Here is a 64,261-nt window from a genome sequence, read left to right as displayed (position 1 = left end):
ATATAATTGAAAAAGAATAGAAAAAAGAAATGCGGCTTTCAAATAATTGTGTAAGTTTGTTGGACTTCTTATCCTTTTTCTTCCTTATTTTTAAGGTAAAAAAATTGTGTTCCGTCTCCACTCTTATCAAATTGCGATTTTCTTCCTAATTGTTAATGCTTAATGCACGTGAAAAGTCGATTTATTAAAACTAGCCTCAAATAAATCTGGTGGTGGAACGAGCCCAAAGGGTTGTCCCATCCAACTAGATAATCAATTATTAAAGAAAATCAAAATATTATAGTATGGTGACGCATGAGATTTAAAAGTTCGATTATAGTTAATGAGACTTTCTCTTCGCATTTATTTTCATTTACCTATATTTTTTGGTGTTCTTTTTCTTTTTGGCCCAATGTTTCACAAAAAGAAAAAAAATGTTTCACAAAAAGAAAAAAGAAACAGTTTTTTTCTATTTTCTACTAGGTTTGTAAATCTTCGTTACTATTGAAAAGGAGAAAAATAAAATAAAATACTATTTTTGAAGAAGCATATACCTTTAAAATCCAGTAACACATTTGGAGAAGATATTATAATAAAATCCTATATGCTTTTCGAATCTTGCATGGTGCTTCACATCGTCATAGAAATTAGAATGAAAATTATTATTATTATTATTATGATCATCATCATCACCACCATCATCATACTAATAACTTAAATCTCTTTTTTATAGAGGACATGTGTCACTCTCACAATTTTTTTCTTTTTATTTTTTATTATTATTTGCCAAAAATATAAAACCCTAAAACCCTAAAAATTTCAAAAATAAATTAAAACCTTTTCTTTTCTTTTTCTTTTTCCTTTCCTTTTTTTAAATTTTAAATTTTTATTTAATTTAAGTATATAAATATCCACTTAATACTTAAAAGACTACTAGACCCGTCTAATTTAGGTTTGATTAAGGTCAACCCACTAAGAAATTAACTTCTCCCGATTTTGAACTTTTTCAAATCACAAGATTCGCATTCGATGCCTTACATGGAGAAACCAACACCAACACACCTAAAACCAACCGGCATTGATAGAAACTTATTTCAAATTGTCACCGATTTAAACAATCTCTTTTAATTTGTAATTCTTTTCTTTTTTATGTGTACCGCTCTTATCTAAGCATAACAAGCACCAATGCACCTAAAACCAACCAACATTGATAGAAATCTATTTTAATTTGTCAACAATTAAAATAGTCTCTTTTAATTTGTAATTCTTTTCTTTTCTATGTGTACCACTTGATATTTGAAAGTCCTCTAGATCCGATTAATCTATGTTCGATTAATCCAGGTTTGAGCAAAGTCAACCTGCTAGAAGATTTCATATAAAGATGATAATTCACAATCATACATGTTATTTCGAAAAAAAAAAGCTTCTTTCTCAAACTATTATCTAAATTTACCTATTGTGTACATATTTTTCTCATTTTTTTACGGCTACTATATGTATACAAATAATATCACTATGAAAGTTTTGCCCATATTATATACAAACTATTCTTATTCCCCCTAATACTATAGGATTTGACACCGTATGTTTTACTAAATCCTTTCTATCTATATCTTTTTTCTGAAAAATACACATACGTGTTATTTATTTTTACTCATTGGCTTTCCTCTTATATATTTCATCTTTTTATTATTTATACTTATACTCTTACTTTCTGGGGTTATAAGTAATACTTTTTCTCCCTTTATCCTTATAAGAATACCATAAAAAATGATTACATTGTTAATTTATTTTTCATAAAGTTATAGAAAGCAAACATCTTCATTGTTTTAAAATACATAATGTTTTTCTTTACTTAATCTTGTTTGCAAACTTAATTTCAAATCATTTGATCCAGTTTTTAGATCCAGCGGCGAAGCGCGGGCAAAATTTCCTAGTTAGTATTATTATTATTGTGCCTAACAATTCTCCCAATACTGATATATTAAATAATTCTCAAATGTTATGTAAACAAGTCATACCATTGCAAGTATGCTTTTTGAATTATGAGGATTTTAAGATCAATTATTAGAAGGATATAATAACACACATATTGATAATATAATGTGTTTATATTATGGCAATATGGTGCAAAAGAGTATTAGGGCCTGATTACTGTCAAAGAATTGAGAAATGTAAAAAATGTGTTTACTTATATAGATTTGAAAAGAAAATTCTTCTAGAAATTTTTTTTCTCCACTATTTAAGTTTGTGCGTGAATTAGAAAAGCATTCTTTTTGGTGGAATAACAAGAATTTTTTTTCCCAGTTTGCATCATGATATCCGGAAGTCCAATGAGCTCAAACTAGTCCAATCGATGTGGGATGGTCCATTAAAAGGTAAAGTTCTCACGGCGTGAATTTATCCAATCACAAGACTTGAACCTGAGACATTTTTGAAGGGGAACTGCGTCGAACCACTTGAACCAACTCACGTTGGTAAAGTTTAGCCTTCTACTTTTTCATTAGCTAATTGTTTAATTGTTCCATTTTTATCTTCTAATAATTTATGACTTTCTTTTTTTATTCGCTTTTCAATTTATACATTGAATTCAAAACTTCCTTGAATGATGATTATTTCATAAATTCTACTCTAAGATTATCAAGTGTTTTTTTTCCCTTTTTCCCGAGACTCCTTTTTCCAATTTATTTTTTAATGTAACTTTAATCTTTATTAATTCATCATAATCAGACTCGTTTGAAGATTTTATTGATTTTTGTCGTTGTAAAGGTGAATTTATGCATTGATAACTATAACAGCAACTCATTATACATATATAATAATACTTTAGTTCAAATGATAAACTCGAGTTATGTTGTTATTTTCATGGTTTAGGTAAAAAATTTATTGTGTGCAAGTTCTTACTTGTTAAGAACATTTCTCAGTTTTTCTAAAAGAAATACTTTTCTAACTTAATATTAATAAACATATTTTTATATTTTTTGTGAAGGAATAAACTTAAAAAATGAGTAGAAAAATCGAGATGAAAAATAATCAATTTTTTAAAAATAAAACAGCCCTTAGCTTTTTCATTATTTGATGCTTCAAAAGAATTGAAATTAAATATTTTCAAGGATTTCGTAGGCTCGCCCAACTTCTAACTCTCATCTCAAATTTGTGTCGAGTATTGGATTATCCTTGATTGACCGACTAATTATGTGCAGGACCTGCATACACTTGGTCATAGGAAATCGAACTGCACACGCAATTGGTGATCGAAAGGACCTGATGGATCGACATAACTAACGAACATGTCCTGATATATTGCAGCATGCCTTGCCGAGGATGTATATACTTTCAATTATTAATGATTAAATGTCCCAACTAATTGAAAATGCATTAATTAAGGTTAATTATTCTTAACAGGGATAGGTCCCCCATATCCCCACATATTATTAAGCATGCGCATGATGGGCAATTGATGTGCAATAAAACAAGGGAAATGATCCCTCAGTCATTTCTGATCGGACGGCCAATGTGCCTTTTACATATTAATAGGGCTAATGATGCCACTTTTTGAAATTTTTAGGTGCGTTGGTGTCTCCTCTTCTTTCTCACTGCATGGATTTGGACTCTTCATGGTGTCTTTACTACTACCATTGCCATCTAGACCATAAGAAAGGGCAGGGATTAGGAGGTGGGGCCCGATGAAACCGACCCCGTTAATACAGTCGGCTCGATATTGTAGGGTAGATGCTGGAGAAAAGTTCGATTGGCATGCCGGGCATAACTAGTCCATCAGATTTAGATAGTTAAAACAAGAATCATCCTTTTGATCACCCGGTTTTACCCAAAATACCATTGTTTGCGGGATTTTAATTATAACGACATTGAATTTGAAAATACAACGCCTAAAATAAAAAAAATTTTATAACACGGGCAGAGACATGGAACATTCGTGAAATCTTAGAGGAAGCATTAGCTAATGTTCTGTACATATAATGTCATCCAACCTATTTGTTAACGTCTGAAAACACCACGATAATCCGTTTCGGCGAAATAATCATGATTAGATCTGTGATGGGGGCCCAATCTATATTGTTCAAGCCCATGTAGAAGTAGCTAGTCAAAATGTATTTATTATTCAAGCTAGTCTCATTCGACATGATTGTAGGACCAGTATATTGTTCCAGCCCATGAAGGTGTTAGTTGAAATATAATTAATTTTTGTTCAATAGTTTTGGGCTAGGAAGCGCTAATGGGCCAAATCTGATGGACATGGGCCCATTGTGCATATATACTTTTTTTTAAGGCATGCACCATAGTATTCGGAAGCCCAACGGGTCCCCGACTAATCATGTTGAGCCGGTCCACTAAGGTGCCGTTTGGTGGATTATTGGCAATCAAATTATCGGGAATTCACATTACCTCGAGATAGATTACCATAATTTAAATTACCGGTAATCTATATTGTTATGTTTGGTGTACAATTAATATTACCGGTCATCTTATTTTATAATATTTGTTTTTATAATAAATTTTTAAAAATTAAAGACAAACGTCCCAAAATGCCCAATAACCGGCCTTATATATCTCATTGCTCCTGTCTATAACAACACCACAATCGCATCCAAGAAATCAAAAAGCCATAGCCACCTCCTACCAGCACCTCCTGCATCCCTCCTCCATGCCTCCATGCTAGAACCAGTTCCACTCCAGTGCTCTTCCCTATGCCTCTACCACATCAGCATCTTTGATCTTTTCTTTTGTTTGAAGAGGAGAGGCTTTGTCCCTATTGCGGCCCCTGTTGCAACTAAATAGAAGCACGGAGCTCCGATTAGGGGAAGAGGCTTCAATTTCGAAGTCCCAAAACTCGAGTTCCATCATAAGAAAAAAAAACATAAACAAAAACTCAAAATTAGTGTTTGTATAGTGGAGAAAAAAGAAAATGGGGGAATGGGATGACTTGTGGTAGTGGTTGGAGGCTGTGGTTGTTTATGGCGCGACGACGATGTTGGGATGGTGGCGGTTTTGGGATGGCAATTGTGGTGGCTGGAATGGCCATGGTGAATCGGTGATGACAATCATTTTGCTTGATTGAGAATGAGGTAAATAGAGGTTAATTCCGGTATATAAGATTACTAGTTCGTGGTAATCTACTTAGACACCCTCCATGGGGTTATCCACATTACCATTTTGGTGGTGAAGTGGATTGCTAGATTACCGGTAATGTGTGTTAGCCAAACAAGCAAATATGTGGGCCCAGGCAATTTAAAAAACACATTCTCAGTAATCTAGATAGATTAGCTCATACGAAATGCCATCCAAGGGTAAAACTCTCATAGCGTGTATTTTTTTAATTCATAAAACTCGAACTCAAGACCTTATTTAAGGAGAACAGGTGTCAAACCGCTTTGAACCAATTCACGTTAATATTGTGCATATACACTTTGGAATGATGATGAAATGCAATCCTTAGTAGGAGGTCAAGAGAGAATATGAGTAGCTGTAGATTTTTTTTCCCCATCAGATTAGGCAATTGCATAATGGGCCTTTCCTAGTTAAAAAAAGAGAGAAAAAACTCGATTCACCCCCTCCTTTTCAGGTTAAATTTGAAATGAGATCGATTCATTTGATATCGTCGAAACAAGCTTATAATTCTAACCGAATAAAATAGTGTTGGAAGCACGGATGCTGAAGAAGTTCAATCTTGGCAATATTGACACAACATTTGATAGTATATCTCACGTGGTGCAATTTCCACGGAAGCCTGCTCAAGCTAGTGAAGTACCAAAGTAGAGTGTTATTGAGACACTGACATGCTTGGAGGAGTAGAGTAGTAGTAGTAGTGAGTTAGGTCACTAGCCAACCATCTCCAATTCAATTCTTATCAGCTCTCACTTGGACTAATTTAAGTTAATCAATGAATTTTTGTAAGTCTCTCTGTAACACATATATGGGTGGTGTCGAGAAACTTTCACATTAAGGAAGATAGGAATGCCATAACCTCTTAGATTACGTACGTAGGTTCGATCAGTTTCGACTAATGTTTTTTTTTTTTCATGTAAACTTTTATGATTTTCGAAAAGAAAAAAAGAAAGACTACATGCGGTCTGCTGCAACTATGAAAAGGTTCTTTCTCGCTCCTAAATCATGTGAGCCGTATCAACAAACCCCACGTGGTCCCGACAAACGGCACCGTCCTTTCTACTTTTTGATTCCCTGTACGTCTCATCCAATCATTTCTCGAAAGGGTAAGAACACGTGGGGGAAACAAACATCATCAGATCCCGTGATTGGAGGGCCTGTAGGTACTGAAATGTCAACTATAGCCTTTGCTTGTTCGAACAAAACAACCGAAGCATGGGGCATGTGGGGGCATATTTGTCATTTTGTCATCGAGTACGCAATAATTTTAGTACGTACCAACCACTGTTAATCTAATGTACCTGGGTACTTGCCCCGCCCCGACACAGCTACTCCACCAATCTCGAGGTTTTCTTTTGTTCGGCTCTGATTTTCAGGTGCAAAAGAAATGTGTGAAAATAAGATTAATTAGCAGAGTGGAGCAATTGTTGGCGAGTCTCTTAAGACCCAAAATAAGATTGGGTGGGATGATGAGAAGTTTAAGGTGATCATATGATCGTGATTTCAAAAAATTATATAAACTAAACTGGTTGGCTCAAAAAGCAAAAATGATATCGAGATAATGTCTTTCTTATCATACGACTTAGTGTGTTTGGATTTTGAATTTTTTTTAACTCAATTTTACTTATCTTCAATTCAACAACACAATTATTACTTAATTATTATTTTATCTTAACTATTCATTACTTTTTCACAATTTTTCTCATAATTCAATACAATCATTACTTAATTATTACTTTATTTCAACTTTTTATTATTTTTTCGCATTTTTCTCATAATTCAACAAAACAATCATTACAAACAAATTAAAACCAAAACTCAACTTTAAAACCAAACACATCGGAAACCTTGTAGCTGGTGTTGTATGTCAAGCATCGGTGATTGTTGAGTCTCTTTTATACTAAAACTAGATGGTCTCAGTCACTTCATACATCAACTTAGCCTAGCTACGTAAAGATAAGGCCATTTAACAAAAAAAAAAACTTTTAAGTTGAAATCTCATCTCGTTTGAATTTTTTAGTAGCCCAACATGTATTTTTTTTAACAGTGAGCGTTGCTTCTGTTAATTATGAGTAGTTTTTGTCCTCTCAGATGGATGAATGAGATTGTTTGCACTACTATTGATTCCCACCTCCATTAGACTCTTGGAAGCATTGCTATATATCTCCTCATAATTCTTGGAATCTCCTGTGCGAGCAGGAGTGGGATGTTGGGTTCATATTATGGTTTCTCCCTATTGATGAGGGGAAGAAGCAAGGTTTAGATTCATAAAAGAGCATCGCAAAGTCATGAGTTGGAGTTCCATGGATCACCATACCTATTATTTATATCCTAACATGCGTTGGACACATATCAATGTCAAATTAGCAAAAATAGTTCATCATTTATTACTATATCAAGGCATACTTATTGAAATCGAATTTAAAAGCTTATGGTTGGACGAACTCTTGCAAAGTGACCTCCTATCAGTTGCGACATCCATCCCTCCTAACTTCTAGAACCAATATGATCAACTAATTTATGTATTATATGAACTTAAATGTTAGTGATATGACCCCACAGTGACATAAGAGTTTAGTGATGTATATGATAATGATTAGGTGGGAAGGATTATCAAGTGGAGGAGCCCAACATTTATTAAATCCTACCAAGTGGCACTATTAAACTCAGCAAGGGGGAATACCGAGGATAAAAAAAAGAAAGTATCATTTAGTGGCATGCATTTTTTTTCTATATTTAAGATATTTTGCATTCGAATTACGGTGTTAAGATTTCCTATATCACTTTATTTAGGTTTTTTTCTTGTACGGGGATCATATAACAGTCTTGCAATTCAAAGAAAAAAATCCAAACTTAATGATGTAGACCACGAAACAAATAGATATTGGTACTTAGGCCCCATAGGTTTTTGGTTTGTTTTTTTTATAAATGTAATTTTCACCCAAAATTTGTTTTTTTAATTTTTTTCCCCTAAAACTAGGTGGATATATTTCAGTGGAGGAGCCCACTGGATCTTGGAGTATCACATGCACAAATAATTGCTCTTATTTTAATTTTTTTGCTTTTAAAATTATAAAAAGAAAAACCCCACCGTCATCCAAAAAAAGAAAATATCTGAAGTGCTCTTCTAAGGTACAAATAAGAGCTACCGTATATCGTTTTCTGATGAGTGATCAATGGTTGGATCATCATCAATATATAATTTTCTCTTGGGGTATCACATGCACCAATAATTGCTCTTACTTTAATTGTTGAGCCTTTAAAATTAGAAAAAAAAACCCCCACCATCACCCAAAAAAAGAAAATATCTGAAGTGCTCTTCTAAGGTACCAATAAGAACTAATGTATACCGTTTTCTGATGAGTGATCAATAGTTGGATCATCATCAATATATATAATTTTCTCTTAAATTCTATTGGAGTGATCCAACGATGACCAAGGATATGAGTATGGTATCCCCTTAGTAGATTTTGTCAAATCTAAAACTAAAAGATCATCCATGCTTACACCTTTGCTTTCCCGACAAAACATTTAAGCGACGACAATGATGAATACTTGCCTATACTTATTGTATGGCTACACTAGAGAGAGTGATCAGGCCGACGTTAACTCTCAGCCGGTGAAGGCATTCGAGATATTTCAAGAAGGTGTGGACCGTGAATTATGATTCATAAAGATCATCCATATATTGGAGCAGGCATGTACACAATATCGTGATGACTAACCTGGACAAAGATGAATCGTGCCGCCCCACCGAAATTTGAAAGTCGTTCGACAGTGACATTAATCACAAGAGGCCAAAAATAATTCGTTTGCTCTTTTTTTTTGTGGACATGGGATAAACAAATGGCAGTGTCTTAAAGTAAAAAAATTTCAATTGTTAACGTGGCGTAGGCCCATTGGCCTGATATGATCCCAATCACATCGTAGATTCCAAATTCAATCGTTGGCCGTTCGCAGCTTCCGGGGGTGACCTTTCTCCCCTTAAATGGCAAAAGCCAGTTCGACTTTTAACTCAGAACTTTTATTTAAAAATGGAAAATCACGCGCATAATGAATTGATTTATCATAGGAGTTATCCTAATAAAGATCCATGAGGGTGTTGGTGCAAAAATTATGACATGAAAGTCTTATAAATACAATTAACGTTATCAGTTCAAACGGCTCGGCGTTCACACCTCTTATATAAAATCTTGAATTTGAGTATTGTGAATGGAGAAAATCGATGTTGAGAGAGCTTTATCCCATTAGTGGACTGAACCGGTTCGATTGAATTAGTTAAAGTCTAATTAGGCTTTCGAATATTATGATTTAGACAAAAAAAAGTCTTATATACACAATAGGTATTAATTATTATTAATTCTTCGCGCATTGGGTCCGGCTTGTATCATTCTGGATTCATGGCATGAAGGTCGTACCCAATGGGAGGACCAAGTTCGACGGGGGTTGGCATGAACAAACATCGACCAGGAAAAGCCGCATGCTCGATAACACATCTCAGATTCTCGATTATCAATTATCTTCCGCTTACGATGTATTCGTGAGCCAAAGAAATAAAGTGATGGGGAATTATCTGTCCATTTCCCTTCCTCCCAAACACACCCTTCTTTCTATTCGAAGCAAGTTTACTCAATACAAGGACTTGTTATTTAATTACTCATTAGGCAACATACTCGATAGGCCCATGCCCCCATAAATGATTTCGTATCGCCTAACAAACGTTGTTTGTGCGACCTGTTATGTCACATGGATAAATAACCGCTTATCACTTGATTCTGGCTGTAACACAATTCTATTAGTCGGAAATACGTCCCCGGCATAACTTGATGAGAAAAATGTATTTTTTCTCACACATAGAAAAACAAATTTATTTATTTAGTTCTTTTAATTTTGGTATATGAAAAAAATGAAATAGAAAATTATTACCGAAAGAGAGTGTGGCGTAGTGGTGTACACTCTCATCTGTTGACCTAGAAGTCCCTAATTCAATACTAGTAGGACTACCTTGTTGCTTTATTAGTTATTTAGGGTTTTTTCGCAGATCTAAGAGTTTCTCTCAGTCCCGCCTCGTCGCTGAAGGCTGTTACTCTCCATTCTATTCCCTTCCTATCCCCTCTCTCTCTTTGCCCCTCCATTCCCCTTCCTCTTCCTCCCCTGTTTCCCAGGCACCAAATTCCTCCCCTCGTCGAATCAGCTCATTTCTCCTGTCGACTGCTCAAAGTTTAACTTTGCATCCCCACTTCACTGCTTTCAGCTCTTGTTCCTTATATCGTCATGTCTCGTCGTTGTTGTTGATGTGTTGTTCTTGTTTTTAGGAGATAAGTGTCTGGTCCAGAAGGATTACATTGTTGCTTTATTAGTTATTTAGGTTTTTTTATAGTTATGTGACATGAGAAACTAAATAAATGAATGCTTGACACTACATTTTCTTGGTCATAACTTAGTCTTCAACCCCTCCCGTCCCGTCCCGTCCCCTCTATAAAACTGCAATCGCCCTGCCTGTAACCTCGGGGAGCAAGAAGCAGAAGTAGCCACTGCCACAGAGGCGGTGACTGGTGATAAAGCAGAGAGGATGAGCATACAACTGCAGATCCATGAGCTTCTCTTGGTCCCGCCTCGCCGCTGAAGGATGTTAGTCTCCATTCTATTCCCTTCCTATCCCCTTTCCCCCTTTGCCCCTCCATTCCCCTTCATCTTCCTCCCCTATTTCCTAGGCACCAAGATCCTCCCCTCATTGAATCAGCTCATTTCTCCCGTCAATGGTCGCTCAAGGTTTAACTTTGCATCCCTGCCTCCCTGCTTTCAGCTCTTGTTCCTTACATCGTCATGTCTCGTCGCTTTTGTAGATGTGTTGTTCTTGTTTTCAGGAGATGGGCGTTTGGTCCAGAAAGATTACATTGTTGCTTTATTAGTTATTTAGGGTTTTTTTTTTAGTTATGTGACATGAGAAACTAAATAAATGAATGCGTGACACTACATTCTCTCGGTCTTAGCTTAGTCTTCAACCCCTCCCGTCCCCTCTATAAAACCGCAATCGCCCCGCCTGCAACCTCGGGGAGCAAGAAGCAGAAGTAACCATAGCCACAGAGGCGGTGACTGGGGATGCAACAGAGAGGATGAGCATACAATCGTAGATCCAGGAGCTTTTCTCGATCCTACCTCGCCTCTGAAGGCTGTTAGTCTCCATTCTATTCCCTTCCCTTCCCCTATCCCCCTTTGCCCCTCCATTCCCCTTCCTCTTCCTCCCCTCTTTCCCAGGCACCAAGTTCCTCCCCTCGTCGAATCAGCTCAATTTTCCTGTCAATGGCTGCTCAGGGTTTAACTTTCCATCCCCACCTCCCTGATTTCAGCTCTTGTTCCCTGCATCGTCATGTCTCGTCGTTGTTATTGATGCGTTGTTCTTGTTTTCAGGACATGATTGTCTGGTCCAGAAAAGCTATTGGATCGAGCATTATGCGGACCTCACCGTCGAGGCCATGATGTCCGACTCCAAGGCCGTAGGCCTCGACAAAGAGGAGCGACTTGAGGTTTTGTATGCCTCCTGCTTACGATCTTTAAGGATGGAAGCAATGTTGTTGATATCATGACGCTCGTCACTGTTGTTGATGCATTGTTGTTGTTTTCAGGAGATGAGCGTCTGGTCCAGAAGAGCTATTGGATCGAGCATTTTGCGGACATCAACGTCGAGGCCATGATGCTCGACTCCAAGGCCGCGGATCTCGACAAAGAGGAGGGACCCGAGGTTTGTACTCCTCCTGCTTACGATCTTTAAGGATGGAAGCAAAGTTGTTGGTCCAAAAGGACTACGTTGTTACTTTATTAGTTATTTAAGGTTTTTTTTTTGAGCTACATGACATGAGAAACTAAATAAATGAATGTGTGACACTACATTTTCTCGGTCTTAGCTTGGTCTTCAACCCCTCCCGTCCCCTCTCATCCCATCTATAAAACCACAATCGCCCCTCCTGCAACCTCGGGAAACGAGAAACAAAAACAGCCACAGCCACAGCCACAAAGGCGATGATTGGTGATGCAACAGAGAGGACGAGCATACAACCGCAGATCCAGGATCATCTCTCGATCTCGCCTCGCTGTTGAAGGCTATTAGTTTCCATTCCATTCCATTCCCTTCCCCTCCCCTCCACTCCCTTTCCTCTTCCTCCCCTGTTTCCCAGGCGCCAAGTTCCTCCCCTCGTCGAATCATCTCATTTCTCCCGTCAATGGTTGCTCAAGGCTTAATTTTGTATCCCTACCTCCATGCTTTCAGCTCTTATTCCTTGTATTGTCATGTTTCATCGCTGTTGTTGATGCGTTGTTGTTATTTTTAAGATATGAGTGTCTGCTCCAGAAGGACAACCTCGTTGCTTTATTAGTTATTTAGTTTTTTTTTTTAGTTACGTGACATGAGAAACTAAATAATAGAATGCGTGACAAAACATTTACTCGGTCTTAGCTTGGTTTTCAACCCCTCCCTTCCCCTCTATAAAACTGCAATCGCCCCGCCTGCAACCTCAGGGAGTAAGAAGCAAAAGCAGCCACAGCTACAGAGGCGGTGACTTGTGTCGTAGCAGATAGGAGGAGCATACAACCACAGATCCAGGAGCTTCTTTCGATCCTGCCTTGCCGTTGAAAGCGGTTAGTCTCCATTCCATTCCTTTCCCCTCCCCTCTCCCTCTTTGCCCCTCCATTCCCTTTCCTTTTCATCCCCTATTTCCCAGGCACCAAGTTCCTCCCCTCGTCGAATCAATTCATTTCTCCCGTCAATGGCTGCTCAAGGTTTAACTTTGCATCCTCACATTCTTACTTTCAGCTCTTGTTCCCTACATCGTCATGTCCGGTCGCTGTTGTTGATGTGTTGTTGTTGTTGTTTTCAAGATGAGCGTCTGGTCCAAAAGGACTACCTTGTTGCTTTATTAGTTATTTAAGTTTTATTTTTTTAGTTACGTGACATGAGAAACTAAATAAATGAATGCTTGACACTACATTTTCTCAGTGTTAGCTTGGTCTTCAACTCCTCCCATTCCCCCTCTCCCCTCTATTAAACCGCAATCGCCCCCCCTGCAACCTCCGGGAGCAAGAAGCAGAAGCAGAGAGGTCGAGCATACAACCGCAGATCCAGGAGCTTCTCTCGGTCCCGCCTTGCTGTTGAAGGCTGTTAATCTCCATTCCATTCCGTTCCCCTCCCATCTCCCCATTTGCCCCTCAATTCCCCTTCCTCTTCCTCCCCTGTTTCTTAGGCACTAAGTTCCTCCCCTCGTCGAATCAGTTCATTTCTCTTGTCAATGGCTGCTTAAGGTTTAACTTTGCATCCCCACCTCCCAACTTTCAGCTTTTGTTCCATACATCGTCATGTTTCGTCTCTGTTGTTGATGCGTTGTTGTTGTTTTCAGGAGATGAGCGTTCGATCCGGAAGGACTATCTTGTTGCTTTATTAGTTATTTAGGTTTTTTTTTTGGAGTTACGTGACATGAGAAACTAAATAAATGAATGCGTGACACTACATTTTCTCGGTCTTAACTTGGTTTTCAACCACGTCATTAAGCCAACTAAACAAAAGTTTCAGGTCGTAATATATTCAAATACATTATATACAAAAAGAATACTTATCAAATAATTAAGGCCCATTTCTATTTCTCTGAGCTGATCTTCGATGTCCAAAAGATTCTCTTGTATTGATAATCTAGCTTCTAACTCATCTAAAAAATATATGCAGTGTGTGAGTTGAGTCTCGGTGAATACTATATTCCAAAACAAAATGATTTATTATTAAGTAAATATTTACCTGCAAACAATCAAATATTCAAATAAATAATACAATCACATCCAATCCAACTATCAACTCACCCGCATACATATACGGTGTATATATATACATATTATTCTAATAATTATATCCAATATAACAACTAAATTTAAGTCATATAACAAATACACACAACTTTTACAACCATTTCTCTAATATCCAATATCGCATAAACATCAAATATCTATTCATTTGGTGTTTCATAACAAATCACTACACAATCACTTGCCAGATCAAGTTTTAGCAACAACACGACTTTTACAGAACAACCTCAGACAATTTCAACAATCATCACATCTCCAACAATCAAACCAGATAAACAATATACAACACAACCAATCAATATAGCTATAGGGTAACATTTCCTTGCGACAAATTAGGACGGTATCGTGACCCCGCACATCTCACTCATATCATTCTCAACTCCCAATATTCATATCTCATAAGCGGGGGCCGCCTATTAATCTTTGGCGGTAAGAGTTGACCTCAATTTATATTCCGCCGGGTCCAGCGGCCATTCGAGCTCCATTTTCTGTCCTGCCAGGTCCAGCGACCGTTCGGGCCCCTTTTTCTATCCCGTCGGGTCCAGCAATTCCATGGTTATAATCAAACAATATTAATACACTCAAGCACAATTCCAATTACATTACAATGGTATCACATTATTATCACATATCTTATAAACAATCCCACTGCATATTTCAAGTCAAAATGAAACCAAAAAGGGCAATACCTTTCAAATCATTTCACACAACATGGCAAGACCGATTCTTTAATCTAACTATCGCAATATTCTTCTTAAATAATTTATATAACTATAATATATCATTTTACAAGAGAATAAAGTACTCATAAAACTCCAAGATATAGTCCATCAAATCGAGCCTTTCGAATGTCGGGATTTAGTCTCCTCAGTCCCTAGTCAAGTATAAGTATAACAAGGACTAAATTATGCATACATGATACATTACAATATCAAACCACTTAGCACACCCGTTTATTGATTAACTATTTCTCTTTAGAATTAAATTACAAGCATGGCCCCTTTGGCCTCAATAAGAACAGATCATATATTATAACTAGACAATATAATCACTATATTTACTGGTGCTAGTTTATCTCTATTCCACTTTAAAAATACTTCTAAAATCAAGTTCACCTCTATCATGTCTATACTTCTCATTAGCTCCATCCAGTATTTTATTCACACACAAATCTCTAGGACTTACCCTTATAACATCACTTAACTTACACAATCAACTGATGTTTTGTTTCCTCAATTTATCACTAATATCACTTAACTTAGCAAGCAAAACAAGCACTTGACACTTGTCATTATCAGATACTTTCATAAAGCTCTAACAACCATATATCCCAACTAACCGAAGAAGCAAATTCCATCATATTATCAACATAACAGACCAATCTCTAAATCATTTTAGATAAATTCAATCTATGTTTCATACACTATCAAATCAACATTATACTATTTACTCCTTTGTTTACTCTATATTATCTTATCTTCTTTTTGCTCTAATTTTATAATTCTACCATCTCTTACCGTCAAATTACCTACAAGAAAACACAATCTCCTCAGTCCCTAGTCAAGTATAAGTATAACAAGGACTAAATTATGCATACATGATACATTACAATATCAAACCACTTAGCACACCCGTTTATTGATTAACTATTTCTCTTTAGAATTAAATTACAAGCATGGCCCCTTTGGCCTCAATAAGAACAGATCATATATTATAACTAGACAATATAATCACTATATTTACTGGTGCTAGTTTATCTCTATTCCACTTTAAAAATACTTCTAAAATCAAGTTCACCTCTATCATGTCTATACTTCCCATTAGCTCCATCCAGTATTTTATTCACACACAAATCTCTAGGACTTACCCTTATAACATCACTTAACTTACACAATCAACTGATGTTTTGTTTCATCAATTTATCACTAATATCACTTAACTTAGCAAGCAAAACAAGCACTTGACACTTGTCATTATCAGATACTTTCATAAAGCTCTAACAACCATATATCCCAACTAACCGAAGAAGCAAATTCCATCATATTATCAACATAACAGACCAATCTCTAAATCATTTTAGATAAATTCAATCTATGTTTCATACACTATCAAATCAACATTATACTATTTACTCCTTTGTTTACTCTATATTATCTTATCTTCTTTTTGCTCTAATTTTATAATTCTACCATCTCTTACCGTCAAATTACCTACAAGAAAACACAATCAAGAAAGCAAATCCATAGAAACAAAATTAGCTACATACCTTAGTATACCCATAATCTAATTGATTACAAATTATTCCCTTTGAATTGGGTTCCTCCTCACTCTGTTCTCCATTTGCTTAAAATCAAAATATGAACCCAATCAATCAAGTCCATACACTCAACAACAACTAAACAAGCTAAACATTTCAATTCTTATTTAACTCTATAACCCGTTAAATTTACTAATCTATTTGCTCCATCTCAATGAGACAAAAATACTTCCATGAAAAAGTCCATTGCTAATCTCTACTATACTTCCATAAGAATATATATGATAAGAATGAAACTTCCCCTACCTTCCACTAATTTATTTACAGTACTTTATCTCAAACAAATCTAAGGAAAATGCTTCATGCGATAACCAACCAAATCAATAAGTAGCACACAAATTTCAGCACCATCAATGTGGCCTAGCTTAGTTCACTAAACGTTCAAATGTACTAGTCTAAGTTATTCCATCAATTTCTCTAATTTAGTCATCCAACTAACTTGTTATTTCTAAATCCAGAGCAAAGACATAATCACATAAATGGAGCTCAATCAAGAAGAATCAATAACATACCTAACAATTGCAATCTAAACTCATCCCCTCGAATGGATTCCTACTTCGAGCCCGTTATTCTCTCCACTTGCCCCATTTTATTCACCCCTCTTGATCAAGTCTCATTCTCTCCTGCCTCTCTCATCCGCGAGCTTCTCGACATCAAAACGAAGCCAAACCAGCAAGAACAACCAAGAGGAACATCAAATTGGCAATAGCAAGAAGTTAGGGAATCAATTAGAAGCTCATGAGATAGAAAAAGGGAAGCATGGATGAGCTCAACGAAGCTCGAGAAGGTCGTCAATGGCGGGCTCTCGTTTTCCTATTTTTCTTTCCCCCTAGCTCTCTCTATCGCTCTCTATCTCCCCCTCTCTGTTCTTCCTTTTTTTTCTTCAGCAAAAACAGAACAAAAAGAAAACGGAAGAAGGAAATGGCGGTGGAAGATGAGGAGAAGAAGGTGCCACGTGGAGACCATGCCTCTATCCTTCGCTTTTTTTTTTTCAGCAACATGCATGTAATATAGGTATATATATATATAAATATATATATATATGTACGTGTATGTATGCTATTTGAATTAAAAAAATATAAGGTCTCATAACAGCATAGAGGACCAGCATACAACCGCAAATCCATGAGCTTATTTCGATCCCGCCTCGTCGTTGAAGGTTGTTAATCTCCATTCCCTTCCTCTCCCCTCTCCCCTCTCCCCCTTTGCCCCTCCATTCCCCTTCCTCTTCCCTCTCCCCCTTTGCCCCTCCATTCCCCTTCCTCTTCCTACCCTATTTTCCAGGCACCAAGTTTCTTCCCTTGTCGAATCAGCTCATTTCTCCTATCAATGGCGGCTCAAGGTTTAACTTTGCATCCCCACATCCCTACTTTCAGCTCTTGTTCCCTGCATCATCATGTCTCGTCGTCGTTGTTGTTTTCAGGAGATGAGCGTTTGGTCCAGAAGAGCTATTGGATCGAGCATTGTGCGGACCTCACCGTCGAGGCCATGATGCTCGACTCCAAGGCCGCGGATCTCGACAAAGAGGAGCGACCCGAGGTTCGTACTCCTCCTGCTTACAATCTTTAAGGATGGAAGCAATGTTGTTGATATCTTGACGCTCGATTGGTTCTTGCTTAGTTATCGTGCATGATCTGTTTTCAGTGTTGTGGAGAACTGCTATACACCATGCTTGCACTATCACATTTAGCTTTCTGTTGAAGGTAGCCAACGAATGTGACCTGTTCATGTTACCGTGTCATTCTTATTCACTGCTGTCACAGTATTCGCAACCGCGTATCACTTTACGTCTAGTTGTTATATACTGCTTTTGAGTTCCCACCATTACTCTGGGTGCAGCTTCATGTTCTCGCTTATGTCTGAGAGATAACATGGAATTCAAAATGAAAATTTTTAGTGGCTCTTAGCGAGCTTCTTGAATTTATCTGGGCTTTCATTTTATGCTTCGGTGCGCATCACTATCGCTGCAGTAGTTGCAGCTTATCATATGACTGAATCAGAGTGGTTTACATGCAGGTGCTTTCTATGCTCCCGGATCATGAGGGAAAATCAGTTTTAGAACTTGGAGCAGGCATAGGTCGCTTTACTGGCGAATTAGCTAAGAAAGCCGGTCAGCTTGTGGCTCTTGATTTTATTGACAGTGCGATCAGGAAGGTAAGAATCTCTCTTTCATTTGGTTTATTTATTTGCAATTGCCGGAAGATAGTTCCTTACCCTCTGTGTCGCCCAAAAGAGTCTCGCTTCAAAATAATTCGTTAACGTGCAGAATGAAGCCATAAACGGGCATCATAAGAATGCAAAGTTTCTATGTGCCGATGTGACATCGCCAGACCTGCCTATTGCAGAGGAGTCGATGGACTTGATATTTTCTAATTGGTTGCTTATGTATCTTTCAGATGAAGAGGTAATTATTTTTCATTTCATGACTTCAGTGGCTTTCCTTCCAGGAACTGATGATATCGGACGATTCTTCCTTCTGTGCCTGCTAATTCAGAAATGCAGTAGTATTTCAGCTTTTCTTTTTCGTGTTTCTCTCCTTTATCCTGATGCAAACTGCTTGATTATAAAAGGTTGAGAGTCTGGCGCATAGGATGGTCAGATGGTTGAAGGTTGGCGGATATATTTTCTTCAGAGAATCCTGCTTCCATCAATCTGGGGACTCCAAGAGGAAGTATAATCCAACGCATTACCGGGAGCCCAGATTCTACACAAAGGTTTGCTTCTGAAATAGTCTGTCAATGAACGTCCTTTAAAAATAGCACGATTGTTTAAACCTGCAGGCACTCATTAGGATGTCTCTCAAAGATCTATGCTATTCGTTTTAGTTGCCTTCTCATGCTTAAGTTTTCTATCCAGGTTTTTAAAGAATGTCAATTGACTGATGCATCGGGAAATTCCTACGAGCTCTCCCTTATTGGCTGCAGATGTATTGGAGCTTATGTCCGGAGCAAGAAGAATCAGAATCAGGCAATAATCTCTGCTAACTTTATCCCATATGACTCTTTATGATTCTTGTTTTTAAGGACAGTAAAATGAGTATGATGTTGGAGCGCTGCAGATTTGCTGGATATGGCATAAGATCAAGTCGGAAGATGATAAAGGGTTCCAGCGGTTCTTGGACAATGTTCAGTATAAATCTAACGGCATACTGCGTTATGAGCGTGTCTTTGGCCCAGGCTTTGTGAGCACGGGAGGGATTGGTACGCCTCATTCGAACAAACTTTTGCACCACATGCGCTGCCGTAACATATCTTTGCTGGCTTTACCACTAAGATTAGTGTGAAGCTGATTTCCGCTCTGAAATTTAATTTAATCTATAGAAGGACAGCCAAATATAACTTGCTACCATTAACATGATTTTTGGATTGTCATTAAATGTAGCTTTATGATTGATTTCCCTGATTTCGATGATTAGATGGCTAAGCTAACTTTGATTCTGTGGGTGCAGAGACTACCAAAGAGTTTGTGGAGAAGCTGGAGCTAAAGCCTGGCCAGAAAGTTTTAGATGTCGGCTGTGGCATCGGAGGAGGAGACTTCTACATGTCTGAGAAGTACGAGGTTGAGGTTCTTGGCATCGATCTCTCAGTGAATATGATTTCTTTTGCTCTCGAGCGTGCTGTTGGGCTCAAATGCACTGTTGAATTTGAAGTCGCTGATTGCACCACCAAAGAATATCCCGAGAACTCATTTGACGTGATCTACAGCCGGGACACTATCTTGCACATTCAAGTGAGACACTCTTTTTTCTGCACGGTTTTCATTTTTGGTGAATTTTTATACACAAAAGTTCCAGTCAGGTAACTGCTTAAATTATCTGAAATATTTACCTGTGTAAAAACGTCCTTGAAGAAGCCTTGGCTTGGCCCGTTTATCTGGTTTTGAATTTTTTATTTTATTTTCTTGTCTATCTAACTGTTTTGAGATTAAATGACTATTTATTAACCCATTAATCCTGCCGGATATCTATATGTTTGGACTTCTATCTGCAATTTCTCACTGCTTGCTTTTCCTTTCATTTTTCTAGGACAAACCTGCATTGTTCAGGTCGTTTTTCAAGTGGTTGAAGCCTGGAGGTAAAGTTCTTATCAGTGATTACTGCAGAAGTCCTGGAACCCCTTCACCTGATTTTGCAGCTTATATCAAGCAACGGGGATATGATCTCCACGATGTGGAGGCTTATGGTCAGGTATGCTTATCATTTCCTTAGTCCTATACTATATCACATACCTATCACAGACCCACAGAAGGCTTACTTCCTCTTTCTTGTATCATCGGGATCTCAGATGCTCAGGGATGCTGGGTTCAATGAAGTCATTGCAGAGGATCAAACTGATCAGGTCCGTCAGAATCTTATTATTTCTTCCGCATAGCATGATAATCAATCTGGTTCCTGTCCTGGACCGATTCATCTGTGTCGTGCTTCCAGTTTATGAAAGTTTTGACAAGGGAACTGGATGCTGTTGAGAAAGAAAAGGAAGCATTCATCAGTGACTTCTCTCAGGTGCGTCTCTTTCTTGCCTTTTTTGATCTGCCCCTTCTTCCCAAGGCCATTTCATATTAGTCCTGATGCTTTCCCGATGTGGTGAATGCTTGCAGCAAGACTATGACGACATCGTCAACGGGTGGAAAGCAAAGCTGGTCAGGAGCTCATCGGGCGAGCAGAGGTGGGGCCTCTTTATTGCCAAGAAGAACTGAGGACCGGACAGCCGGGGGTCCTAATGGATATGCCATTTAATGGGTTGTGGGGTGTTAATCACCACCAGATCTCGTTTGAAGCTGGTGGATATGATGTTTGCTCTGTTAGTTGGTCTCATTTCTGATTTCCAATAAAGAAACTCCCTTCGGTATGGGACTCAGATCCGACTTTTGTTTATGAAAAGAGTTCGATTATGGAAGCTTTTTTCTTCTGTTCTCTGGTTATCGTTTGTGATGTCCCCCACTAGTTCTTGTTTGGTCGGCCAATGCCGGGGCACTCCTTCGTGCATCTGTCACATCGCACCTTCCGGCCATATGGCAAGTTTGTTGACGCTATTGCGAAATTCGGTTCACCATTCCTATATTTATATTCTTCTATAAGAGCAATTGATTTGTCGATTAAATCTAATTAAATTTTTACTCTGGGTATTAACACTATTAAAAAATGTTTATTGGATTATGCGTGTTAAACCTCGACTTTAATGACTAGCTTCATGCACGTTCACATTATGATGTAGACAATACTCTTTGTTGGGATGTGCTTGGTTCCATTATCGGTCAAAATTCTCATCTCAGTTCATCATTAACAACGACTGCAAATTATATTATTCGACAGACATCCTACGATATTATTAAAAAAGAATATAAAAAAGAAATGCGGCCTTCAAATAATTGTGTAAGTTTGTTGGGCTTCTTATCCTTTTTCTTCCTTATTTTTAAGGTAAAAAAATTGTGTTTTGTCTCCACTCTTATCAAATTGTGATTTTCTTTTTAATTGTTAATGCTTAGTGCACGTGAAAAGTCGATTTATTAAAACTAGCCTCAAATAAATCTGGTGGTGGAACGAGCCCAAAGGGTCGTCCCATCCAACTAGATAATCAATTATTAAAGAAAATTAAAATATTATAGTATGGTGACACACGAAATTTTATGTTCGATTTTAGTTAATGAGACTTTCTCTTCGCATTTATTTTCATTTCTCTATATTTTTTGATGAAGTTTTTTTCTTTTTGGCCCAACGTTTCACAAAAAGAAACAAAGAAAAGTTTTTCTATATTTTCTACTGGGTTTATACTTTATAAATCTTCGTTACTATTGAAAAGGAGAAAACTAAAATAAAATACTATTTTTGAAGAAGCATATACTTTTCAAATCCAGTATCACATTTGGAGAAGATATTATAATAAAATCCAATATGCTTTTCGAATCTTGCATGGTGCTTCACATCGTCATAGAAATTAAAATGAAAAATGATTATCATCATCATTATCATCATCATCATCATACTAACAAATTAAATCTCTTTTCCATAGAGGACATGTGTCACTCTGATGATTTTTTCTTTTTATTTTTATTATTATTTTCCATAAATATAAAAGCCTAAAACCATAAAAATTTCAAAAATAAATTAAAACCTTTCCTTTTCAAAAATTTAAAATTTAAAATTTAAAATTTTATTTAATTAAGTATACAAAAATTTTTTTTCCGTGCGTACCACTTAATACTTAAAAGTCTACTAGATCCAACTAATTTAGGTTAGATTGAGCTCAATCCACTAAGAGATAAACCTTTTTCCGATTTTAAATTTTCTCCAATCACAAGATTCGCACTCGATGCTTTACATAGAGAAACCAACGCCAACTCACGTAAAACCAACCAGCATTGATAAAAACCTATTTCAATTTGTCATCAATTTAAATAGTCTCTTTTAATTTTTGATTCTTTTCTTTTTTATGTGTATCACTCTTATTTGAGGATAACAACTGCCAACTCACCTAAAACCAACCAACATTGATAAAGATTTATTTTAACTTGTCACCAATTTAAATAGTCCATTTTAATTTGTGATTCTTTTCTTTTCTATGTGTACCACTTGATATTTGAAAGTCCTCTAGGTCCGATTAATCTAGGTTCGAGCGAAGTCAACCTGTTAAAAGATTTCATATAAATATGATAAATTCACTATTATGATCTGATCGTTATGGTGAGATCGGTTATTTCGAAAAAAATAGCTTATTTCTCAAACTATTATATAAATTTACCTATTGTTTACATATTTTTCTCATTTTTTTACGGCTACTGTATGTATACAAATAATGTCACTATGAAAGTATTGCCCATATCTTATATAGACTATTCTCATTTCCCCCTAATACTATAGGATTTGACACCGTATGTTTTACTAACTCCTCTCTATCTATATCTTTTTCTAAGAAATATACATATATCCTATACTTTATATTTCCTAATAAATATCATTATATTTTCCTTTTTATCCGTGTTATTTATTTTTACTCATTCCTCTTATATATTTCACCTTTTTATGATTTATACTTATATGCTTACTTTTTGCTGTTATAAGTAATACTTTTTCTTTTTTTATCCATATAAGAAGACCATGCAAAATGATTCCATTGTTTATTTATTTTTCATAAGGTTATAGAATGTGAACATCTTCATTGTTTTAAAATACATCATGTTTTTCTTTACTTAATCTTTTTTGCAAACTTAATTTCAAATCATTTGATGCAATTTTTAGATCCAGTGGTGAAGCACGGGCAAAATTTTGTAGTCGATATTATTATTAGTGTGCCTAACAAAATTCCTAATACTCATATATTAAATAATTCTTGAATGTTATGTAAATTACAAGTCATACCATTACACGTATGCTTTTTGAATTATGAGAATTTTAAGGTCAATTATTAGGAGGATATAATAAGACTCATATTGATAATATAATGTGTTTATAATATGGCAATATGGGGTGAGAGAGTATTAGGGGCTGATTACTTTCAAAGAATTGGGAAATGTAAAAATATGTTTACTTATATAGATTTAAAAAGAAAATTCTCCTAGGAATTTTTTTTTCTCCACTATTTAAGTTTGAGCACAAATTATAAAATCACTCTTTTTGGTGGAATAACAAGAGTTTTTTTTTCAGTGTGCACAATGCTATCTGGAAGCCCATTAAGCTCTGACTAGTCTAGTCGATGCCGATCGATCCATTAAAGGATAAAGTTCTCCAAACGTGAATTTTCTCCAATTATAAGACTCGAACCCGAGACATTTTTGAAGGGGGACCATGTATCGAACTACTTGACCAAACCCATGTTAGTAAAGTTTTTTTTTTAGCCATCCATTTTTTCATTGGCTAACCGTTCCATTTCTATCTGCTAATAATTTATGAATTTCTATTTTTATTTTCTTTTCTATTTATATATTGAATTCAAAACTTTCTTGAATGACGATTATTTCATCTATTCTACTCTTAGATTATCGAGTGTTTTTTCCCCCTTCTTTCCCGAGTCTCCTTTTTCCAATTTATTTTTTAATTTAACTTTAATCTTTATTAATTCATCATAATCAGACTCATTTGAAGATTTTATTGATTTTTGTCATTGCAAACGTGAATTTGTGCATTAATAACTATAACAGCAACTCATTATACATGTATAATAATACTTTATTTCAAATAATAAACTCGAGTTATATTGTTATTTACATTGTTTAGGTGAAAAATTTATTATGTGTAAGTTCTTGTTAAGAAAATTTCTCAGTTTTTCTAAAAGAAATACTTTTCTAACTTAATATTAATAAACATATTTTTATACTTTTCTGTGAAAGAATTAACTTAAAAAATGAGTAGAAAAATCGAGATGAAAAATGAATTAATTTTTTAAAAAATAAACAGCCCTTAACTTTTTCACTATTTGGTGCTTTAAAAGAACTGGAATTAGATATTTTCAAGGATTTCGTAGGCTCGCCCAGCTTCTAACTCTCATCTCAAATTTGTGTCGAGTATCGGATTATCCTTGATTGACTGACTAATTATGTGCAGGACCGGTATACTCTTGGTCATAGGAAATCGAAACTGCACACGCAATTTGTGATCGAAAGGACCTGATGGATCGACATAACTAACGAACATGTCCTGATATGCAACATGCCTTGCCGAGGATGTATATACTTTCAATTATTAATGATTCAATGTGCACCCAACTAATTGAAAAGGCATTAATTAAGGTTAATTATTCTTAACAGGGGTAGGCCCCACATATTATTCAGCATGCGCACTATGGGCAATTGATGTGCAAGAAAACAAGGGAAATGATCTCTCAGTCACTTCTGATCGGACGACCAATTTGCCTTTTCATATTAATAGGGCTAATGATGCCACTTTTTGAAATTTTTAGGTGCGTTGGTCTCACTGCATGGATTTGGACTCTTCATGGTGTCTTTACTACTTCCATTCACATCTAGACCATATGAAAGGGGAGGGATCAGGCGCTAGGGCCCGATGAAACCGACCCCGTTAATACAGTCGGCTCGATATTGTAGGGTAGATGCTGGAGAAAAGTTCGATCGGCATGCCGGGCATAACTAGTCCATCTGATTTAGATAGTTAAAATAAGAATTGTCCTTTTGATCACCTGGTTTTACCCAAAATACCATTGTTTGTAGGATTTTAATTATAACGACATTGAATTTGAAAATACAACCCTTAAAATAAAAAAAATGTTATAACACGAGCAGAGACATGGCACATTCGTGAAATCTTAGAGGAAACATTAGCTAATGTTCTATACATATAATGTCATCTGACCTATTTGTTAACGTCTAAGTAATAATCATGATTAGATCTGTGATGGGGGGCCAATCTTTTTTGTTCAAGCCCATGAAGAAGTAGCTAGTCAAAATGTATTTATTATTCAAGCTTAGTTTGATTCGACATGATTGTAGGACCAATATATTGTTCAAGCCCACGAAGCTGTTGGTTGAAATAAATTATTTTTTTTTCAATAGTTTTGGGCTAGGAAGCCCTAATGGGCCAAATCTGATGGACATGGGCCCATTGTGCATACATACTTTTTTTTTAAGGCGTGCACCCTTGTATTCAGAAGTCCAATGAGTCCCCCACTAATCCCGTTGAGCTGATCCACTAAGGTGGCGTTTGATGGACTGTTGGTAATCAAATTACCGGGAATTTACATTACCTCGAGATAAATTACCAGCATTTAAATTGCCGGTAATCTATATTGTTATGTTTGGTGTCCAATTAATATTACCGGTCATCTTATTTTATAATATTTGTTTTTATAATAAATTTCTAAAAACTAAAGACAAACTTCCCAAAATACCCAACAACCGGCCTTTTCTATCTCCTTCCTCCTATCTATAACAACACCACAGCCGCATCCAACAAACCAAAAAGCCATAGCCGCCTCCTGCATCTCTCCTCCACGCCACCATGTCGGAACCAGTTCCACTCCGATGCTCTTCCCCACGACTCTACCACATCAGCATCTTCGATCTTTTCTTTTGTTTGAAGAGGAGAGGCTCCCTTGCTATTATTGACGAATTCGAGACTCTTGTTGCAACTAAATTGAAGCACATAGCTCTGATTAGGGGGAGAGGCTTCAATTTGAAGTCCCAAAACTCGAGTTCCATCATAAGAAAAAAAAAACAGAAATTGAAACTCGAAATTAGGGTTTATAGAGTGGAGAAAGAAGAAGATGGGGAATAGGACGACTGTAGTGGTGGTGTCTGGCACAACAGTGGTGTTGGGATGGTGGCGATTTTGGGATAGCAACTATAGTAGTTGGGGGCCATGGTGAATCGGTGATGGTAATCGTCTTGCTTGATTGAGAATGAGGTAAATAGAGGTTAATTTCAGTAAATAAAATTACTACTTGGTGGTAATCCACTTAAAACCCTCTATGGGGGCTATCCACATTACCATTTTGGTGGTGAAGTGGATTGCTACATTACCAGTAATGTGTGTTAGCCAAAAAAGTAATATGTGGGTCCAAGCAATTTAAAAGACACATTCTTGGTAATCTACTTATACGAAACACATCCTAAGAGTAAAGCTTTTTAAGAGTGGATTTTATTTATTTACATGACTCGAACTCAAGACCTTATTTATGGAAAACAAGTGCCAAATTGCTTGAACACATTCACGATGGTATTGTGCATATTATACTTTGGTATAAGAATGATGATGAAATGCAAATCCTCAGCAAGAGGTCAAGAGAGAATATGAGTAAGTGTAGATTTTTTTCCCATCAAATTAGGCAATTGCATTATGGGCCTTTCCTAGTTTTTTTTTTAAAAAAAACTCAGTTCGCCATCCTACTTTTCCGGTTAAATTTGAAATATGAGATCAATTTGTTTGATATCGTCGAAACAAACTTATAATTCTAACCGAATGAAACAGTGCTGGAAGCACAAATGCTGAAGAAGTTCAGTCCTTGCAGTATTGACACAACACTGGACAGTATATCTCACGTGGTGCAATTTCCACGGAAGCCGACTCAAGCTAATGAAGTACCAAAGTAGAGTGTTATTGAGACAATGACATGCTAGGAGTAGTAGAGTAGTAGTAGTGAGTTGGAATCACCAACCAGCTATCTTCAATTCAATTCTTATCGGCTCACGCTTGGACTAACTCAAGTTAATTCATGATTTTTGTAAGTCCCTCTGTAACACACGTACGGGTGCCGCCGAGAAACTCTCACATTAAGGAAGATACGAATGCCATAACCTCTTACAATACTCATGAGCCGTATGCACGTTGGATCCACTTGAACTAATATTTTTTTTTAATGTAAACTTTTATGATTGTTAAGAAAAATAAATAAATAAAGACTACATGCAGTCTGCAGCAACATACAAAGGTTCTTTCTCGCTCCTAAAATATGTGAGCCGTATCAACAAACCCCACGTGGGATTCATCGGGTCACTGTCCGCTTTCGGACAAACGACACCGTCCTTTCCACCTTTTGATTCCCTGTACGTCTCATCTCATCGTTTCTCGAGAAGGGTAAAAAACACGTGGGGAAGCAAACATCATCAGATCCCCGCGATTGGAGGGCCTGTAAGCACGGAAATGTCAACTATAGCCTTTGCTTGTTCGAACAAGAACAGCCGAGCATGGGACATGAGGGGGCATATTTGTCTTTTTGTCACCGAGTACCCCAATAATTTTTGTACGTAGCAACCATTATTAATCTAATGTACCTGAGTACTTTGCCCCGGCACAGTAACTCCACCGATCTCGAGGTTTTCTTTTGTTCGGCTCTGATTTTCAGGTGTGTGAAAATAAAATAAGATTGATTAGCAAAGTAGAGCTATTGTTGGCGAGTCTCTTACGACCCAGAATAAGATAGGATAGGATAATGAGAAGTTTGAGTTAATCATATGATCGTGATTTCAAAAAATCATGTAAACTTAACTATTTGGCTCAAAAAGCAAAAATGATATCGAGACAATATCTTTTCATACCATATGACATCTTTGGAAACCGTGTAGTTGGTGTTGTATGTGGAGCATCAGTGATCGTCGAGTCTCTTTTATACTTCAACTGGATGGTCTCAGTTACTTCATACACCATCTTAGCCTAGCTATGAAACGATAAGGCCATTGAACAAAAACGAACTTTTAAGTTCAAATCTCTCACCATTTGAAGTTTTTAGCAGCCCAACATATTATTTTTAACAGCGAGTGTTGCTTCTGTCAGTTATGAGTAGTTTTTGTCCTCTTAGATGGATGATGAGATTTTTTGCACTACTATCGATTCCCACTTCCATTAGACTCTTAGAAGCATTGCTATATATCTCCTCATAATTCTCGGAATCTCCCGTGCGAGGAGGAGTGGGATGTTGGGTTCCTATTATGGTTTCTCCCTATTGATGAAGGGGAAGAAGCAAAGGTTTAGATTCATAAGAGAGCGTCGCAAAGTCATGAATTGGTGTTCGATGGATCACCATACCTATTATTTATATCTTAACATGCGTTGGACGCATATCAATGTCGAATTACAAAAATAGGTCATCAATTATTACTATATCAAGGCATACTTATTGAATCGAATTTAAAAGCTCATGCTCGAACGAACTCTTGCAAAGTGACTTCCTATCAGTTGTGGCATCCATCCCTTCTAATTTATAGAACATATACGATCAATAGTAATTTATGTATTATATGAACTTAAATGTTAGTGATATGACCCCACGGCGACAAAAGAATTTAGTGATGTATATGATAATGTTTAGGGGGAAGGAGTATCAAGTGGAGGAACCCAACAATTATTAAATCCTATCAAGTAGCAATATTGAACTTAGCAAGGGGAATATCGAGGATAAAAAAGAAAGTATGATTTAGTGGCACGCATTTTTATTTATAATTAAGATATTTTGCATTCAAATTACATTGATAAAATTTCCTATATTCCTTTATTTACATTTTTTTCGGTACGAGGGTCATATACCACCCTTGTAATTCAAAAAGAAGAAGAAGAAAGAAAGAAAAATCCAAACTTAATGATGGAAACCACCAAACAAATAGGTGTTGGCACTTAGGCCCCATAGGTTTTGTTTTGTTTTTTTTTTAATAAATATAATTTTCCCTCAAATTTGTTTTTTAAAATTTTCCCCCTAAAATTAGGTGGATATATATCAGTGGAGGAGCCCACTGGATCTTGGAGGATCACATGCAATTGCTCTTACTTTAATTGCTTTGCCTTTAAAATTAGAAAAAGAACCCCACCATCACCCAAAGAAAGAAAATATCCGAAGTGGTCTTCTAAGCTACCAATAAGAGTTACCGTATACCGTTTTTCTGATGAGTGATCAATAGTTGGATCATCATCAATATATAATTTTCTCTTAAATTCTAATGGAGTGATCCAACGATGACCAGGGGTATGAGTATGGTATCCCCTTCGTAGATTTTGTCAAATCTAAAACTGAAAGATCATCCATGCTTACAGCTTTGCTTTCCCGACAAAACATTTAAGCGACGACAATGATGAATACCTGCCTATGCTTATTGTATGGCTACACTAGAGAAAGTGATCAGGCCGACTTCAACTCTCGACGGGTGAAGGCATTCGAGATATTTCAAGAGGGTATGAACCGTAGAGTATGATTCATCATAGAGATCATACATATATTGGAGCAAGCATGTACATAATATCGTGATGACAAACCTGGACAAAGATGAATCGTGCCACCCCACCTAAATTTGAAAGTCGGTCCACAATGAAATTAATCACAAGAGGCCAAAAGTGATTCGTTTGTTTTTTTTTGTTTTTGTGGACTTGGGATGAACAAATGGCAGTGTCTTAGAGTACTTCCGGGGTGACCTCTCTCCCCGTAAGAGGCAAAAGCCAGTTCGACCTTTTACTCTGAACTCTTATTTAAAAATGAAAAATCACACGCATAATGAATTGATTTATCCTAATAAAGATCTATTATGATTTTTTTTTGAGTTACGTGACATAAGAAGGTGCTATGTTTGGACTAGAATTGAATTTTATAATTTTACTTTAATTTAATTTTATTTATAATAAAATAAAATAATTCATGCAAAATCAAATGGTGTGTCCCATTTATATAATTTTTTAAAAATTAAAATCATATAATACATACGTCAAAAAATAAGTCTCATACATAACTATTTATATCACTCCCTTTCAAAGTCAAAATCTAATTATAAATAAAAACCAAACGCATTTATGAATGCATAACACCGAATATTTTATGTGTCTTCAACCCCTCCCCTCCCCTCCCCTCTATAAAACGGCTATCGCCCCGCCTACCATGGTTGTCAGATCCGCTCCTCCTCCGCTTCCCCTCCGTCAATCCTCTACGGTACGTCTCTCTCTCTCTCTCTCTGTTGCTCGTGGATGAGTTCATTGGCATGTGTTGGGTGAGGTGCCGTATTCGGTGCTTTGGTTTCATCCGTCGACGCTAATCGCATGTTCAGTGTGCGAGTTTGATGGTGATGTGATTCGCCAGCTGGAAGGAAGGCGAATGAGAGGAGAGTAGAGATTGAGAAAGAAAATATTGCGACACCACATGATAAATGACTGTGCTTTCCCTCCACTGCATCCACGAAAGCTGTCTTGTTTGTCTGTCGCCTGTATCACTTTCTGTCCTAATGTCACAAACTCGACGCATTTCACTGACAAATCCAGCTGACACCAGCGTATGTTGGTCCAGATTTTGCTCAATCAGGTTCCCTGTTGTCTCCAATATAGGATTAATCAGATACATTGTTCGACGAAATAAAATCTGGATTCCAATGCGTGTTGCGTCAAAATCCTGTCCATGAGCTTCCTATCTTATGCTGCAGTTTGATATTTGGAGTTTCATTTGCATTTATTCATGTAGATTGGGCATTCGTGGTTGCCGTGCAATTGATTGTTTTCTGATAGTTCACACACACACACACTATATATATATATATATATATATATATATATATTATTTTTTTAATTGCTGGTAAGCCTGGTATAATTTTACTATTTATAATTGCTGGTATATATATTTATGATTCTGCAACTCTCCACCGATACTAGGTAAAATTGCCTTTCCAATAACCTTGCCGCCGGCAACCTCGGGAAGTAAGAAGCAACAACGGCCACAGAGAGGCAGTGACTGGTGATGCAGCAGAGAGGACGAGCATACAACCGCAGATCTAGGAGCTTCTCTCGGTCCCGCCTCGCCGTTGAAGGCTGTTAATCTCCATTCCATTCCCTTCCCCTCCATTGTCCCCCTTCCTCTTCCTCCCCTGTTTCCCCCGCACCCAGTTCCTCCCCTCATCGAATCAGCTCATTTCTCCCGTCAATGGCTACTCAAGGTTTAATTTTGCATCCCCACCTCCCTGCTTTCAGCTCTTATTCCCTGCATCGTCATGTGTGGTTGCTGTCGTTGACGCATTGTTGTTGTTTTCAGGAGATGAGCGTCTGGCTCAGAAGAGCTACTGGATCGAGCATTGTGCAGACCTCACCGTCGAGGCCATGATGCTCGACTCCAAGGCCACGGATCTCGACAAAGAGGAGCGACCCGAGGTTCGTATTCCTCCTGCTTACCATTTTTAAGGATGGAAGCAATGCTGTTGATGTCTTGACGCTCGATTGGTTCGTGCTTAGTTATCGTGCATGATCTGTTTTCAGTGTTGTGGAGAACTGTTATACACCATGCTTGCACTATCACATTTAGCTTTCTGTTGAAGGTAGCCAACGAATGTGACCTGTTCATATTACCGTGCCGTTCTTATTCACTGCTGTCACAGTATTCGCAACCGTGCATCACTTTACGTCTAGTTGTTATCTATTGCTTTTGAGTTCCCACCTTTACTCTGGGTGCGGCTCCCTGTTCTCGCTTATGTCCGAGAGATATGTGTAAACACGGAATTCAAAACGAAATTTTTAGTGGCTCTTAGTGAGCTTCATGAATTTATCCCGGCTGAAAGTACACTTCATTTTATGGTTCGGTGCGCATCACTATCGCTGCAGTATTGCAGCTTATCATATGGCTGAATCAGAGTGGTTTACATGCAGGTGCTTTCTATGCTCCCGGATTATGAGAGAAAATCAGTTTTAGAACTTGGAGCAGGCATAGGTCGCTTTACTGGCGAGTTAGCTAAGAAAGCTGGTCAGCTCGTGGCTCTTGATTTTATTGACAGTGCGATCAGGAAGGTAAGAATATCTCTTTCATTTGGTTTATTTATTTGCAATTGGCTGGAAGATAGTTCCTTACCCTCTGTGTCGTCCATAAGAGTCTCACTTCAAAATAATTCGTTTACTTGCAGAATGAAGCCATAAACGGGCATCATAAGAATGCAAAGTTTCTATGTGCCGATGTGACATCGCCAGACCTGCCTATTACAGAGGAGTCGATGGACTTGATATTTTCCAATTGGTTGCTCATGTATCTTTCGGATGAAGAGGTAATTATTTTTCATTTCATGACTTCATTGGCTTTCCTTCCAGGAACTGATGATATCGGACAATTCTTCCTTCCGTGCCTGCTAATTCAGAAATGCAGTAGTATTTCAGCTTTTCTTTTTCGTGTTTCTCTCCTTTATCCTGATGCAAACTGCTTGATTATAAAAGGTTGAGAGTCTGGCGCATAGGATGGTCAGATGGTTGAAGGTTGGCGGATATATTTTCTTCAGAGAATCCTGCTTCCATCAGTCTGGGGACTCCAAGAGGAAGTATAATCCAACGCATTACCGGGAGCCCAGATTCTACACAAAGGTTTGCTTCTGAAATAGTCTGTCAATGAACGTCCTTTAAAAATAGCACGATTGTTTAAACCTGCAGTCACTCATTAGGATGTCTCTCAAAGATCTATGCTATTCGTTTTAGTTGCCTTCTCATGCTTAAGTTTTCTATCCAGGTTTTTAAAGAATGTCAATTGACTGATGCATCGGGAAATTCCTACGAGCTCTCCCTTATTGGCTGCAGATGTATTGGAGCTTATGTCCGGAACAAGAAGAATCAGAATCAGGCAATAATCTCTGCTAACTTTATCCCATATGACTCTTTATGATTCTTGTTTTTAAGGACAGTAAAATGAGTATGATGTTGGAGCGCTGCAGATTTGCTGGATATGGCATAAGATCAAGTCGGAAGATGATAAAGGGTTCCAGCGGTTCTTGGACAATGTTCAGTATAAATCTAACGGCATACTGCGTTATGAGCGTGTCTTTGGCCCAGGCTTTGTGAGCACGGGAGGGATTGGTACGCCTCATTCGAACAAACTTTTGCACCACATGCGCTGCCGTAACATATCTTTGCTGGCTTTACCACTAAGATTAGTGTGAAGCTGATTTCCGCTCTGAAATTTAATTTAATCTATAGAAGGACAGCCAAATATAACTTGCTACCATTAACATGATTTTTGGATTGTCATTAAATGCAGCTTTATGATTGATTTCCCTGATTTTGATGATTAGATGGCTAAGCTAACTTTGATTCTGTGGGTGCAGAGACTACCAAAGAGTTTGTGGAGAAGCTGGAGCTAAAGCCTGGCCAGAAAGTTTTAGATGTCGGCTGTGGCATCGGAGGAGGAGACTTCTACATGTCTGAGAAGTACGAGGTTGAGGTTCTTGGCATCGATCTCTCAGTGAATATGATTTCTTTTGCTCTCGAGCGTGCTGTTGGGCTCAAATGCACTGTTGAATTTGAAGTCGCTGATTGCACCACCAAAGAATATCCCGAGAACTCATTTGACGTTATCTACAGCCGGGACACTATCTTGCACATTCAAGTGAGACACTCTTTTTTCTGCACGGTTTTCATTTTTGGTGAATATTTGTACGCCGAAGTTCCACTCAGGTAACTGCTTAAATTATCTGAAATATTTACCTTTGTAAAAATGTCTTTGTAGAAGCCTTGGCCCGTTTATCTGGTTTTGAATTATTTATTTTCTTGTCTATCTAATTGTTTTGAATTATTTTTTTGAGATTAAATGACTTTTAACCCATTAATCCTACCGGATATCTATATGTTTGGGCTTTTACCTGCAATTTCTCATTGCTTGCTTTTCCTTTCATTTTTCTAGGACAAACCTGGACTGTTCAGGTCGTTTTTCAAGTGGCTGAAGCCTGGAGGTAAAGTTCTTATCAGTGATTACTGCAGAAGTCCTGGAACCCCTTCACCTGATTTTGCAGCTTATATTAAGCAACGGGGATATGATCTCCACGATGTGGAGGCTTATGGTCAGGTATGCTTATCATTTCGTTAGTCCTATACTATATCACATACCTATCACAGACCCACAGAAGGCTTACTTCCTCTTTCTTGAATCATCGGGATCTCAGATGCTCAGGGATGCTGGGTTCAGTGAGGTCATTGCAGAGAATCGAACTGATCAGGTCCGTAAGAATCTTATTATTTGTTCCTCGTAGTATGATAATCAATCTGGTTCCTGTCCTGAACCAATTCATCTGTGTCGTGCTTCCAGTTTATGAAAGTTTTGACAAGGGAACTGGATGCTGTTGAGAAAGAGAAGGATGCATTCATCAGTGACTTCTCTCAGGTGCGTCTCTTTCTTGTCTTTTTCGAGCTGCCCCTTCTTCCCAAGTCCATTTCATATTTGTCCTGATGCTTTCCCGACGTGGTGAATGCTTGCAGCAAGACTATGACGACATCGTCAACGGGTGGAAGGCAAAGCTGGTCAGGAGCTCATCAGGCGAGCAGAGGTGGGGCCTCTTTATTGCCAAGAAGAACTGAGGACCGGACAGCCGGGGGTCCTAATATATATGCCGTGGATTGGGTTTTATATGGTTGTGTTGTGGGGTGTTAATCACCACCAGCTCTCGTTTGAAGCTGGTGGATATGATGTTTGATATGTTAGTTGGTCTCATTTCTGATTTCCAATAAAGAAACTCCCTTTGGTAGAACTCGCTGCTTGAAATAAGAATGAAACTGTGATCGATATGAGACTCAGATCCGACTTCTGTTTATGAAAAGAGTTCGATTATGGAAGCAGAAAACAGAATACTTCCCCCCTCCATTAAAGAACTCGATGGATGATGCAGGGTAGGGCCATCGGATGCATTCTCGATTCCAGCCAAATCATTCTTTAGTTGTTTGCAGCTTCGCGGGTCACCTCTTCATCCTTCGAAAGGCCATAGCACCCAACTCCTCCAACCAAAAGAGAGGATATCACCGAACACGGTGATAAAGTACCATCAAGATCATTACCTGTATATCTATATCTATACATAGAAAAGGCAGACATACATATATTTTATCCCTCATAATCATGAAATTAAGAAAAGAAAGGGGAGGAAAAAATAAAGGGAGAAAAGAATTCAAAGACAGAAAGCTACAGAGAGGGACAGAAACATAACACTCCATTTGGAATCCCCTTTCGTGATAGAATTCAATTCATTTGGAAAAAAAAAATTAATTGAATTTTGTTATTAAATGCATTTCAATTAAATCCATAAACATTTCAGACAACATAATTTATTTACAACTAAAATGACCAAATTGAATAGAAGAGAAATGAAATGAATTCAAATCATGTCTTGTAAGAATTGACTCCAAACGGTAAGGTAGAGATGGAGAGGAATGATGACCTATTGATAAAGATAGAGAAAAAGCCGAATGAGAGCAGAAGAAGAAGAACATAGGAGAAATCTTATACTATTTTGGTGAAATCATGAGATGTCTTCAATTATTAGCAGAGAATACCTCTCGTTCGGATATCGATCTGATGCAGAACATGAAGTGCTTCTAATGAGTTTCGATCCGTACACTACTAAAGTTCGCACATTGGGAGTTAAACTTGCGTGCATCATTTGTGATATGTGATATGGAGGGGGGAAGATCACATGATGACACCAGAAAAAGAAACCACCAAATAAGGGAAACCACTAAACTTTTATTAGAAAAATGCAATTGGTTTCGAATATTCCCACGCGCACAAATTAAATAGAAAAATAGAGAAATTGGTGTAGTGCAGTGGCTAACACCCTCACCTGGTAACCTAGAGGTTCCGGGTTCGATTCTCATCAGTGGGACTATCTGTGCTCCTTTATTTAAATTTTCTTTCCATTTTCTTGTACTAGCCCATGAACCTCCTATTGTAACAAAAAAAAAATTAAATAGAAAAATGGGGAATTCAGGAATCTTTTAGATATATATATTCTCATAAACAATGTGTGCCATGGCATGAGCACATCTATATATGCCACTTCGTAGATTATCTAATCAATCCCGGCATCGTCTTGCTGTTGTTGTTGTGGCATTGTTGTTGCAAGAGACGAGCGTGTGGTTCAGAAAAGCAACTGGGTCGAGCATTCCGTGGACCTCTTCGGCGGGGCCATGAATATGATGTTTGACACCAAGGTCGAGGATCTCGACAAAGAGGAGCTACCCGAGGTTTGTATTCTCCTGTCTACGTTCTGTAGGAAGGAAGCAATGCTGTTGATCTCGATCTTTTCCATTGGTATATTCTTTTGTCTTGAGGCTTGACTGGTTCGTGCTTTATTATCATGTATGATCTGCTTTCAGTGTTATCAAGAACTGTCCTGTGCCGTACTTACTGTCACATTTTAGCTTAGTGTTGGAGATGGCTATCGGATGCGACCTGTCCTTGTTAGACCGTGTCTTTACCGTTCACTGCCCCTGTGCTGATATTTACTGGTGTCACCATATTCACAACCGATGTATCGCTTTGCTTCTACTTGTTACCGATTGCTTTCGAGCTCCCTCCCACCACCAATAACAATGCAGCTCGTTGCACTTCCATCCTACAGATACATCCATGGCAGAATTCAAAATGAGAAAGTGGTAGTTCGTAGCAAGCTTCATGCACTTACCCTGGCTAACAGCATACTTCATTTTCGTGTTCGTGCACATTTTTGTGACTGGTCCGTTGGGATTTCCTATGTTTAATCTGGCACAACTGCTCCGATAGTCCATAACATATAAATTTTAGCTCGGGAAGTTATCTCGCAGCAATATGCAGTTTGTCATGTAGCTGAGTGGTTTACACGCAGGTACTCTCTCTGCTCCCGGATTATGAGGGTAAATCAGTTTTAGAACTTGGAGAAGGCATAGGTCGCTTTACTGGCGAGTTAACCCAGAAAGCCGGTCAGCTCGTGGCTCTCGATCTAATAAACGGTGTCAACAGGAAGGTATAAGTTTCCACCATTGGTTATTCATTTGCAATTGGAAAGAAGTGGAAGATAGTTCCATCCAACGCAGAGTTGTTCATATTATTCTCACTTTAAAATAATAACTAAATGCAGAATGAAGCCATTGATCGGTGTTATAAGAATGCAAAGTTCCTTCGCGCTGGTGTGACATCGCCAGACCTGCCTATTACAGAGGAATCGATGGACTTGATATTTTCTAATTGGTTGCTCATGTATCTTTCGGATGAAGAGGTAACTACTCGGTTCGCTACTTGGATGACTTCCCTTCTGGGAAATAAAGATATCAGACTATTCTTTCTTGTTACTGCTACTTCTGAAACGATGATATCAGACTATTAATACAGACTGTTGATTATAACAGGTTGCGAATCTGGCACATAGGATGGTCAGATGGTTGAAGGTTGGCGGTCACATTTTCTTCAGAGAATCCTGCTTCCATCAATCTTGGAGACTCCGACAGGAAGTGTAATCCACTGCATTACCGGGAGCCTAGATTCTACACGAAGGTTTGCCTCTGAAAAAGTTTGTCGATGAACGTCCTATAAAAAGCGCAGGATAGCTTATCCTTGCAGTGAACCATAAGGATTGCTTCTCGAGATCTATGCTATTTGTTTTAGTTGCCTTCTCATGTACAAGTTTTCTATCCAGGATTTTAAAGAATGTCAATTGACTGATGCGTCGGGGAACTCCTATGAGCTCTCTCTAATTGGCTGCAGATGTATCGGAGCTTATGTCGGGAGCGAGAAGAATCAGAATCAGGCAACAATCTTCTACTAACTTTATCCCCTTCACTCTTTATGATTCCTGTCTTTTAAGGACAGTATTATGAGTATGATGTTGGTGCAACGCAGATTTGCTGGATATGGCAAAAGATCAAGTCGGAAGAGGATAAAGGGTTCCAGCGATTCTTGGACAATGTCCAGTATAAATCTAGTGGCATACTGCGTTATGAGCGTGTCTTTGGCCCGGGCTTTGTGAGCACAGGTGGGATCGGTATGTTCTCATCTGAATGAACTTCTGCTCAACTTAGGCAGCACTGACATATTTTTGCTGGCTTTACCACTAAAATGAGCGTGAAGCTGATTTTCGCACAGAATTTAATTTAATCTGTATTAAGGACAGTCAAAAAACTTGATATCGCGAACATGATTTTGGAAGTGTCGTTAATCACGAACACATAATTGATTCCCATGATTTCAGTGATTAGATTGTTAAGCTAAATATGATCTTGTATGTGCAGAGACTACCAAAGAGTTTGTGGAGAAGCTAGATCTAAAGCCTGGCCAGAAAGTTTTAGATGTTGGCTGTGGCATTGGAGGAGGAGACTTCTACATGTCTGAGAAGTACGATGTTGAGGTTCTTGGCATCGATCTCTTGGTGAATATGATCTCTATCGCTCTCGAGTGTGCTATTGGGCTCAAATGCGCTGTTGAATTTGAAGTTGCTGATTGCACCACCAAAGAATACCCAGAGAACTCATTCGACGTGATTTACAGCCGGGATACTATCTTGCACATTCAAGTGAGACACTCTTTCTTCTGCTTGGTTTTCATTTTTGGTGAACTATAGTCATGAAAACTCTATCCTTAACTGCTTAAATTATCCAAAATATTTACCTATGGAAATGTTTCGGATAGCCCCGGTTATACATCTGGTGCGAACTACTTATTTTCTCGTCGATTGGTTGTGTGTTTTCTCTCAAATTATTTCAAAGATCAAATCGACTTTTTGCTGATCTACTAACGACCTATATGTTTTCAGTCTTTCGACTTTTATGTGCAATTTCTTACTGTTTACTTCCCGGACCTTTTATAGGACAAACCTGCGCTATTCAGGTCGTTTTTCAAGTGGCTGAAGCCCGGAGGTAAAGTTCTTATTAGTGATTACTGCAGAAGTCCTGGAACCCCTTCCCCTGATTTTGCAGCTCATATTAAACGACGGGGATATGATCTCCACGATGTGGAGGCTTATGGTCAGGTATGCTTATCATTTTGCTAATCTTAATACTGTATTACTTTACTACCACATCACCATATGAGGTTTACTTCCACTTTCTGATATCGGTCGGGATGTCAGATGCTCAGGGATGCTGGTTTTAGTGAGGTCATTGCAGAAGATCGAACTGATCAGGTCCGTAAGAGTTTTAATTATTCTTCATAGTATGATAATTGATATGGTTCCCGTTCCTGAACCAATTCGCACATGTTTGTACTGACAGTTCATAAAAGTTCTGGAGAGGGAGCTTGATGCTGTTGAGAAGGATAAGGAAGCATTCATCAGTGACTTCACTCAGGTGCATACATCTCTTTCTCGCCTTCTCCGAGCCTCCCTTTCTTCTCGGGCCACTTTATCGATGTACTGATTATTTCCTGGTCTGGTATATGCTTGCAGCAAGACTATGATGACATCGTCAATGGATAGAAGGCAAAGCTGGTCAGGAGCTCATCGTGTGAGCAGAGGTGGGGCCTCTTTATTGCCAAGAAGAACTGATGGCCGGACCGGACAGTCTGGGTACTGCTAATATGCCATTAAGTGGATTTACCTTGCTGCATTTTGAAGTGTCATCACCATCGGCCGGCTCTTTGTTGCAGGCCGGCGATTGTGTTGTTTGCCATGTTAATTTCCAATATTCAATAAAAGAACTCCCTTTGGAGAACTCTTTAATCAGAATGAGGATGAAACTATGATCGATACAGGACCCAGATCCATTATTGTTTGTGAAAAGAGTGATTATGGAAGTAGAAAACAGAGGAGCGTCCTCCCTCCATTAAAGAAATCGATAGATGACGAGAGGTGTAGGCCCATTGGATACATTGTAGATTCCGGCCAAATCAGTCTTTGGCTGTTCACAGCTTCCCGGGTCACCTTTTGGTCTTTCGAAAAGCCGAAGCCGAATCTGACTCCTCCAACTGAAAATCCTGCCCAAGATGGAATTATTACGACGAATAAGATACTATCAAGATCATTGTCTTCTACATCTATAAGCCTCACCCTTTGTTCGATTTCATGGCTAAGCCGAGTGCTGCAATCCAAAATATGCTGAGTTTATGCAAGCTTACGCGTATAAACACGTGGTCGATATTTACGATGGATTCAAAGCTGACTGATCGAAGAAGTATGTGCAGATCATTTTTTTCATGACAAACTAGCACTTTTCAGATCATTTTCAAGTGGCTGAAGCCTGGAGGCCAAGCTCGTATCAGTGAAAGTGATAGCTTCACTGCAATTCAAACCAGATGAAACTTGGATTGGTTGAGGACTTGGACCCGTGGTCGATTTCAAGTTCCTTCATGGACGTGTTCTATTCTGTGTTTCGGATCTCGAGAGTATGAAGAAGCTCTGATGTGAGTATATATACATCTAGTGTATCCTTGCGGAAAGTTAATTACTGCGTGCTTATGGCGCGCAACTGTTGCTCGCAACAACTTTTTTTTTGTAATGAGCGACGATGTTTACAGTCCGAAAAAACTCAAATTTCTTATCGATCTAAATCTTATGCACAACCAGCAAAGTATTCCAATTCCGCCATATCGTACACAAACCACATTTTGAGCGAACCCGAAATATCCCATTGAAATAGTTAACCTCTCTGATCTCTACAATAATTCTCTGCAGGCCTTCAAGCCCAAAAAATATCTCTCGGCCTTAAATTTGTTAACGGGCCCAAAAGTTTTTCCCTAATGATTCACTATTTCCTTTTCTTTTTTTTTTTAGCGGGGGCAAAAATAACTACTTTTAAAAAAATATATATTTTTTCCCTCCATTTCAAATTTGTATCTTTAATGGAACAAAAAGTTCCAATCAATGGCAAAAATTTTGAGGTTTCCTCATTGTCTATCTAAACAATATCGTAGATTGCTAAATTTTACATACTGCGAAGGGAGGACAAAGACAATATCGCACGCAGTGGCTCATATTGCAAAACTAAATAGACTATATAGAATGGCTCAAGAATACATGGGCTAACTAAAATATAGAAATAGAATATCTAAAATACACGCCTAACTAGTATAAAATAAAACCTATATATCCAACAATAAAAATAAATCTTGGCCAAAAATAAAACAATAAATCTTCAACATATGCAGCACATTATTAATTGCACAAGAAAATCTGCTGTATTTTTGTGTTTGCCACATTAAAGTGCATAATGTTGGAGAAAAATCGGGGAGTGTGAGAGGACAAAATTTCCCATACCGGTTGAAAGGAAAATATGGGAAAAGTTTATAAAAGATAAAGGCTCAGTAACCCATAGGCTTAGGTTTTGGGTTGCATATGGGCTCAAGATCGAATTAGACCCATTTTATTTAAAAATTTATCCAACTGGTATCGGAGCTCATGGTTATAATCCTAGGTGTGTAGGGCGGCTTCGTGCCGTGAGGTGCGCATAACGCATCATGGGTGTGTAGGGCGGCTTCGTGTTGTGAGGTGCGCATAACGCGCATGTATGCATGGGTCCGTGTGACCCGTAGGCTCGAGTGTAAGCGTAAAGTGTGCCTCGAGCAGGTACCCGTTGTGTCCGATGTCGGAACATCGAAGTGAGGACGGGTGTGATTAAGTCGTGTGGTCCCATCGATTGATTAAGGTCACGTAGCTCTTGTAAGACGACGCAATACCACGTGAGAGCGGGATGTTGGAGAAAAATTGGGGAGTGTGAGAGGACAAAATGTCCCACACCGGTTGAAAGGAAAATATGGAAAAAGTTTATAAAAGGCAAATGTCCAGTAACCCATTGGTTTAAGTTTTTGGATTGCATATGGACTCAAAATCGAATTAGGCCCATTTTATTTAAAAATTTATCCAACTTGTATCAGAGCCCATGGTTATAGTCTTTGGTGCGTAGGGCGGCTTCATGTCGTGAGATGCGCATAACACGCATGTATGCGCGGGTTCGTGTGACTTGTAGGCTCGAGTGTAAGCGTAACGTGCGCCTCGAGCAGGCACCTGTTGTGTCCGATGTCGGGACATCGAAGTAAGGGCAGGTGTGATTAAGTCGTGTGGTCCCGTCGACTGATTAAGGTCACGTGGCTCGTGTAAGACAACACGATACCACGTGAGGGAGTGTGAGAGGACAAAATGTCTCACATCAGTTGAAAGGAAAATATGGGAAAAATTTATAAAAGATAAAGGCCGGGATGTTGGAGAAAAATTGGGGCGTGTGAGAGGACAAAATGTCCCACACCGGTTGAAAGGAAAATATGGAAAAAGTTTATAAAAGATAAAGGCCGAGATGTTGGAGAAAAATTGGGGAGTATGAGAGGACAAAATATCCCACACCGGTTGAAAGAAAAATATGGAAAAAGTTTATAAAAAATAAAGACCTAGTAACCCATAGACTTAAGTTTTTGAGTTGCATATGGGCTCAAGATCGAATTGGGCCCATTTTATTTAAAAATTTATCCAACGTATAAACGTTCGATGCTGAAGTCCAGTTTTCCTTGAACAGATTCATGATTAAAATGATGATATAAAGTATGGAGTGAATATCATCAGGAGTACATGAATATAATAGAAGGTAAATCGATCAAGAGAATGAAGATTATGCTTCTCTTAAGAAGGTAATTCTAGCCTTTCTCGCCACTTTGATTCTGAAATTAAATCTGAAGACAAAATAAGGATTAAAATATTGGTCATCGATCACACGAGAAAATTCAAATTTCTTGTAACTTTGACCAACCCGACGACGAGTTTAGGGAGGAAGAACTGGGGGTCCTACTAGTACCAGGGAGGAAATTCAAGAAAAAATGAATAAATCTAAAAAGAAAAATACATCTATATATACAAATTGAAAAATGCTAGAATAATTCTTTATACAATGTCATTTGGGATGTAGGTATTCTATCTTTTGAGGTTCCCATCAACTATAATACAATAGAGTAATGTGTTATTCTCATGCTACATCACTCTTGAAATTTCAAAGATATTTCAGTTATAAAAATCAATAAGTTATATAATTTATATAGATTTAAATTAAATAGTCGTGCTAAAAGAGGAAAAAGAACTCTTTTTCTATAAATAAATACATGCCCTCAATATCTTGACAATAATAAAACAAAAAAAATTTCCCTATGAACGGTAGGGATCTAGATTAGTGCGAAAGTATAAAAATGGATATCCAACTTATTTTTCTGTTGATGCCCTCTATTTCAGAAGAAATACTAAAAAAAAAAGAAGCAAAATATGATCGTGACAAGAAATAAATTTTAACCAAATATACAATCTTCAAAAAAACCCTAAAACTAGCTTTCTCATGGATAAATTTTAAAAACGGGCAAAATTTTATGCTATTTATATGACTTTCAATAATGGCTACCAACCATTTTGATATAGACCAAACAAGTCTAACCCGCGAATAAGAGCGAGCCCTTCATCTAGTATAATATATAGTGAATGTGGCAGGAAATAATCGACATGGAGACAAAAGAAAAGGCAGACATACATTTATTTTAATTTTTACCCCTCATAATTATTAAATTAAAGAAATAGGAGAAAGATAGGAAAAAGAAAAAAAGAAGGGAAAGAATTTAATAACTTACACACTGTCAGCTTCAGACGCAGAGAGCTGAGGAGAGGGACAGAGACAGAGAGAGATTAGAGAGAAGGAAGGGAATATGATGACCTCATGATAAAGATAGAGAAAAGAGAGAGACATATTATGTCTCTCTCTCTCTCCCCCTCAAAGAAGAAGAAGAAGAGAGAGAGAGAAGAGTATGTATGTATGTATGTGTACAGTACATTATTTATATATAGACAAATACATATATGTGATATATGATATGAAGATACTTACCAAAAAAAAGACGTATGATATGACGAAGATAGAGAGAGAGATCACATGATGACACCAAAAACCACCAAATAAGGGAAACTCTTAGAGAGAGAGAAAGAGAGGGAGAGAGAGGGCCAAGCCAAACCCCAATCCCCATCTCTGTGTCTATTATATGAGCAGCAGTGCTTAGGTATTGTCAATTTCTGCATGTGTCTCTCTCTCTCTCTCTTTCTCTGCTCAGTCAATTCTCTTCTCTTCTCTCTGTCTCTATCTGTCCCTGTGTTCCCTTTCATTCCTCTTTGGCCAATCCCTTTTTTCCTTCTTTCGTTGTTGTTGTTGTTTCTGTTGTTCATGAATGAGGTTCTGGTTTGTTTTTTTTTTAAGAGAAAGTTGTAACATGTAACTAGTTTATATAAAATGGGACATGTCCCATTTCACATTAGATCGGTCGAGTTTTGTCATTTTTTTTGGGGCATTATAAATGTGCTTTCGGGGTGTTCTATATATATGAATTAATGGTTGGCTAACAGCTAGCTGGTCGACTTAGCTTGGTGCGTGTAAGATATGACCAAAACTGTGAAAACATTGTCTGCTTGTTCATCAATGCTGCAATATATGCTGTATAGATCGGTCATGGTTTCTATATAGATGATTTGAAAATTTTTCCATCATGGTGTGTCCATATATAAGATGAACTATTTACATGAGAAAACGAAACCGAGGAAATTCTTAATTACCTTTTATTTGGATTGAGGGATCTCAAAAAAATAAAAGAAAAAAAAAAGAATTTGAAGAAAGAGTGTTATATATTATCATAGACTTGCTCATTCAAATCGAGAATGAATTTTTTGCCAAAATCAAAAGCATAATGATACTCTTTTTAATCGGCAGAAAGAAATGTTGATTTGGAGAGTTTAAGAATCATATAAGATCGAGAAACACGAACTAATGAATATTTAAATATGAATACGTTTAGAATTTGAACAATCAGAAGTAGTGACTGTAACATTTCATCCAATCATTCGAAGAAAAATTCCGCAATAAAACCCATTTGGTTTTCATGCATAGTATCTCTAATTAAATCTTATATTCATTATAGCAACCAACACCATACTAACATGTAATAAGGACTTCGAAATAGAAACATGCGCGGGTATCGCAAAGACATCATATAGTACTTTTCATGTCAAGGAAAAAGAAAAAAAATTATATAGTACTCCATGTAGGACAAAATATTTAAAAATGCACACGTGTGTGGTTGTGATTGGCCACAAAAGATTCTGAAAAAATTATTGGAGAGATAGCTTCTCGTCGCCTGCATGCAAAGAAGGAAGGGAACCCCGTATCAGTCATGTCGGCCAAATCACGCCCAAAATTTTTCTTCTGCCCTTTTTTATCTTTCTGGACTCTTCAGTTTAGGTTGACTCTTCTGTTCTATTTATATTTATTTATTTTATATAATTTGTTTTCTCCTATTTCAAAAATTAATTGATTCTTTTTTCTTTTTTTTTTTTGCTTTGTGCAACTAAAGCGTTGCTTCTTTTTGGAACATATCCTAATCCTCGGTAGCTGTAAAACTCTGCAAGTAGAGATCCCCTTATGTCATTTGCTATGATTACCCAATGAATGTTAATTATCATCTTCATTGATATATTGGTACCAGAAGGGCTCATGACCAACTAATGTTTTCTATTTTTTGGTTATTCATTTCAGAAATAATATACATTTATAAATAAATTACCAACGGTCAAGCTGTCGTCATGTCTCCAAGGGGTACCATGTATGGGCTGATATAATAATTTGCACATCCAAGCTAGCTTTCTCTTTGAACAATAGATGCTTATGAAACCCTAACTTTGAGATTTTTTTTCCATACAAATTCGACACAGATGGATCCAATTCGATCATTTAACCATTACTATCCACATCGCATCATAATATATATATTCAAGTGAGAATTATGAATTTATCTTTGTTGTAGGACTCCAAAATGATTGAAAACATCCCGTGACCAAGAAAAATTTTTAGATGAGACTAACGCACAAAGGTAGTATACATAAGTTCTGATCAAATGTTAAAAATATAATAGAAACGAGTATTGTACTGTTGGCTCCACAAAATAATATATCTAATTTTGTATTGAGAGTTACATACCACGAAATAATGTGTTAGACTCTATATTTGTTAGTCTCACCTAATATTTTCTCATGACCAAGAGCCAAGTCGAATGCTTGAGTGAAGATTAGTCTTATCTATTAAGGCCGCAAATATCTCATGTTTTCGCAAAAGTTAGATTGTTGTAAGAAAGATATGCACATTCTTTTAATGATAACCATATTATACATGTTATCCAAGTGCTTATTATGATGAATCATGAGCTCTATTTTATAACTATTTATGATATATATAACTGTAATATCATATTTCACTTCAAGACTGGAACCTCTCACATCCCAAATTCCCTTTTAGGGCCGTACCTCGTTTCAACATCAACATTCTCACATCCAATAGCATAATGCCTGAACTCTCTCTCTCTCTCAATACATATACACACCAAATTACTAAACAGGGGACATAAACCTATGTCAATTGCATTAAAACCTGTCATGTCACATTCCCCCCTTAACATAAAATATAGTTATCTCGTTGATTGGACCAACATGGTCCATTTGCGCCTAATGGCAAAAGCCTTTGCTTTCACATTAACTCCCACTTTTTTCATGAATAGGGTGGGAAAAAGATTACAGAGAAGATACCCACATGAAAACAAGACAGTCCCTCTCATTTCCCAGCATTCTAAGCATTACATAAAAATGGCATATCTTGATGACAAAACTACAATTAATATATATAGCCAGCCAGCACTAAATCAGTGATACACATATAGCTAGCGAAGATGACCGATTCATTATGGGCTATATAGCTAACTTGCTAATTTTTCAAAGGAAGGAACTCGAAGAATTGGTGAGGGTGGGCGACAAAGCTATTAATGGCCGAGACCGACATCTCCGTCTCCTTCTCATTGGCATAGCTGTCTCCGCTCCGAAGCGGGAAAAGTTGGAGCGTCTGGGAGTTCTCATACTCGCCGTCATCTTCCTGATCGCCTTCGTCCTCATCGCTGACATTATGGAGGTGGGAGTTTATAAAAATTTCCTCATGATAGGGTCTAATGCTATAAAATGGTGGTGGGGGTGGAGGAGGTGCTATTAGGAATCTTGTCAGATGGTGATTACTAGGGGACTTATTACTATCAGTAAGCTTTGGGTCCATTCTTGGAGTGTTAATGAGGTGGGTGGCAGGAGGAGGAGGAAAAGATTGTTGATGGTGCTGCATCATCTGCCACATGTCGTTGACGCTCCTCCTGCACTGCGGTGGATGATCTCCGGCATCGTCGATTTTCATCCACTGATGGTGCTGCTCGAATGATGACGATTTGTGCTCTAGTACTCCTCCCGCGGCTTTCACTGTCTTGTGTACAGTAGAGGGGGCAGTTTCCTGGAGAAATTGTACAAATACATGCACAACATGAGATGACGATGATGAGATCTCAAGTAATATATACAAACCATCTGTGATGGAAACATTAATACATTATATTGTATATACACATTACATGTATATAGATATAGATATTTGCATACAATCAGATTATACGGATTAAACTAGTTCAAAAAGAAACAATAATGTTCGAGTCAATATATACTGGCAAAGAGCTCAACACTCAGTCAGAAGCCCAGGGTCGTACATGCATATATGTGTTTGTTAACCTTAACTTGGTTCAGAGGAACACTATCAAATGTGAATGCCGAGGCTGTGGATAGAATGAGATATTTTACGAAATGTATGAGAAGATCTACATAAAGAACTTCTCAATTGCTTCGAGCTCAAACCAGAAAAGGAAGACCAAGAAATTCAAAAACCATGACAATAATCTCCCAGGGAATTATAACGTAATAATTATATACACGTACCCGGCACGGGTATTGGTACTCATGCCGCGGCAGGGAAAGGGACTGCTGATAGGGAATCAAGTAACAATTTTGTTTAGTTGTAGCTCAACAAAACCAGGGTGTGAGAGAGGGAAAGACAGAATTTTTTTTTTGGATCTACACTTGTTCTTGTTCACCTAGGAATCTAATTAGGCCCGGCACAAGTTAAAACACTCCAAGGAAGTGTCATTCAATCAGTACGTAAAAAAAACATATACATATACATATATATATATATATATATATAATATTAGAGCTGTGCTACACCCTCCGATTCGGAAGAGCCGAATCAGTGGGGGTGGCATTTCCATAATTATCATGAGATGCTGGGGCACTTTCATAATCAGAGGGTGTCGGAGGATATTCCTCAGAAACTTTTCGGAGGAAATATAATTTTCCATGTACTTATTGAAAGGGTCTAAAACAATTTGTACCACAATGTACTCAGCTGTTTAGCCCTAGCTAGGGTTTTTTTCCCCCTTTTTTTGTGTTTTTTTTTAGCCCCTTTGCATTGTCTTCTCTTCTATGTTTTTTTTTTCAGTAATATCAGGGAAAAGAAAAGGGCTGTCAAATCAATAAATTACAACAGAAGAAACAGAACACAAATTTATATATCATGAGAGGCGTGCTCGATCGTATCAATGGCCATTAAAATCAAAGGAAAAGGCAAAAGAAAGAAGAAAAGCCCTCTCTGATTCATAAAGCACACAGCCCCAGAATATATATACACATACATATGTGTATGTATATGTGCATGTCACAGCTATTGTTTCATAACAGCAGCCCCGACAGAAAGGAAGTATTGCAGCTTTTTTCTTAGGACACCTCTCTTCTTCCCTTCGTTCCATTTCCCAACACAAACACACACACACACACACAAAGAAAAAGAAAAAACGTCCAGAAAATGAGAAGCCCTTTTTTATTTTATCTGTGTTTCTTTCTCAATTTTCCAGAACCTTTTAAGGGTAAAGGTAAACCCCTGCTGATGTTAATTATGACATCTTGCAGGGGCATATTCATTAATCATTTGTGCATAATCAGCCCTTAATTGACTATATGTCCATTGGAGACTAAAAGGCTAGCTAGCTAGGACACTGTATGCATATATGCACACACATATATATATATATAATATATCTAAAGCTATGTACATATAATAAGAAGCTGAAAAAAAATTTGAAATATAATAAATATTATATGTTGGTGGGAAGAGAGGAACCTCTGCTAGTGTACTGCAGTTCATAGGAGATGCCCAGTTGTTGCTGCTATTGTTGGTGGTATTCTTGTTGGTCTGGTGGTGATGATGATCAACTCCAAACACTGTCTTGCTTGCCCCTTCTGCTCCTCCTGCTTCTTTTTATTATTATTATTATTATTATTATTTTGGGTAGACCAAAAGGCAAAACAAGAACCAGAAAAAGATCTCAACTTTTCACATCTTCTCTACATCGATCCACACATCGGTTGTGGAACCAGAAAGAAAAAGGAGCAAAAGCGAAAAACAACTGGAAGCTTTTATTCTTATCATGTATTGATCTGTTCTAATTCCTAATATCTATGTGCCCTTTTATGCCTCTCTACCTCTCTCTCTCTAGGGTTGTTACTTGCTGCCCGATGTAGAATGACACGAGCCCAATTCTAAAATCGTTACCTCAAATCCAACCTGCTATTATATCAAATTAACATGAAAACATTCATAAATGCAAAAGTTGGCGCAATATAGGGGTTGGTTTTTATCGGTCATTGTTATAATATATGTCGAGCTAGCATTTCTGACAAGGCATGATTTCCAATGTTTCCAATTAATTTTTTCTAATATTTTCGTAATCTAGACCCAAAAAATTTCACTAGTTATGAGATCCGCCGATCATAAATGAAATGATGCTTATAAAAAAGAGAGAGAGAACAATCATATATGACATCAACTATATACGTTAATAATAATGTATCTATCCTGTAAATGTAATAGCTGGCTATATGTATCTCACAACCCTATAGTTCGCTAGATTTGGCTATTAAACATGGGGGATATATGACAGTTCGAGACATAGTTGCCAAAGGGATAAGAGAAAGAGAGGATTGCTCCGGGAATGAGAAGCAGACTTCCATGGTACCTGATTCTTTCCTTCCGAGGGTTTCAATCTCGTGGGGTACGCTGCCATTTATGTTCTGGTGGTCATCCGATTCCATCTGGCGGCGTCGCTTCTGGCGCTCCCTTGCCTTGTGATTCTGGAACCAGTAGAAGACGTTCTTGCCCTCAATCTTCCCATACCGCCGGAGCTGCGCAGTGATGTGCTGGATTTGGTCAGCCGAGGGTGTCCGGGTCCCCCGCCTGTACAGCTCCTCAAGGGTCCGCAGCTGCTCCGGTGTCGGGTTCCAGCGCGAGCTCACCACGACCTGATGCTGCGGATTGAACTCCCTCTTGCTCTGCTCCGACGCCATTCCTACAATATACACAGACATTAACTTATGTACTTTTAGCGCGAGAGAGAAATTTTTCCGTATATCATCAATCGCATAACATCAATGGATAACCTCTAACCCTCCGAGTCCGAAGGAGCTCGGGCGAGCAGTAATCCTTAGATACAGATTCTCAACTAATTAATTAATTAAGTAATTAATGCTGACGAATTCAGTATAAAACCCTTACAACCAGCCTTCCCGATATGCATTAATAAATTTAATTAATTGATTCTACCTATATGATTGGGGTTCAGTGAGAAAACATCGGTACCACCATGGTGAGGGCGGCCAAAGCCCGTCGGCGGAGAGGTGATCCCAGGGCCGCCGCCGCCATTTGGAGTGGCCGCTGCAGAGATGGGCCTCGGGATGAGGGGTCGAAGCTTACGGCCATTGCATGAGTCGGCCATGTAGAGGTCCCCTCCATCATTGTACCCCATCATCCACATGCCGGACGAACCAATACAAACACACACGGACAGACACAAATTAGTAGAAGAGGACTAGGGTTTCCTTTTTGTTTTGAGGAAGTTTTGTTTGAGGAAGCAAAGGAGAGGGGGGACAGGTTTAGAGAGAGAGAGAGAGAGAGAGTTAGGGTTCAGAATGCAAGGAAATGCTATATATATGCATATGTCATGGCTTAAAGAGAAGATATACTATGGTTCATATATCTTCATATATATAGTATGTATGTTTGTATGTAGATTGATTATATTATATAGCTGGGGGAGAATTTGAAATGGGGTTTGTGTTGAGTTTCAGACTTTCAAAAGAAGAAAAATAGAGAGAGAGAGAGAGAGAGAGAATGTTGTAGGATTGATAAGGAACAAAAGTGAGGTAGAATGAGGTTGATTAAGCAGAAAGAGAGAGAGAGAGAGAGAGGGGGAGAGGGAGAGGGGGGGAGAGGACAAAGAGGAAAAGAGTTATAAAAATGGAGAAAAGAGAGGAATGAGTGAGTGAGTGAGTGAGCGAGTGAGTGAGTGAGAGAGAGAAGAAGGCAAAGGCGTGGAATTCTGGGGAAGGGGAAGAAGGGGTATTGTATTGGGAGAAGCGAGACGAAAAACGACGTGACGTTCGTGAGATAGAGAGTGTAGTAGGGGGTGTGGATTTGTTTTCTTCCTCTGCCATAATGCTAATAATAAGAACGGTCGACTGTCCATCAATCAGGAGGAAATTCCATGCCTAGCTCGACTCTAGCTGGGCCGATACTGGAATGTCAAAGCGGTGCATATCGATCACCTCTTATTATAATCGATCGGTTGCACTATATATACACTGTGAATGTGCATGCATGAAAGTACTTTTTCTCGCCGAAGGAGGCATAATGTAGTGGCCGTGTGATGCAAAACTCAACAAACTCATGCGTTCTATATGGGCAGACCTTACTTATAGCGCTGCGGGCATGTGAAATTCACCGAAATCACCTTATGACTGAAGTCAGTCTCAACGACGATTCATCTCGACCTATAGATTGAGGCAGCCTCATGGTATCACCGGAAGAAAAGGTGTGATACCAATCTGTTGTGTTGTCCTAAACTTGAGCTCTGGAACCTAACGATCACGAGTCACTACGAATAAAATCGGACCTAGCTATGACATTATTTATTTTAATGAATGATACCAAAAGTTGAGTACTAATTCAATACAGTTGGCTCTAGTTGTTAAAGGATGTCACCAAGAAGTCATGTGGGAAAATATTTTCAATCGGGCCACCTGCATGGCTTGTGTTCAAACTTGCCCGTCCTTTGGGCCTACATGGTGTTCAGGCGAGTCATAAGATTAATCGTATGAAACTCAGACACCCTTGTTATCAACAAAAAAAAGGAAAAATGAAAAGTCGACTACTTGGAGGTAGCACATAATGTGCGATGGTATAAAATGACCAAAAGATTATAAGTTCAATTCTTATCATGGACTACTCATATCATTTTAATTAGCCGATAAGATTTATAGTTCATTATATTAGACGCATGAACCTCCCTTAAAATAAAATAAAATAAAAAACGCGCATTTTATGAATTCTCGAGTCAAGCTCTCTCTCTCTCTCCTTCTCTCACTCTATATAATTGATAGGGGAGAGAGGGAGACGAGACACAAGACACACAAAGGGTCATTAATGGGGGTTGTGATGTGTAGTGCCTTTCACCATTATTCTCAATCCGAACTGCCCCTCACTTTACCCCCTTCTGAATCCCTCTTTACCCTTTCCTTTGTCTTTATAATTCCCTTCACTCTCTCTCTCTCTCTCCCCTTCTGATCACACGATGAATGAATCAATTGGAAGGGGTACGGTTCCCCCCTTCCTTTGTTATTATTATATTCATTCATTGAATTTGAGTCCCACCACACCCCCACACACATTCCCCTTTCTGCCCTTACCACTCCCTAACCTGTCCTAATCCCCCCCAACCCCAGATTACTACACTACATGAATGAATTCCATTATTACTTTTCGTAAAACATCCAAAAATGAAAACATATATTCCGCTTCCCCTTACTGATGATGATTGATTATATATATGGCTTCTTTTACCACATGTAGACACCCACTCTAGTGCACATACATGGCATATTCTACCCACCAGGCCACTTGAAAACCTTCTTGATCTTGAAAGAATGATCTATCGCTCCGTGTTTCAGTTGCTTGTTCAAATGCGAGCGATCGACGACAAATGCATCAAGACAGCGAAAGAGTTAATAATATTATACTTAAGAATCTCTTCTTATTATGTTTCATAAGAAGAGATTGCTCTTTGCAATCTCTTTTCATTAATTGAACACGTGAAATTCCACTTGCGATAATTAAATATGAAATTTTTTTATTTCGGATATGAACATGTGTCACTGTTGATTTATCTTTCTTGTTTAATTGATTATTATATGATTATTTAGATTAGTATTCTTTTGAAAATACACTTATTAAAACAATGCTCTTTTTTATTTTTTTCATAAGTATTTCTTCTTTTTTTCCCATTCCATGGTGTCCCATAATTTGGCATCTTTGAGCAGAGCCAAGCATTAAATTCATGTCAGGGGGTCCATCTTGACCTCTCTCCATCCATCCATCTTCTTCCTTTCCTCTCCCCCCTGTGTCCATTTCCAAATTCCTTTGCCCACTTCCGTTTGAGATATATAGAGCCCTTTGGCCATTATGATGAAATGATTCAATACATATATATACACTTACACACACATTCTCACCATTATTAGCATTATCATTGTTATTGTTATTATTCTCCTTCTACTTCTCTCCCTCAGAGTCTCCAAATATTGCAGATATCATCATTGTTAAATCATTGATAAGTAGTTTTCTCTCTTGGATCTGTACACACATATGCACAAAGAATAGTGTAGCCCCGGCCGCATTGCATGTCCTTTTCTCTTTTGGAGCATATGCATATGGCTGTAATTAGTTAAAATCACGCCAACTTCACAAGCAAAGAAAAAAGTGTTGTGTAGCTCCGCGACCATACACTTCCATCAATGTAGTCCGAATATACCATTAACATGGATTGGCTCAAGCGGTTCGACGCTTGTTCCGCTTAAGTAAGACTTCGGGTTCAAGTCTTTGTGAATGTAGAAAATCCATGCTGTGAGAGTTTTATTTCTTAGTGAGCCGACCCGACTCAATTGAATTAGTCAGAGCTCAATTGGACTTTCGAATATTAGAATTTTTCGAATACTAGAATTTACGCTGAAAATATAATCCGAATATTCCGAACAGGTGGCTCCAATTTTTCCTTGTAGACTCGAGTCTCCTCTCTATTTTTGCGGGTCCTAGCGATTTCTAAGTCCTCTCGTCTTTCTTATCCGAACGCTGGCTAGGCATTCCATTACGTAATTATTTTATGATCGAACATTATGCACCACATGTTAATAAATCGTTTGCCTATGTATATACTTAATATTTTTCTCTAGGAAGGGATTAATTTATTACTACAAAGAGGATATATTTTATCGATTTTTTTAATTGTAAAAGAGGTTGAATGCCTAATATAATGAAAGAGAAATTTTAAATAATTAATAAAGAGGCATTGGCAGTTCCAGTAAATATCGAACTTGCGGCCTCTGAATCAACAGGAAAGAGCATGTGACATTGCTCTACACTTTTTTTATATATATTTTATCTAATTTTTAAATTATGCTATCATAAAGGGGACAAGGTATTAAATTATAATTAAGAGAATTGATACAAAAGCTGGTGATGTTTCCAAAAGAAGATAGTCTGCATTGATTTGCTTATCCATGTTGCAGTCATATTATATATTATTAATTGTGTATGTCATTATTTATCATTAAAAGGGCTATTTGGGATCTGTGACTAATTAGTTTTATAAACAGAAAACGGCCTCAAAAGAATGTTTTTCCTAAGGTTTAAGTTCCGGAGATCAAGTTAATTCATATTCTGTACTGACGTAGTCAAATTTAATGACACCGGTATAGCCTCCATTACCAAGGAATAGGTTTGGTGCAGTGACACAAGTCGTTAATATAGAATTAAGAGATTTCGGTTCGATCTTCACCTAAGGACTTTCCTACCCTTTATTTCACTTTCTTCATTCTCGTAACATCGTAAGCAATAATCAAAAAGGAAAAAAAAAATGTTTCCACCCAAAAAAGAATATACCGGTATATATTAAGATAACACGACTTGATGATTATTGTTGCATTGTATTGCAATTTCAGGCACTATGTATAACCAAGATATGCTCCTGCAAACTCGTAATTATATCGACGGCCAACAAATTTATAATGAGTACTAGGATATCAAAATGGACCAGGCCAGGGTAGGGTAACTATATATATGCTAGAGTTTGGCTTCTCGCTTGATGTCATGTTCGTTCGTCCAGCAGAGTTGGATATAAAATCGAATGTTGTTTTGAGTTTTCCTTTTTTTTCGGTAGACACGATCGAAGCAGAGAGTTACTAGGAGGAGCCATAAAACGTTCTTGTGAGACCCGACCAACATGCCCTATGTAGATCATGGTCAGTAATTAGCTCTTCTTAGCTAGCTATATATATATATAGCTCCCCCCAAGCTGGTCAAACCCTCTGACTGATCTGCTGCAATGCATGCATTCATCAATCAATACACATCGATAAAGGGGCAAGAGGTTTTTAATTTTCTGTAACTAAATTGACCCGAAATTTTGTAATTACTTTTATTGAATTTATTAATTGGTGTAATATTTTTTATGACCTGCATTATATGGACCTGGGACAGACTAATTAAATTGACTATTAACATTGCCTTGGGACCGAAGCTGGTATATTCGGGAAATATGCTAATGGTTGGGGTATAAATGTCGTCGAACCGTACTATCGAAACCGAAATCTGGGATTGGAAGGGATTAATAGTTGATTAGCTACTTTGGCGAGACTAAAGGTTATATGAGTTTTCCGATGAAGGCACATCCATGAAATTCGAAGTTGTGGATATACATTAGGATAATATATATAAGCAAAATAGGTATTACATGAGCTATCCTTGACAGATATTTATAGGAAGTTGTGATTAAGGTTTCGATTATTTAGGATTCTAATGTATAATGTATATGCAGTTAATTATGCAAAGCAAAGCCGAAAAGGGACCATGTACTTCTACATCAAGCAATTTGGCCCTTATCAAGGTAAGTTCACGTTCTCCCCAAACTTCCATGTTTATATAGGTACTAGGTACGTAGAGACACACAAATATGTATGTATATATTGCTCAATTTCTTCGAGACAAATTATTAAATGCCAATTGGTTCAGGTGATTAAACGTTTCTTTTACTTTAAATAAAGTCTTGAATTAAATTCTTGTCAATAAAGAAAAATCTACAATTGAAAGAGATTTGCATGTCTGTGTAGTCGTATTATTCTCCCAATTACAACTTCGTCTAACATGCATTACTCTTTCCGAGAAAGGGGAATAAATAAGTGCAGTGATGCTTCCTACAGCTGTCTGAAACTATAAGAAGTTCTAGGATGTTGACACTCAACACCCAAAATTGCTAGTGAACACAATCCGCATCTGATGTCAAAAATCTTAGCAATTGCCTAATCTCTTGATCACATCTCACTTACGTGCCAAATTTTATAAACTTAGATGAAATATCACCCAATCACCGCGCATATTAAAAGCTAAGTAATCAATAAATTAATTAAGAGCAAATTATCTAATGATGGTCTTGCAATTTGGTGCCGTATAAGGTTGCACTCCTTTTGGGTCCAAAACCCTCGGTGGGGGACTACTCCTTCATGATGAAATCATTGAACCCGATCGGATCGGATGAGATTCACACATGGCCTCTCTCTTCATCATCAAATTCTCATTTGGGGGTCGTAATTACCAATAATATTGAATGACGCAGCGTACACACGAGTAACATGTCACAGACCCGTTGATTTCGTAGAATACCGAAATTACGACCTTTAACTCCCTATTGATTCTTCGAATACCTAGGTAATTGGCATCAAACTCGGATCGAATCCAAGAATGGGCAAGAGCACGAAAGCTCCAATTTTTATTGAATAATCAAAAAAACAACTGTCTTTAACCCTAGGGTTTTACAAAACTTAAATAAGAATTACAATGCCTAAATTGCAAGAAAAATATAAACTTTTCCTAAAATGCAAAAATGTCCTGATAACATTAAAATGCCCTTTTGATGCCCTAAACGATGGAATTCGCCTTAAATCTCGTCATGTTCCTGAGGCCGTTTCCTTCAAAACAGGGTTGTCATTATATGTTTTTCTCCAGGTACCGATTTGTCACGTCATCTGCCGCATCATTCTCCCCTGGGTGGAGATAATTCGCCTTCAAATCATCATAGTCTGAGCTATCACCTGTGTAAGGAATCATGTGATTCACATTAAACACATTGGCAGTACGAATGTGGCTTGAAAGTTTAAGCTAATATGCGTTCGGATTGATCTTCTTAACGACCTCCACATGACCAATCTTTCTAGCAGCGATCTTGTGGTAGTCATTAGCAGAAAATCGATCATTGGTAAGGACAGCCCAAACAAAATCGTCAACTTTAAACTTCACGTGCCTTCTCTTTCGATCAGCAACAGTCTTGTATTTCATGGCAGCCTTTTCCAGATTATGCTGCACCGTCTCATGAATCTCTTGCAACCCATGAACGAAGTCAGCTGCCTTTTCATGGACCCTGGTCTTATCCGACGCGGGTAACAGATCAAGGGGACCTCTGGGAGTAACGAAGTACACCACCTGGAAGGGACTAAATCGGTGCTGCGATTAACAGCGTGATTGTGCGCAAACTCTGCCTGACTCAACTTCTGGTCCTAGCTCGTCACGTGCTTCCCTACAAGACCCCTCAATAGATTGTCCAAAGACCTGTTAACCACTTCTATCTGCCCATATGTCTGCGGGTGATAAGTCGTACTGAAGTTCAGTTGAGTGTTCATCATCTTCTAGAGGCTCCGCCAGAAATGGCTCAGAAAACAAGTGTCCCTATCATACACAATAGAGATAGGTAAACCATGCAAACTGTATACCTCCCGAAAATACAACTGAGCAACTCGCATAGTATCAGTGGTCTTCTTGCACGGAATAAAGTGTGTCATCTTGGAAAACCTGTCAATGACCACATATACAGAATCATTGCCTCGCTGAGTGCGAGGCAAGCCGAGGACGAAATCCATACTGATATCCACCCATGGCTGCGCTGGAATCGACAGAGGCATGTACAACCCCGCATTAGTTGCAGTACCCTTAGACACTTGACAAACCTTATAGCGATGCACGTACTTCTCAACTTCTTTACAAATCGTAGACCAGAAATACGATGTCTGGACCAGCTGCAAAGTCCTATCTCTCCCCACATGACCCTCGCCGTGTAGTTGCTGAATAATGTGGATCCTCAAACTACAGTCAGGGATACAGAGCTGATTACCCATGAAAAGAAAACCATCATGCAACACGTACTCCGTTCTCTCTCCAGTTCGAACTCTAGCAAGTGCGACATAAAAATCGAGGTCGACCTTAAGCAACTCAGCAAAAGAATTAAAACCAGGTACCTCAACTGTCATCCTACTCAGAACGCTACGCCTTCCACTAAGAGCATTAGCAACACGATTAGCGTACTTGACCACGAAAGTAAAACGCTCCAGGTAAGCCACCCATGATGCATGATGGGCTGACACCTTATCTTGGCTGTGGAGCTACTTCAAGGCCTTATGGTCGGTATACCAAATGAACTCCTTATGGAACAAATAATGTCGCCAATGCTTCACCGCCTGCACGACAGCAGAAAAACTCCATGTCGTAAGTGTTGTATCTCACATTCGCCCCCGGTAGCTTCTCGCTGAAAAAGGCAATGGGCCTGCTGTTCTAGCTCAAGACTGCTCCAATCCTCACCTTCGATGCATCAGAATGCAGCTCAAAGGGCTGCTGAAAATCAGGCAGGACAAGAATTGGGGCGGTTGTCAAACGCTCCTTAATCTTCAAGAATGCAGCTTCTGCACCCTCAGTCCACTCGAATCTGCCGCCCTTCATGCAGTCAGTTAAAGGAGCTATAATACTATTGAAATGAGGAATAAACCGCCTGTAGAAGGAGGCTAACCCATGGAAGCTCCTGACTTCGGTAATATTTGCAGGTCGAGGCTACTGTCTGACTACCTCGACCTTGGACGAATCAACTCTCAACTCGTCAGCAGAAACAACATAACCAAGAAAAAGAACTTCCGACCTCATAAAAACACACTTCTTCAATGCAGCATAGAGTTTTTCGCATCGAATGACAGAGAGTACTTCGCACAAGCGGGTCAGATGCTGCTCGGGGTTGGTGCTATAGATCAAGATGTCATCAAAATACACGACCACGCACCTGCCAATGAAAGGCTGCAGAACCTTATTCGTCACTCTCATGAACGTACTCGGCGCATTTGACAGTCCAAATGACATTACGAGCCATTCATATAACCCCTCCCTAGTTTTGAATGCGGTCTTCCACTCATCTCCAACACGAATTCAAATCCAGTGATAGCCGCTCTTCAAGTCTAGCTTAGTAAAAATCATGGCACCACTCAGCTGGTCAAGCAGATCATCCAAGCGAGGAATGGGAAAACAATTCCTGACCGTTATCTTATTGATGGCTCAACTGTCCACACACATACGCCAGGATCCATCCTTCTTGGGCACTAGAAGCCGCCGGGACGGCACACGGGCTTATACTCTCCCAAATGAACCCCTTTGATACTAGCTCCTCCACCTGTCTCCTCAACTCCTCATGCTCAGCCGGGCTCATCTTGTAGTGTGGTCTGTTTGGAAGGGACGCACCGGGCTGAATGGTGTTGGATGTCCTGCAAAGGTGGTAGACCATTTGACAGCTCCTTAGGAAAGACATCCTGGAATTCCTTCAAAATCGATAAGGACTCAAAAGACGTAAGGCCCTCCTCCACAACCTCCCTGCCCACGAGAACAAATATAAACTCTGCCTCATGCAACTCCTCCTAAAATCGGGCAAGGGACAACAAGTTGGTTGCGGTAACCGGATTAGCGGGTCGGGGCTCGATGGCGTCCCTATCCTTGTTCGGCACCAGTACAATCTTTAACCCCTTATGCGTGAAGCTATATTTATTAGTCCATCCATCATGGCTCACGCTCCTATCAAACTGTCAGGGCCTTCCCAACAACAAGTAACACGCATCTATAATAATAACATCACACCACACAGAGTCCCTATACCGAAGCCAATAGAGAAAGTAACTAGCGCGCGCTTCAACACACTCACTTCACCACCTTTCTTTAGCCATGCCAGCTTATACGATTTGAGATGTGGCTCAGTTCGCAGGCCCAACTTCTGCACGGCTTCAGCAGACACAATATTCTCACAACTGCCCGAGTCTATCATGAAACGACATACTTTTTTCTCGATGGTGTAAGTGGACTAGAAGATGTTATTACGCAGCCAGTCTTCGTCCGCAGCTCTCAGAGTCATACAAGACCTCCTCACCACCAGGTTGGGCACCCCATCCCCTATCACAATCTCCTCCTCCTCGTCGAACTCGGGTTCTTCACCGCCGCCCTCTATAAAAACTGTGTCGTCAGACGAATCCTCTTCAATGAACATCGCCCTTTTCTCTCCTTTTTTGCACTCAGATTGCCGATGTCCGGGCTCTCCACACTTGAAGCATTTTGGCCCGATACCGCTCGGCCCAATGTTGGCAGGCCTCGTCGGACATCCAAGAATAGCACTACCACCGCCAGCTCAGACAACCCCACCGTTCCTCCAACGGAAACACCTCCACTTGTCACCCCGCTACTCACTCGCTTCTGCTGTCTTTCGAAAATCAGGGCCCTTTGATGGGCAGAAGACATGCTAACAAGGTCGAACAAATTGACCGTGTCCTGTAGCTGCACTCTCAGCCCGCCAATATATCTCGCCACCAGCTGATCCTCGGTTTCCTGAAACTCGTTACGAGCAACCAACTGATAGAACTCGTTGGTGTAATCGTCCACCGACCTACTGCCCTGCCTTAGGTTCTGCAGGCGTTGGTACATGATTTGGTGAAAGTTATAAGGCAGAAAGGCAACCCTCATATTTTTCTTCATCTTCTCCCAGGATGTGATCTTAGGTTTACCCATTCTACTTCAGGTAAGCTTCACCTGCTGTCACCAAGCCGTTGTCCTACCACATAATTGAGTCGCCACAAGCTGTACCCGCTTGTCATCAAGTACCCCTTTGAACTCCAAAACCTCTTCTACCGTCGCTAGCCAATCTAGAAACTCTTATGGCTGTAAACCCCCTTGGAATTCGGTAACATCAGTCTTAAGGCCCATCTCCCATCGCCGCTGATCTAGTTCTGCAGTCTGCAACCAACCTCTTCTACGATTTCCCCCAGCAGACTCAGTCTCGTTATCATTCGAGAATGAATCATACTCGCCATCCTCCAAGTCCGCAGTCGGATTAGGGACTCGGCCGCACCTCGGATTGACCTCTTGCCGGGCCTCCATCAACGGTCTCATCCTCTCCGCTAGGCGATCCACCGTCATGTCAAACCTACTCTCCAATGCCACCCCTAATCGGGCATCCATGATCTGTTCGATCCTCCGATCCAACTCGTCCTCCTCTGCAGCACGACGTTGATTAACTGCTCTTTGGGGCGGCATTGTTGATCCAAGAATGAACGTAGATCTGATACTAATTGACGCAGCGTACACACGAGTAACCTGTCACAAACCCATTGATTCCGTAGAATACTGGAACTACGACCTTCAACTCCCTATTGATTCTTCGAATACCTAGGTAATTGGCATCCAACTCTGATCGAATCCAAGAATGGGCAAGAGCACGAAAGCTCCAATTTTTATTAGATAATCAAGAAACAACCGTCTTTAACCCTAGGGTTTTACAAAGCTTAAATAGGAATTAAAACGCCTAAATTGCAAGAAAGACATAAACTTTTCCTAAAATGCAAAAACGTCCTAATAACATTAAAATGCCCTTTTGAGGCCATAAACGATGGAATTCGCCTTAAATCTCATCATTTTACAGCCAAAGACAGTGAGTTGTGCTCCCGAGGCCATTTCCTTCAAAACAGGGTCGTCAGAATCTGTTTTTCTTCATATACCGATTTGCCACGTTATCTGCCGCATCATTGGATCATCTGAGTTCACTAATTGGGAAAATCCAAAGCTTGTTCAAACATATGAAGCAACCCTAAGAAAAAAAAGTCAATAGATATATTACATTTTTGAAGTACGTACAATCAATTAAATGATCCCCTAGCTCCTAAATGTATGGGTTCCATAACCCTGCTTCTTTTGGGCAGATTATTTAGAGCTGATACTAATTAAAATTGATTTATTACATAAGACAAGTTGATTAATTGAATTAAAACACATATAGATGGAAAATGTTGATAAATATAGATGCAATAAATGAATAAGTATATATATATATATATATATATATGATATCTTAATGTTTGGCTTAAAGACAACAAGCCAACATTTATATATCTGCTACTTGCAAATGGCAATGAAACATCAAGATCTTTAACGACGAATTGGGTTTGGCCATCCAAATTATTAGTTGATAATTAACATTTGGATCACTCCAACATTTGTCCACTATATTGGTTTATTTAATTTTAATTTGTTTTTTTTAATTTGGAACCTCCTTATTAATTAATAAATTTTCATGTTCTGTCTTATACGTGGGAGCATGCAAATTGAAGATAACTTTGCTTAGATTCAAGGTTCATTAATTCCCTAATATTATTAAGCAAAGTCTTGGTTATTACTAATTAATAAAAGCTTGCATTATGTTTCTAGTTGACTGATTAATCAATATGCTCCATGTTATTGAAAATCTACACATTTAGACTTCTAATACTAGACACAATATTTCAGATATAATATCTTACATTACTCCGATCCTTATGACGGTTGACATTAAAAAATGACAATTAATCTCATTTTAATCGAGCGTCATATTAAAAGAAAAAAAAAAGTAAATACGCACTTTAAATCAATCGCTTTTATCTGAGTATTGCACGGGGAGATTGTAAACATATATCACTGTACTTATGCTTCTTCATGCAATTATATTTCTTGATCCGGTGAATTATCATGCATTATTCCTTAATAATTATGTTTAATTCCCTTTCTTATAGTAATCTTTTCCATAAAACACACACACGCACACAAACATATATATATATATATATATATATACATACATACATACATATTATTTTAGACTTTTTGGGTGTAAATTGAGAGATGATGGGGCAAAGCAAATTTCCGGGGGCAGGACCACTGAGTTTTAATTATTGACAAGTGGCCTCTCAGATCAGACGAGAGAGGAGTCTGACCACTTACCTATTGGTTTCTCTCTTCACAAATCAAACAGATCCTTCCTCAGAATAACAGCCATATATTAACATATATATATATATATATATAAACATAATTATAGCAAAGCTTAATTTATGAGGATTTGATGACACTGACCCACGATTTCATTTCTGATGGGTCCATCTATAATTGCTCATCACTCGAAGCTTGGGGATGAATTGTTTATTGATAGTCGCAGACGTGCATTGATTAATTGGAATGTGATAGCTAGACCACCCGTAATGAATCGCGTGCTTAATTACAGAGGCCCCTGTGCAACCCAGAATTACGACTCATTAAGAGTTCCGCTCTTTGAACACCTATATTTATGAAACCCGAAATCGATCGTTCGGGGTGCATTCATGGTTTTTGAAGAGTAAAATCTATTAAAATTTTCTTTATGTCCATTGCTAGTGGCTTGGGACCTTGGAGGAGAGAGTCCCGCATGTTAACCTTATGGGCTGGCCCATTACTAGCTTAATATTTCAGGCCCAAAATTGACCCAACAATGGGCCCATAGAGATTTAGAGGATGAAAAGTTGCAAGCACACTGGTGCTATTGAGTTTTTGAGCCATACAACATCTGCATGATATCGTAACTTCAAGCTCTTAACTTGGCACGACGGAATGGAAAGAAGAAATTAAACGATCCAAGTAAAATTTCATCTTCGAATCTTTTATACAATAGGATCCTACCAAACGTACAGATCCTCATTCTTCAAATGCGTGTTAAATGAAGCGGGTTAAGAATAGTATGT

At 38.3% G+C, this 64,261-nt stretch overlaps 4 protein-coding genes, 1 long non-coding RNA gene and 1 pseudogene across 12 annotated transcripts; 3 read left to right on the top strand and 3 right to left on the bottom strand.

The window, feature by feature from the left end:
* Nucleotides 1-14,062: 14,062 nt before the first annotated feature.
* Nucleotides 14,063-17,364, bottom strand: LOC116213636. Its single transcript, XR_004158120.1, has 2 exons — nt 16,783-17,364; nt 14,063-16,296 (listed from the first exon to the last, which is right to left on the bottom strand). It is a non-coding gene; the product is annotated as an uncharacterized LOC116213636 (long non-coding RNA).
* A 16-nt stretch (nt 17,365-17,380) lies between these two features.
* LOC116213634 (phosphoethanolamine N-methyltransferase 1-like) lies at nt 17,381-21,190 on the top strand. 2 transcript variants are annotated; one of them, XM_031548655.1, is made up of 12 exons: nt 17,381-17,429; nt 17,694-17,809; nt 18,287-18,424; nt 18,537-18,674; nt 18,841-18,984; nt 19,127-19,237; nt 19,329-19,470; nt 19,719-19,999; nt 20,295-20,456; nt 20,554-20,607; nt 20,697-20,771; nt 20,867-21,190. In XM_031548655.1, the coding sequence occupies exons 1-12, from the start codon at nt 17,396-17,398 to the stop codon at nt 20,963-20,965; spliced, it is 1,494 nt and encodes a 497-aa protein (XP_031404515.1). In that variant the 5' UTR covers nt 17,381-17,395; the 3' UTR covers nt 20,966-21,190. The 2 variants fall into 2 exon arrangements, with proteins under 2 accessions (XP_031404515.1, XP_031404516.1); XM_031548656.1 differs by lacking the exon at nt 17,381-17,429 and adding an exon at nt 17,454-17,612.
* A 9,296-nt stretch (nt 21,191-30,486) lies between these two features.
* Nucleotides 30,487-35,210, top strand: LOC116213633 (phosphoethanolamine N-methyltransferase 1-like). Of its 2 annotated transcripts, none has more exons than XR_004158119.1 (13): nt 30,487-30,621; nt 31,332-31,612; nt 31,708-31,823; nt 32,316-32,453; nt 32,567-32,704; nt 32,871-33,014; nt 33,157-33,267; nt 33,359-33,500; nt 33,749-34,097; nt 34,324-34,485; nt 34,583-34,636; nt 34,726-34,800; nt 34,896-35,210. XR_004158119.1 is itself a non-coding variant. In XM_031548654.1 (13 exons), exons 2-13 carry the CDS (start codon nt 31,600-31,602, stop codon nt 34,992-34,994), a joined length of 1,473 nt encoding a protein of 490 aa, XP_031404514.1. In that variant the 5' UTR covers nt 30,487-30,621; nt 31,332-31,599; the 3' UTR covers nt 34,995-35,210. The 2 variants fall into 2 exon arrangements, 1 of the variants encoding a protein (XP_031404514.1); XM_031548654.1 differs by having other exon boundaries at nt 33,749-34,029.
* Nucleotides 35,211-36,486: 1,276 nt separating this feature from the next.
* On the top strand, nt 36,487-40,393 carry LOC116213253 (annotated as a pseudogene).
* A 6,484-nt stretch (nt 40,394-46,877) lies between these two features.
* On the bottom strand, nt 46,878-51,581 carry LOC116215713 (WUSCHEL-related homeobox 1). Of its 6 annotated transcripts, none has more exons than XM_031551544.1 (4): nt 50,928-51,581; nt 50,305-50,634; nt 49,410-49,540; nt 46,878-47,696 (listed from the first exon to the last, which is right to left on the bottom strand). In XM_031551544.1, exons 1-4 carry the CDS (start codon nt 51,097-51,099, stop codon nt 47,133-47,135), a joined length of 1,197 nt encoding a protein of 398 aa, XP_031407404.1. In that variant the 5' UTR covers nt 51,100-51,581; the 3' UTR covers nt 46,878-47,132. The 6 variants fall into 6 exon arrangements, with proteins under 6 accessions (XP_031407404.1, XP_031407402.1, XP_031407403.1 ...); XM_031551542.1 differs by having other exon boundaries at nt 49,410-49,543; nt 50,925-51,579; XM_031551543.1 differs by having other exon boundaries at nt 49,410-49,543; nt 50,928-51,579.
* Nucleotides 51,582-57,377: 5,796 nt separating this feature from the next.
* On the bottom strand, nt 57,378-61,247 carry LOC116213641. Its single transcript, XM_031548661.1, has 11 exons — nt 60,767-61,247; nt 60,567-60,698; nt 60,394-60,470; nt 60,045-60,112; nt 59,777-59,962; nt 59,280-59,487; nt 59,019-59,150; nt 58,157-58,822; nt 58,017-58,112; nt 57,593-57,869; nt 57,378-57,481 (listed from the first exon to the last, which is right to left on the bottom strand). The coding sequence occupies exons 1-11, from the start codon at nt 61,245-61,247 to the stop codon at nt 57,378-57,380; spliced, it is 2,427 nt and encodes an 808-aa protein (XP_031404521.1).
* Nucleotides 61,248-64,261: the final 3,014 nt, after the last annotated feature.

Source organism: Punica granatum, chromosome 7 (assembly GCF_007655135.1).
Source record: "Punica granatum isolate Tunisia-2019 chromosome 7, ASM765513v2, whole genome shotgun sequence".
Classification (NCBI taxonomy): Eukaryota; Viridiplantae; Streptophyta; class Magnoliopsida; order Myrtales; family Lythraceae; genus Punica; species Punica granatum.
The sequence above is the reverse complement of the archived record's forward strand: the minus strand, read 5'-3'. Positions and strand labels throughout refer to the sequence as shown.

Bases quoted from the DNA above. Each gene is read 5' to 3' on its own strand.
- LOC116213634 (XM_031548655.1), top strand. From the start codon at position 17,396: ATGAGCTTATTTCGATCCCGCCTCGTCGTTGAAG. The intron at 17,430-17,693 runs GTTGTTAATCTC...TGTTGTTTTCAG, and splicing joins ATCCCGCCTCGTCGTTGAAG to GAGATGAGCGTTTGGTCCAG. The intron at 18,985-19,126 runs GTTTGCTTCTGA...TTTTCTATCCAG, and splicing joins AGCCCAGATTCTACACAAAG to GTTTTTAAAGAATGTCAATT.
- LOC116213633 (XM_031548654.1), top strand. The intron at 34,486-34,582 runs GTATGCTTATCA...TCGGGATCTCAG, and splicing joins ATGTGGAGGCTTATGGTCAG to ATGCTCAGGGATGCTGGGTT. The intron at 34,801-34,895 runs GTGCGTCTCTTT...GAATGCTTGCAG, and splicing joins TCATCAGTGACTTCTCTCAG to CAAGACTATGACGACATCGT.
- LOC116215713 (XM_031551539.1), bottom strand. From the start codon at position 51,099: ATGTGGATGATGGGGTACAATGATGGAGGGGACCTCTACATGGCCGAC. The intron at 50,635-50,888 runs GTAGAATCAATT...TGTATATTGTAG, and splicing joins ACTGAACCCCAATCATATAG to GAATGGCGTCGGAGCAGAGC. The intron at 47,697-49,409 runs GTTCCTCTCTTC...CAATTTCTCCAG, and splicing joins ACTGCAGTACACTAGCAGAG to GAAACTGCCCCCTCTACTGT.
- LOC116213641 (XM_031548661.1), bottom strand. From the start codon at position 61,247: ATGGGTAAACCTAAGATCACATCCTGGGAGAAGATGAAGAAAAATATG. The intron at 60,699-60,766 runs GCAATCTGAGTG...CTGACGACACAG, and splicing joins TGTGGAGAGCCCGGACATCG to TTTTTATAGAGGGCGGCGGT. The intron at 59,151-59,279 runs GTAGTCAGACAG...GACTGCATGAAG, and splicing joins TTGATTCGTCCAAGGTCGAG to GGCGGCAGATTCGAGTGGAC.